General features: G+C 42.2%; 3 protein-coding genes across 3 annotated transcripts in view; all 3 read right to left on the bottom strand.

The window, feature by feature from the left end:
- The window catches only part of cryba2b (crystallin, beta A2b), a 3,249-nt gene extending 1,576 nt beyond the window's left edge, over window positions 1-1,673 (bottom strand). Inside the window, exons 1-2 of the mRNA XM_071902177.2 lie at window positions 1,516-1,673; window positions 1-54 (exon numbers count right to left, since the gene is read on the bottom strand). The exon at window positions 1-54 is cut by the window's left edge and continues 88 nt beyond it. Of these exons, the coding sequence (XP_071758278.1) occupies window positions 1-54; window positions 1,516-1,673 (212 nt within the window). The remainder of the gene's footprint in view (window positions 55-1,515) is intronic.
- A 12,811-nt stretch (window positions 1,674-14,484) lies between these two features.
- Window positions 14,485-24,273, bottom strand: umps (uridine monophosphate synthetase). The gene is made up of 10 exons (XM_071902178.2): window positions 24,122-24,273; window positions 22,617-22,770; window positions 21,296-21,420; window positions 20,934-21,121; window positions 20,580-20,677; window positions 19,829-19,989; window positions 19,627-19,744; window positions 17,735-17,910; window positions 17,465-17,579; window positions 14,485-16,497 (listed from the first exon to the last, which is right to left on the bottom strand). The coding sequence occupies exons 1-10, from the start codon at window positions 24,269-24,271 to the stop codon at window positions 16,319-16,321; spliced, it is 1,464 nt and encodes a 487-aa protein (XP_071758279.2). The 5' UTR covers window positions 24,272-24,273; the 3' UTR covers window positions 14,485-16,318.
- A 1,140-nt stretch (window positions 24,274-25,413) lies between these two features.
- On the bottom strand, window positions 25,414-68,965 carry LOC139912159 (fibronectin-like). The gene is made up of 49 exons (XM_078285940.1): window positions 68,675-68,965; window positions 67,421-67,546; window positions 67,099-67,236; window positions 66,478-66,609; window positions 66,093-66,230; window positions 64,827-64,985; window positions 63,587-63,784; window positions 62,803-62,985; window positions 62,303-62,479; window positions 57,042-57,197; window positions 56,465-56,593; window positions 55,785-55,928; window positions 52,264-52,385; window positions 51,945-52,113; window positions 51,407-51,598; window positions 50,997-51,125; window positions 50,637-50,726; window positions 50,345-50,539; window positions 46,913-47,191; window positions 46,238-46,501; window positions 45,448-45,542; window positions 44,679-44,847; window positions 44,391-44,477; window positions 43,938-44,129; window positions 42,825-43,097; window positions 42,007-42,121; window positions 41,727-41,803; window positions 41,534-41,623; window positions 40,585-40,851; window positions 40,249-40,365; window positions 39,651-39,815; window positions 39,325-39,480; window positions 38,827-38,940; window positions 38,358-38,627; window positions 37,738-37,949; window positions 36,132-36,219; window positions 35,671-35,853; window positions 35,379-35,468; window positions 34,623-34,814; window positions 34,090-34,179; window positions 32,483-32,582; window positions 32,028-32,247; window positions 31,419-31,589; window positions 31,191-31,329; window positions 30,560-30,727; window positions 28,945-29,070; window positions 28,536-28,642; window positions 28,126-28,245; window positions 25,414-27,237 (listed from the first exon to the last, which is right to left on the bottom strand). The coding sequence occupies exons 1-49, from the start codon at window positions 68,802-68,804 to the stop codon at window positions 27,169-27,171; spliced, it is 7,512 nt and encodes a 2,503-aa protein (XP_078142066.1). The 5' UTR covers window positions 68,805-68,965; the 3' UTR covers window positions 25,414-27,168.
- Between the last annotated feature and the right edge of the window lie 3,124 nt (window positions 68,966-72,089).

The following is a 72,089-nucleotide window of genomic DNA, read 5'->3' as shown; positions in this document are numbered from 1 at the left end:
TTCTCCAGGATAAACTGCTGTCCCTGGAACTCGGGGTACTCATAACCCACCCAACTAGACAAGGAGAGAGGGAGAGAGGGAGAGGAGCGGTGCAGAGGAAGGAAGGTGGGAGGGAGAGCAGAGCCGAGGAGGGAAAGGAGAGAGGGAAGGGCAGGGAGAGGGAAAGAGGGAAGGAGAAAGTGGAGTAAAGTTGAGGTCAAGTAAGGAGAGGGAGAGAGATGATGGAAGGACACAATTAAAAGGGGGAGAAGGAATAAAAATGTAAGTTAGAGGAAGAAATAAATAAGGAAACAAAGTGTAGAAACAAAGAACACCCCCTCCCACACACACAGCAACAAAGAACCACCAAATAGAAAGTGCCCGAGTGCAACAACATTGAAATGTCATGTTAGTTAAACAATAGAGCCCAACGCCCGCTGAATTGCCTCGAGTGAAAACAGCACGCTCCTCCTTTGTTATTGGGAGCACAAAGCCCAAAGCAAACATTAAATACTGCTGCTGCTGCTGCCACTGCTGCTGCTGCGGCTGCACCCGGGCCTTTTTATCTGATCGCCAGTCAGTCAGTCAGCCGTTCTGGCTCACAGCCGGCAGCTGCACACGGCCTGTACATATTACCACTGGGTCACACTCGGATGCATGCACACAAACACACCCAAACACACACACATACCATACATGCCAACTAGCAATGCAATAACGCTGTTTAGACTGATTTATGGCATATAGGTTATTCTGCCTTTTCTACTTGTTGACCTACTTTCAATATGAGCTATTTTGCTCCTGTCAGTTCAATCAGACAGTTCTATATGCAATATTTAATGTTTATCATAGTCAGCTGCAGCATCAAAGCCACATTTGAGTCTTGCATATTTTAATCAGATCTGTCCAAGCAGATTAAAATGAAATTGGAATGAAGCTAAATTACATTATTTTTTTTAATTATTATTATAGGGCAATGAAGTAACAAGACTCATTTATCCACTGTTTTTCCTGCAGTTGCAATACAACTGAAAATTCAGTGTGTATTCACTTACAGGCAGGAATAACAACTGCTAACATGATACCAAATGTTTCACTTTTACCCTGCATAACATACAGTGGCCTATGAACCTGACTGATACAACATCAGAATAATTTGTTGACAAAACATCTGCTCAGGATGTGAACTCATGACTTGTAGCATTCACATGGTTTGTAAGTTAATACACCTGCTCCCATGTATAGGTTTGTTGTTTGGGGCTGTTTCACTTTCAGTTTACGTAAAATGCCAACATCTTAATCGGCTTTACTTTTCGGTCGACCATTTTAGCCATCATTGACTCTAATCTGGCCTAATCACTGAAACATCAGGGCTTAAACATGCAAGTTAACAGTAAAATATACCATATATGTAAAGAGAAATAGAAAATGGTAAAACCCTGGCATGATCCAACTCAAGACAGACAGAAGAGGACATAACAGTTGATGAAAAAGAAGTAAGAGATCTTAAAGCACCACCAAACAATGTGAACTTACGGTCCGTTCTCGACCTTGATGGAGCGGATCTTGCAGAAGCCCCTCTCCATGATGTTCTGGCACTCCAGCATGAACTCACAGCGCTTGCCCTGGAAGTTCTCCTCCTCCCAGACTGTGATCTTGAACTGGCCCATCTGCTCCATCTGTTGAGTGTTCATGGTTGCAGCTTCTTCCTTGGGGGATACTCTCTGACCAAGGTAGAGGGTTTTAAAGGTTTTGAAAGAAAGAGTTAAAATGGGTGGAAAATATCAAGTAAACATTGTGAGAAGAGTGGTGTCTGGGTGGTGGGGGTTAAAAAGTCAATGAAGCATCAAGGAATGTCAAAGTGAATTGTGAACCTTAGCCTGGATTAAGACAGGTGCAGGAAATCAGATTTTTAACCCCACGTTAACAAGTCTGCACTCGTTTTTCCAAATCAATGTAAGACTATGATCTTTGTCCTTCAGCTTGAAGAAAAATTACTGGTTGAAAAGGCTTCACCAGTGGCAAAAGGTATAGTAGGTATAGTACCTTTTTTTCTCTGAAGAGTACAATTTAGAAATATCTGTTAGATCCACAGTCCAAAGCTGCCATAAGGAGTGAAAAATTTCACCCATTCATCAAAACTGAGTTCTCCCACATAAGCAATTTGTCTCTGTTTCTGCTATGGAGATTCTAAAAAGAGATTTAGCTACAGTCTCTTCCTCATAAAATGAATTTACCAGCTATTGGTTCTAGATTAAGCCCAATGCACAAGAGAGACAACTACATTATAGGGAGCTGTCTCTGAAGCTGCTGAATTTTTATCTCAAACCAAAGTCATGAGGACTGTCCTTCCCAATTTAAAGTTGAAATCTAGCTCATTCCTGCTCACAAAAATGTTTGCATGACCTTTCCACACAGAACACCAAGCCACCAATAAGGCATCATCTAGCTAGCTTTACCCTCCTGTATAAAAAGGGCTTCTGAGGTATAAACCAATCAACCCCTACAGCAGAAGGCTCAAATTGCAGCATGTTCGCTAGGTTAGTCAGAAGTGGTGCCCATGTTTCCCAGCTCCTTGGCAAATCAAGCCTACACCTGAATGCCTCATTTAAGTGCATCCATAGCTGCCTATCCATCTAATACACGGCTTTGGCAGCACACATCTTGCGGGCTGTAGGGCTCCACCCCAAAGCACAGAGCTGTCCCTCATTTGCGGTTCCTTAGCTGAGTCTGAGGCAGTGTGTTGGTATACTTACAGACAGTACTGAGGTGGGACAGATCCAGTATAATCAATGTCGGGGAAGAGACCCTCGCCTGTGTTTTTATAGGGCCAGGCCCCCTGGACCTGCGCCGCACCGCTCGCCCACCAGCCTTGCACACTCAGCAGCTGAGCGGACCGGCTGAAAGGGGAGCATTAGCCTAGCGCTTTGTGGAGGCTCCAGAGCACCATTGTCCACAGAGCCCCAAACTGACTTAGTCATCAATATGGCAGCCATGGCCAGTAGCAGCCTGACACAGGACTATACAATGCCAACGCACTGACACAACAGTTTGATTGGTGTGGGAGGATAATAGACACATTCTGTGAGCTGATCCACCCCTTCTCTCCCCCTCTCTCTCTCTCTCTCTCTCTCTCTCTCTCTCTCTCTCTCTCTCTCTCTCTCTCTGTAGGTAAATTGGAGGAGAGGTGGGGGAAAGGGCATATGGCATCCCACACAGTCAGTACTGGGACATGTTCCAATATCATAGAAGGCATCCTTATCCCCTTCCCTCCCAAACGGGGAAAAAGCGATCTTGAATGAATCGATTGGTTGAAGTGCTATAATGAAATCCTAGCTTTGATTAATCCACCCACAGTGTTTTATGATTAGGACTGAAGGAAAATTAGGATGCCTGGTCCATATTCCTATCTATACCCATTTGTATGGCAGCCTTTGAAACACATCAAATACAATGGCTCCAAATGTTGATGAAATTTTATCTGAGGAGGTGAGGAATCACTAAGGACATGGGGATACCATGACTCCACCATAAACATACACTATACAATGTCAGGTTAGTAGACTGATAGGTGGGTGTATTTTATTTTCCCCAGAGAAACAGGTGGGTATACTCCGTAGCCCCTGTATGACCCCAAAATGCAATATAAAATGCCTTTTATTGTTGAAATGTGTTCTTTTTGAAATGGGCTTTCATCTGGAATGGGAATCAAATATGTGGAATTCGTGAGTGACAGATAAAATGTATTCTCAATATTGGAAAGTATATTTTTAGAGAGTAGATTTTCAATATGGGGGATTATCACATAACACAACGTGTCTGAATTGTTTCGTTTTCATAAACACATTTAAGCTTTTTCAGCAATATTTGTTTATTTTTACATATCAGCAACATATTTGCATCACAAACTGGAAACCAGCTCACAGTCATGTACAATATGGACTGTTCTTTTGTGTGCTCACTCAACCTGTCAGTGACCTGTATTGTGTCTGTGTTTTGTGACATGTACGTCACAAAACATGGGTTCCCTATTGTTGGCACAAATTATTTTTTGTATCACTGTAGTTTAGTATATATGTGTGAATTACATCTCAAGTATGTATGGAGATACATTTCCTTTTTGGAGTACAACAAATCACTGTGCTACAGAACTCGCATGACTAACACACAAATTGTCATTATTATACACATGGCTGAATTAAAAAAAAAAAAAAAAGTCAGGTTTTTAACACTACATGTGATGATTTCACCATGTTTAGTGAGCAAAAACAAAATCTCCATTGCTGACTGAACATTGGTAAATCATCGGTTTTGGGTCACATGTAAGGTTAGAAATCAGATTTGGGTGAAAACACAGCTTCTATATTTTCTCACTCTATCGTTTCATATTACGTTTTGCAATGTTTGAATATGCCAGTTTTAATTGTGATGTAAATACAGAAACAGTGGATTTTTGTGATGCAATCCCTGTATCATTGGTGACACCTAGTGGCGAACATATTCATCACATTCAGGGTGGCAAAGACCTGTAAAATACTGTAAGTATTCCATTTAAAATAACGATTGACATTATTATGGCACTGATATTGGCATATCATATTGCTGATCTTTGATATTCAGTCATCGGCCAATTGCTTGGACCTGCACAACAGCAATGCTAAATAAATAATAAGAATGGATTGAGATAGCGTTCCCATTCAGATCAATAGTCTTGAAATAGCATTTGGCTGGAACACTCAAGATGGCTGCCATAGACTTATTCAGGTCACTGAAATAAGCATTGGTACAGAGTAAGGATCAGAAAACTGATGTGTCGCCAAGGTAAAGATCCTATTAATGAAGTTGAATGCAGTTGAGACTATCCAGATATGAAATAATGCTAGAAATATGAATGCAATAACAACATTCTGTGATGGCAGCCATCTAGCGTACAGAACAACATTACTTATCTTACTATATATACAGTATATGACCTGGCTAGCTTGGTTATGACTGTGTGTGTGTGGGTGTGGGTTGGTCTGTGTGTGTGTGGGTGTGTGGGTGTGGGTTGGTCTGTGTGTGTGTGGGTGCGTGTGTTTGTGGCCTATTTGCTTGTATGAACAGCTTTCTCATTGTCTTCTATTACTGTAACCCATTCATTGTCCCTCTCTTTACCTGTGTGTGAGTGTGTGTGTGTGTGTGTGTGTGTGTGTGTGTGTGTGTCCCTGCTTGCTCCCAGGACAGGTGACGGACAGGTGAAAGGACAGAGGCTTATATAGACACAGATGGTGTGTGTGTGTGTGTGTGTGTGCGTGCGCGCGCACACACATGTACATGCACATGCGTGTGCATATGCACTTGTGTCTGAACTGTGTGTGAGTGTCAACATACATGCATGTGTGTGTGTTTGCGTGTGTGTGTGTGTGTGTGTGTGCGCTCTTATGCATGTGGCCTTTCATCCCACTTCATCAGGTCTGATTAGATGAGTCAGCTGTAGGTCCATCCCTTCGCGTACACACACACAGACACACACACACACACACATACACACACCTCATTTCCCAGTTAAATTCAGCTGGGGGTATTTGCATGTGTCAGGAACAGTGTAGTCCAGTACTGAGTCATTACAGTTCTACTTTGAATCCTTATCTCAGACTCTGTACAACAAAGCCATTCATTTCGCCTCACTGGTCACATGTCATATGATATCTACTGGTCACCTTTTTCATATCTGTGTGTTCTTCATCTTCATATATACTGTATGTAGCCACCATTGAATTCCTACATTTTACCTTCAAACACTGGATGGAACAGTGAGTTAATGTTGCACTATGTAGCTCTGCCTCTAAGTAGAAAAAATAAAATGTTGCTTCTCTTCAGTCATCAGAAGGTTCAACAAATGATCTAACAAAGCAGATGCATGATGGCAGATTTATATGAGCGTATGTGTGTGTGTGTGTGTGTGCGTGCATGTGTGTTACACTCGTGCAAAACCATTAGCATAGAAGTTGTTTGGTTAGAGAATTTTTGTGCTGTAGTTGTACAACGTACTTAACAGTGAGAGTGGTCCGGGGCAATTTTACCAGGTATCAACTGATACAGATGTGTGTGTGTGTGTGTGTGTGTGTGTGTGTGTGTGTGTGTGTGTGTGTGTGTGTGTGTGTGCGTGCATGTGTGTTCAATGCATTAACACATCAGGTAACGCAAGGGCAGACTGCTTCACTATGGTAACTGAATCCTGGCTCAGTCATACACACACACACACACACACACACTACGTATTAAGCAGTTAGGCGATGCTCTTACCCAGAACGTTTTACAATGAGTGAGCTGGTCGGGGATCAGGAAGTCGAGGAAATGTCAACGGTACACATGGCTGTTAGATTGATGGACACTCTTTTGCTGGGGATCAAACCTGTGACTTTTCATTATGGGAGATTCTCTAAATACTAAGCCAACCTGCATTTTGTTGGGTTTATGTCCTGAGTTTAAGTTTGGAGAAAGCTAAAGGATCCCTTCAACCCACGATATGTGTTGTCAAATGTTAAACATGGTGTTGGCTCTTATCTGATGCTTGCTCTGTGTGGTTGTGTAACTGCCAAGGAGTATGAGGTCATTTTACAGGACCAGGTGCACCCTATGGTGCAAATACCCTCCCCTTATGATGTTCCCATATTCCAAGATGATAACTCCCCAATACACACAAATTGTGTGTTTCCATGAAAACTAGGATAATGTCAAATGCTTTTCACGGCCTCCCCATCACCTGATCTAAAGATTATTGAACCTTATTGAGTGCTGAGTCCATTTCCACCTTTTTCATCTTTCAAAGAAATGGAGGCTTCCTTCTTGAAGAATGGCCCATATTAGATGCTTGATATTCATACATTGTTAGGTGTTTTTATTATTCTATCCACCCCCTGAATGCACATATATTTAAAATAGTTTGATGAGCTGTATGTTTAGGCTCACACACACCAGCGCACCCTGCTTGGTTGCCAAGTGAGCTGATTCTTTCCAGTTGAGCTGCAGCAGCTGCCCAACTGCTGTCTCTCCTCCAGGAATTTTGCGTGAAAAGGCTTTGACTATCTGTTTACTGGTCACAGCTTCTGCTTAACTCACAAAAATAAAGCCTAATCTTAAGAAAAATAACTTTGTGGTACTGCTTAATTCTTTCATTTAATTCTAATATAATTCATTGAGCCTATTTCTTCAAAAAAAAAGGGGTTATCCTAATCTTAAAAGCTTATGACTTTTGACTTCTGTTGATTTAAGACATAGAAAATACAGCTGAAAATGAGTGGGTCTAGTTAGGGACATCTGATGTTACTTTTCCATACAACAACTTTTTATGTCTTGCTTACAGTAACACAAACATGTCCGGAATTTGACACAATCTTTTTTAAGAGTGCACTATGTGTTTCTTTTTTACTGTAAAATGGTGATTTGAGTTAACTAAATACCTGGTTAATGCCAGGCAACCCCTTAATAACATATTAATATACTTTAATACAGAGGGAAAAAAAACATACATACCTATCTCTCTTGACACATTTGAGGCAGGTAAATGTCATATTCAGGAATTGAATACAGTTCTTTACCTATAGAGGCTACTGTGTATTTGTATTTGTATAGATTGCTTGCTTTAGTGTGTGAGCTGCTCCAGGCTGTTGAGAAAGGTCTTGTTTTCTGGGTCAGGATGAGTGGGTGCTGTGTGAATAGATGCACACACACACACGCATGTTTGTATGCACGCACACACACATACATGCATGTATGCATATCTGCATGCAAACACACACACACAGACACACACACACACACAAACTGACACACAGACAGCACACAGTCAATGCCCTGCTTCAGGTGGAAGGTTGCTATGGAGACTAATCCAGGTAAGGACGATGTGAACAGGACATCTGCTGTAACGCCTCTGCTCGTCCCCGCTGGTCTCTGACTGGACACCCAAGCTGCTGGATTTACCTGGAGGATGGAAATGAAGATAACAGAATAGAGCAGTTAACACAGAGTTGATTATGCTGGTTTTTCTTCTACACTAGTGTCAGTAAATTAACACTTTGAACTGAGTGGAACTGAACTGAAAAGAGGTAGACAGGCAGATAGAAAGACAAAAGGCTAAACATTGCATTGCGATGACAGGCACACACACAGCAGCTGACAGTCAGGGACAGTCAGTGAGACATGCAGACACAAGAGAAGAGACAGACAAACCTCCAGAGAGACAGACAAACTGACTTGCAAAAAGAGAAGGGGCTCATCCAACTGTTTACTTTCTCAGAACTTGGCTTGAAGGGATACCTTGAGTTTTTGAATTTTACTCTGCCATTCGTCTTTGCTAGTTTCTATAGTTTTCCTTCATCTACCTTAAAAACACCTTCTTACCACTGTTGGTATTGTTCATTGAAACTAACTGATACTGTAAGTTGTGAGCTTTTGCTTTTAATAAGGAATGTTAACAAATCTAGCAGGTCTTTTTTCAGTTCCAAAGATCATTTTCCTCACCTTGTACCAGGTGCTTAGTGATGAAAAATACCAGACCAAACATCAAAGCCTCAAGGTATCACTTTTAGTCAGGCTTTTCCGAAGAAAGCAACTCATAACTAACTGGGCTTAAAGTTTTAAGATCTTAAATGTTAAGGTATCACTTTAACCTGGTAGTCCTCACTCAGTCTAAGCAGAGCCACAGGAAGGAGCAGCCAACCAGGAGAGGGAACAGGTCTCAGGGATTTGCATGATTAATCATTATCAGTAACCTCTTTAACTGTCAGAGGAAACAGCACACAGCCTACAGGCAGCACACACACACACACACACACACACACACACACTCATATGCACACACAGACATACACATGTGCACATTCACACATATGCATATACACACACACACACACACACACACAGAGCCTCTGGGGAGCACTTGCTCTACCAGCCAGCAGTTTAGCAGGCACCACAAATGTAATCATGTTTCTGCTGTAGAGATACAAACAGTGGTCTTAATGGTACTGATACAGAGGGGGCAGAAATACGGCCCCAACAGAGTTCACAGGGTTACGATGAGGGCAGCGGCAGCCTTGAAACTGGAGAAAGCAACCTTGGGTTTGGGTGTATACTATGTACAAACGACTTCATAGGTTTGAAACCTGCTTGCGACCTTTTTGTTGTGCTGTTTCCTCTCTTTTCCTGCCTGTCTCTGCAGTTTATTGTCTTATAGTTTAGGTTGTGGACACACTGATTTGAGTGTGTGTGTGTGTGTGTGTGTGTGTGTGTGTGTGTGTGTGTATGTGTGTGTGTGCCTCCTCTGCCTCAACTTTTCCCAGGTAAACTAACAGAAAACTCTGACAAACTAACTTGGATATGGATAGTTATTGGTGTTGGATCTTCCTGGATTCTTAAATATCATTTGGGCCAAAATGGCTCACAAGGATCCTTCCTGTTTTGTGTCCCCACATAACAAGGGTAGCAACACATTTTCAAAAGCCTTGGTCCCATGATGAGAGGCTAAATTTGTAATTTGGGCATAGATTAAAAATCTTAAAAATATTTGCAGCTCCAGACCCAAATTACCACAAACAATGTAATGCAGCCCCCTTAGATTTTAAAGAAAGACATTGGGGAAACCAGCTGTTTCAGGCTTGTTGAGTTCTAAACAAATCACCCACCAGCTAAAATAAATGTCTGTTGGAGCTGGTAGGGAGGGTGTAGCCGCAGCAGGACCAGTTGGGACAGTCAGTCCAAGTTGAGGCAAGGTAACCAGGATACTGAGGAGCGTGAGCTTTCCCTTCCTCCGGCTTTAAACAAATATTGACTGGAGCTGCAAGCTGAGGCAAATAGGCTCTCAGCTAAAGAATGAAACATAAGACAGGCTTTCTCATGGAGTCTCTTGTCTCTATAAAGGTGATGATATATGAGACTTTTTTTTTTTGAGGCAATAGAGAGTAGATAGGGATTAGCCAGTGGGGCAAAATCAATGTGGATGGACATAAAGGAACAAAATAATAAAAAAATATAGAGGTCAAACTGCTGCTTTTGCATTAAGGCATTAGTGATCTCACTGCACCTAAGCCTGAAACCAGAAGAGCAGCAGCTGAGGAGGCGGTGTGAAACCAGCAGGTACTTGGTATTTAAGTTTCTAGTATACTTCCTGTTTATCTGCATATACTCTACATGTTTACCCCCAGGCCACAGAGGCAAGTGCATTCATAATTTAATTTGCCACTTTATGTTCAGCACCCAAAATTACTTTTAATCCTACAGTAGGATGAGGAGTTGATTTTCAGCCAAAGTGGCTTGTAAAATTAACAATTTTCAGCCATAAGAAAGATCTACCAGCACAGGAATATTTTCTTCTCACATATCCCTCTCGGCTCATATATGCATAAATACATATATGCAACAAGGCAACATTTCCGTTTTAGAAGACACAAATTTAAACCTAGTCTTAGGTGGAGACTTTTCTTATATAAATTGATTAAAAATGATGTTTAGTCTATAATTAGCTACTGGTTAAGTTGGTCAGGAATTAGATCCTATTTGCAAAATGATTTAGAAATGAAACTAAATGGTGGCTATACAGTTATCTGTCATCTGGCATGTGACTGTGGATGTAAATACCATTTTTCCTTTGAAATTAAAACTGGCAAGACTTCCACAGTCAATAGAAGGGAAACAGTTTAGAACTGGAAAGGGCAGTTTACTGTTTAATCAAATGAATCGGTACTGGCAATGTTGCCTTCTGCTTGTTGCACTTACATCAATTTATTTTCTTTAAGTGAAGTACAAAAGGCTTTTGCACTTAACGATTCATACACCTTGGTTTATTGCAGAGTTGGAAACAAAACAGCAAAGCAACCAGAATACTCGGAATGCATAGTTTGTCTTATGTGCTTGAGTGAACATTTAAATTGCAAAATAAAAGAATGAAAACAGATATTTTCATGCTTTCTAACATTTAATAAATAGGAACAATAAAAAAGAATGAATGGTAAACGTGTGACGGCTGCAGGCTGCATCACAGCATCTAAATGGCAGATGGTCCATATCAGATGTCTGGCGTGTGTGTTTGTTTGTGTGTGTGTGTGTGTGTGTGTGTGTGTAGGTGTGTGTGTGTGTGTGTGTGTGTGGTTAATGGTTAGTTAATGATTAACATAACCTCCCATTAAGCCCATCTCTCCTCTCCCCGGTGCTTGCCTGCAGCCTCTGTTCGTGACGCAGGAGACACACGGTAATGAATAGGCCCCCAGTGGAAAATACAAGCTATCATCATGAATGTGCCAATGGGAAAATGATTATCATGACTGCACCAAAGGGGGAAATGGAGACGACCATCCCTACTGTCATAAATGTCAACCTTTATAGTACTGTCAGAAAAAGAACATGTGTGATATGCTCTCATCTGACGACTATTCAAATGGGAGGTAAAAATGAGCACAACTACTGACTAAAAAAGTGATTATCCTCATCGCTTGGCCACTTTCTTAAAGGGGAAGTTATGAGTATCATCTCAAAAGGGGCAATAAGACACACCACCATCACTGACTACAAAGAAAAATGAATACTGTCATTAGTGGACTGTCTTCAAAATAAAAGAAATATGATTACTAAGCTGCTGTCTCAATGGAAATTACCTTAAAAGAAAAGAGCCAAAAGTTTTTAGATGAACATATGGATGGATGTGAGACTAGAATGACAAAGGTAATGTTGCTATACTCTAATCTTATTGGTTGTAGCTTGCTTCATTATGTCCCTTACATCATCCTCTCCTGAATAAAAGTAAATAAATAGAAAACACGTCGTAAGTTCAGACTTTTTATCTATTGATTCAGTCAGCCTGTTCCAAAACTCAACCATTGTCTCTTGTTCTTCTACATTTCTCTTTAATCTCTGCTTGACAAAAAACAGATGACAAATGTCTTTTGCATTTAAGTAAAATTCCAACATATCTTTACTTGTCTGCTCAAACAAGACCAAAACTACTTCTCTCTTTTTAGCAATGCATGTTTTTCCTCATTGGAAAAACGTCTGTCAGTCTACTGGGGAGGCAACATTTTGGTCCAAGGCAGTGATGGCTTTCTTCAGAGCATGGCCTGCTGCCAGCTGTATGCAAATAAGGGAATCTACCTAGTCAAGAGGGAAATAGTCTATACACCTGGTGCTTTTACTGACAACTGAAAAAATATTATTATTATGTGGTCAAACTGATAATCAGATGTAGGTCATCAATCTATCTTGCAAGTTTAGAGGGAATATTGGTCCTGAATTCTCCCCTGATGTGTTTTTTTTAGATATGGCTTCCTAATACATTTCTGTCGATTTTTGCTTGATCTTTGTTCTTCATTATAATGATATGAACTACAAGACTTATAAGCTAAGATATGACAATAGTGCTCATACCTGGCCCTGCCCAATTCACACCTATGATTAACATATATTTCAGTGGGGGATCTTAGAACAAACCTCCTTTAAAGCAATATGTCCTTATTTGTCTGAATTAAGGCTTGACAGAGTGTTAACAATGATGCTCTTCCGTGGTGAGGAAAAAAAAAAAGCAGCTTGTTTTTGTCTTTTCCAGTTGCCAACCTGTACCTGCATAACGCGAGCCGAACGAACAAAACTTCATCTTCAGGTATTGTACGTGAGGCTCAACGTGAAGCAAATACAGACAAGGAAAAGTAACAAAAACGACGAGAAAAAGGATCCGAGTGTGATGATGGTCCAGACCCGGAGGATAACAAGCGCTGGACAGCTGGTTTCTCTGTTACCTTTGGGGGAGAGGTGGAAAAGTTAGTGCATCAAACATAAACATTATCACTCTGCAGAAACACCTGTTAGAATGGATATTAAAATGAAACAAAAACGGCTTTAAAGCCTTAGCCTACCTTTTACTGTAGGGAAGCAAAAAGGGAAAAAAAAAAAAAAAAAAAAAAAAAAAAAAACGCGCAACCTTGGTAAGTCACACTGAATGTGTGCAGCTTGTGACAGGTATACACCTTTTATACCTCAACATGCCCTCTCTCTCTCTCTCTCTCTCTCTCTCTCTCTCTCTCTCTCTCTCTCTCTCTCTTCCTCCCTCCCTCTCCACCCCTTTTCCAGATAAAACGAGAGAGGGAGAGAGTGGATCCTCAGGGCGCGCACAGACACCTGTCGCACGGTGCGTTGCTCTGATCCAATATTGACATAAAGGGGGGGAGGTGTGTGTGTGTGTGTGTGTGTGTGTGTGTGTGTGTGTGTGTGTGTGTGTGTGTGTGCGGGGCGGGGGATGAAAGGGCCACACACACACACACACGCAAACTGTAGATTAGCTCCTCTCCATTATCCCTCCCCGCCCTCTCCTCTCTCCACGCCGCCCTCCCTCCTCTCCATCAGGCAGCGTGTCTGACCTTTGTGCCTGCGCTGATCCCGAGGAGAAAAGGGCTATTGAAAGGTAACTTCATTCATTCGGGTTGTTAGCTATAGAGAAGCCTCACCTGCCGACTTCGTCAATTTGTCTTATTCAGCGCCTATTCACACATCATTTCCATATCATATGCCTTGCAAATGAGTTCCTACTATGCTGGCTGACTCACCTTTCCCAGAAACTTTGTAAAAAGCTTGTTATGGAATCCTCACTGGATGAACTGGGTGCTGTGGAAGGGAAAAATGTTTCGTGTTAAACTCCAATCAGCCATTACTGTTCTGTCAGGGGGATTTCTCCAGAAAGATGTGAAGTTCACAACAAGCTACAGAAGCGTCTGGGCAGCAGATCCTATGCGTGTTAAAGGTCTATATGATTCACATTGCTTGCGTTTGTATTCTCATTTGATAGTTTAAAGGTGATCCAGTTGGAATTCAGTTCTGGTGAAATCCCTTTCAAATCGAGTGGATTCAGGAAAGGAATTGTTTGATTAATAATTCAAAAATCAATAGCCTATAAGTCCGATAAAGAAGCTTATTTTTACATCCCACCTGTAATGTAAAATTCAGTTCTATCATAAGTAAACAAACTGTGACCATTGAATACACTGAAGGAAAGACCCCAACCCTGACATGGAAAAAGACAATATAGGCAAAACAACCAACTCAAAATTAGGCCTACAGCTTCAAACCAATATGGGAGAGAGGTCACCAGAGACGTCACCAATATTATTAACACCAAGGTAGGTGAGTTTATGTCATGGTCCCTCCACAGGTAGGTACATTATCCACAGCCTCATCAGTAGGTCAAGTTTCATTCAATCCTGTTGTCAGATGATAGGGCTCATAATCCTCACACGCTCATATTCAGAAATAAAGAGGTCTGGGCAGAGTACAGCAGCATAGAGAAGAGCAGGGAAAAGTGAACAAAAAAAAATAGTAATGGAGAAGAACCCAAAAGAAAAGATCACAAGGAAAATTACAAGGGAAACATAAGTATATAACAGCAACAGTAGAATTAAGTGCCTGAGTGTTTTCCATTATATACAGATGAGGAATATTCAGCAATAAACTTGAAAACAGAAACATTTTTTTGCAACATAAGAGATTTATTGAATTAATACAGTCTCATTTTGCAAAAAAAAAAAAAGGAATTGCATTTTAAATGGTCATAAAAGGAAACTATAAGTGGAGGGAAAATACTGAGGCAGGTCCCTGTAAAAGAAAACAACACAGCGTGTGTTCATTCAATTTAAAGAATCTATAAGAATAAGAGCATGCCACCGATCGACAGCTGTAACCACTGTAGAAGCCCCACTTCTCTTACTGCATGTAATACTGAACTCCTGCTGCACAACTGCCACGCCCCCAGGACACACTGTTTGCAAAATTCAAATTGTCTCCCTTTGAGCCCTCACAAAGTGCAAGCAACGCTCTCTGTTGATACAGAGACGAGTTTTGTTTTAGAATAAGCCTCATCAGTTCTAGCTAACATCTGAAAACGCTAAGGCCGCAGCAGTAGTAATGTCGGATAGATACACGATAAATTCATGAAGGGGAACGACTTCTACACTGGCTCTGCAGGATCAGAGGTCATTTCACATCATAATTGACTAATTAACTATTAATTAAGAAAAAGCCTGGTCTCCCATCAGTACTCCTATTTTAAGTGATTAATATGGACGACCAGACATTGGCCTCTATCAAGCCAGTCTGAGTACTGATCTAGAAACATAATTCGGAATGCCCTCACTATCTCATTCAAAATAATGTGAAAGGCTAAACTGATCATAGATCTGCACACTGACTACAAAGGTACAGTGGCCAAAGGTGGAAAATTCTCTTCAGGAAACCCCAATATAAGACAAAATGAGTTTTTGTGCCTGAATAGTTCAGAAAACACTGAAGTGTTTCCCCATTGCTAGATGCTTCATAAATTCAGGCTCAGGGTCAAAAGCATCATTTGAAAACCATTTTCGACTGCTGACCTGCGAGTGGCCAAGCAAGCTTTTCTGTTTGCAATGAAATTAAATTAATAGTCTTGATCATATCCATCAATTGCTTCAAACAGGCAAAAAAGAAAATCATTTAATACAGATACTTTAGTTCAATCGAAAGCTGGAATGCACCACCATCAATCTCACCTCTGGCTGTTTTAATTAAGAGTTACAGATATTGTCTTGCTGCCATATGAATGTCTTTCATTGTGATCCATCTTTCAACAGTCAAGCTTTAAGTTCCTGACTGGGCCTCTACAAGGAATTTCAAATAATGTTTGACTGAGCACTGGAAAACGCCCTGAATTTCAACTCCAATTCTATGTAACAAGTGAAATATATCAGTCACACACTATTCTTTGTTCTACTAATTCATGAGCTAGCTTTTAGATCAGCTCTATCAGCAATGTGACTATCTATAATGCTGGAAGGCAGACTAAGGAAAGCCTCAATTCAAGAGGAAGCGCTAGTCTTTCCTACAGGAATGGCACTTTATACACATGTTCCTAAAAATCATAAATCCTCGGGGGACTTGGACAGAGCAGGGCAAAATTAAATGGTTCACATTTTGGGGAAAAAAAAAAAAAACTAAACTAAGACTGATGCTTGATTTATCTCTACTTGCAAGTCTACCTGCAATCAAGTTGAGCAGCTCATTAATAGGAGGGAATCAAAAACACATCTGTGTTCAATAGTAAAGTGTCCCTTTTCCCATACCTGCTAGATACCCTTTGAAAATGTTAATAGATTGTGTGATTGTGCGTTTGTGCAGGTGTGCATTTTGATGTGCCAATGTGGTGTACAGATGCACACCTATACGTATGTTTGTACGTATACATTTGTGTGCACACTGGTGTTACTGGCAAAAGTAAAAACAACCCGCATGACAGGTGCTTAGGAGAGTTTCAGTTGGAATTTGAATGACTGATGCAGACACCATCTCTGATCTCCTATTGGCCAGTCTGGCCCAGTCTCTTAGTGTAGGCCTCCCAGCCTGACTTCCTGTATGACTCAGCGGCCTCCAGCCTATCAGAGGCTCCCAGGATACCCCGTCCCACGATGATGACATCAGAGCCTTTGTTGCAGATAACTTCGTCGGGACTGGTGTACTGCTGACCCAACCCATCACCTGGAGGGGAGGGAGGCAGAGAGAGAGAGAGAGAGATGGGTGAGAAAGTGAGAGGAAGGGGAAGGTGGTTGGGACTGATCAGTCACTGCCCAGCCTGGTGGGAGACAGCAGGCCCAGGAAGGATTATTTGTACCACAGCACCACCTTGTGCTGAACAGTAAGCACAACACCAGCTAAAGCACAAGAGACCAGGGTAAAAGTTGCCTCTAAGCTTTGGTCATCAAGTAACAGTATTTCAGTGATTAAAGTTGTAATGAACGAGAATTATATTACTTGAAAAAATCCACCCTAAAACACTTTAAAAACAGGTATTGGCAATGTACGTTGCATTTTTGGGCCCAATTTGTTGTTTGGTGGTGTATTTTTCTTATTCCCATGGATAACTAGCCAAATGTTGACAACGTGACATCATGATGAGACATTTCCACAGCTTCAATGGAGTTTAATGGCAGAAAAATGTTCAGCTATGTAAAAGATCAACGGTAAATGTCAGGGTTTAGTCCCTCAGAATCAAGGAGCAAGTGCTTCTTTCTAGACTCATCATTTTGCAGCGACATTCAACAATCATACAGGGAGAAATCCATCGTAGAAGAGGCAGAGAGACCAATTTTTCCACCAACAGCAGCCTCAATAGACCAGAATGCAATGCAGCCAGAAGGCTGCCGGAAATGTAGGAAATCACTAACCGAAGTAGCAGTAGACGAGGCAAGTTGAGGTAGTGGGTACACCAAAAAAGTTAATTACACTTCATTACAAAATAACTCCTGAAACGCACTGAACATCACAGATTGATTGACAACAGTGTAAGAGTATCGGAGGGTGGAATTAAAAAAAAAAAAAAATCACATTAATTACTTACTTTAAATTACTTAAAATACAAATGACCACATTTGCACCTGGGAAAAGCGTGAAACCAAATGCAAGGAAACGAAAAATGGAAGTCTAATCCACAAAGCATTCAATTCACCTCCAGCCTGCATCTGCACTCCGGGGGTCATGTGAATGAACTCCGGCCTCTTGCTGATCTTAGAGCCACAGATAAACCCAATCACAAAGTCTGACTGCTCCTCTGCCATCTTCAGCTATGAGACACACAAAAACAGAGACACACCATGAGAAACACAACAGAATTCAACAGCAATCTCCAGATTTGTAAGCAAATTGTAAGCAAATGATGGAGTGTACACTTGAGTTTAGGGGTTAACTTGGGAAAAGGCCTGAGCAGAGACATGCTTACCACCGCCTGTGTGTATTCCCCGGTAGCCAGCGACCCCTGGGAGCTCATCTGTGCTATGAGCAGACAGCCTCGGCCCAGCGGCTTGCCCACAGCGCTCAGACCCTTCAGCACCCCGGGCCCCGGCACCGCATGAGCGTTCACTATGTGGGACCAGGATGAGATCTGGTACACGCCACCTGGGATACAGATAGATGTGATAGACTGTTAAGATACTTAAAATCAACACCACCTATGCATTTTTTGAAAGTAATTTTGATTACATATTTTATTTTATGTATAAAGTGTATCTCAGTCTTCTTCAGCCATGTACAAAGTTTGGAGAGAATAGGTTAAAAAATGAAAATGCGTTAGGGGAAAACAGTTTTTCTAGAAATTCAAAATGACAGAAAATCTAGGGTAGTAAATATAGGGTAGACTGATGGTCCAAGAGGCAATTTTCTAGAGCAAGGATTGCTGAATATGCTTGTGGGAGATATGGCTAGTTAACATTTTTTTATTTTATTATAATATAATTTTGTAAATGCAGGAATGCAGTGGGTAGATGAATCATCTCCCAACACCAAGTTCTATCAAAACCAGACCTGTGGTGTTTGAGATAGCACATGCAACGTTTTGGTCGTCAGTAGGGATGTTAATGATTAATCGACGATCGATTAATCACCGTTAATAATTTGATCGATCAACATATATTAATCGATAATGTACGTTACGTGCTATTTCTCATTTTTTTCGGAAATGATTTACCGCCACAAGGGCGCAATTTAACTTTCACCGCCTATACAGAGGAAGAAGAAAGCCAAGCAAGCGGGCGGAAGCTTTACACCCGAAAAGACAACAGTGTTCATTGTAAACATTGTAATACAAAGTTGAAATACAGCACCACTACAAGCACAATGAAAGAGAATGCATTCCCCCGGCTGGCGAAGTTGGCGCGACACTATTTGTGCCTCCCGACCTGGGACAGCTGTTCCCCCGGAGCGTGTGTTTCAGCGGATGGACTGACTGTCACCAGGCTGCAATGGACTCATCCCTGACCGCGTAGATACGCTCTTATTCTTAAATAAACCAGTAGATTGTCGTGCCATTGTTTCCAATACATAAACTGTGGCAGCGCCACAATATCGGCACGGCCGGCACAACATAAAAGGTTAATCAATGTATAGAAATTGATCTAAATCGCTCTGTAATGCATCTAATGTGCGCATCACGTCATGTCTGTCATTTGGCGACGCAGTAGCTCTGTACTCAACCTGACAGTCCGTCTCCCGTTCTGAAAACGTTCGTAAAAAAATATAAAATTCCACAATTTCTCCGAACTCGCATGTGTTGTAACGGTAAAGAGTAACTTGATACTTTTCAATCGGACAATTCTAACGCTGCTCAACACTCAGAAAGTTAACATGAGTGCAGTGCAGAGACTTCACTGCATATTCCACCAGTTGGGTTCCGTTGGACACAATGTAAAGACAATTTAAAGTAATGAACCCTAAAGAAAGTACATTTTCAGCCAGACGTCCGTTGTCGGGGGTCCCAACTCTTTTGAATTATGCTTGGTTGAGTAACTTGTTGAGTAGGCCTAAAGACAGGTGTAAAAACACGCATTTTCTATTTTCTATGTCAAAAGCTGTTTTTTACATAACGATTAATCGATTAATTGGTCATTAACGTGACCGACGATTGATTAAGGAAATTTCTGAAAATTTGCATCCCTAGTCGTCAGACCTATGTGCTATGGGCGTTGGTCCACTGACCCACCAAGATACCCATGCCAAATATTCATTAGTATCCATAAGACTTTCCATCTATAAAATCATTTATATTTTAACACACAGAGATGGAAAAACTCAACAGGCACACAATTCCTCCTTAAAGTCGCCTTTTCATCTCCTAACCTTCATACTGGTGCTTCACTGTGTTCCCAATGTCGGCAAACTTGCGGTCCTCGAAGATAAGGAAGTTGTGTTTCTCGGCCAAGGCCTCCAGATCCTGGCTGAAGGCCGGGGTGAAGTCCTGGTGGCAGACAAAACAATACCATCATTACTTCGGTACATGATACTAGGCTCCCTGCAAAATATGGACTGGTTTCATTCCTACCTTTAGGATGTCCATGTGGGTCTTCAACAGGCAGATCTTTGGACCCAGAGAGTCGGCCAGCTGGAGCAGCTCCTCGCTGCTCGTCACGTCAGCAGACACACACAGGTTGGACTTCTTCTCCTCCATGATCCTCAGCAGCTTCGACGCCAGAGGGTGAGCGTCTGTTGGCGAGAGGAGCAAGAGGTGCATTCCAAAATGCGTTAGTCCACCATCTGAAATGACTCCTACTCTTACAAAATTACCAGCATGAAAGTAAAGCACAAAATGGGTTACAAGTAATGGCAAATGTCAAATCAAAACCTGGTATGAAATGGATGCCAAGAGAGCAACCTAATGTAGTCTATTTCATTACCTACTGTTTTTTATGTACATCTATCCAATTAATCAAACACAGTTGTAGGCACAACAAATAACATATTAATTACTGTGTGTGAAGTAGTCTCCAGACTAAATTATTGGTGCCAACAATTTATCTGCTGGTGCTACCAATGAAAAATACTTACATTTTTCCAAAATAGAGCATTTTGGAATGAAACCTTAGAGTGAAATGCTGACAGGCACACTTAGATTGCTATACTTTGAAAGACATTTAACTAAGTTACATTCAGTGAATTACATTAATATACAAACTCTTTAATACATGCCTAATGATCCTTACCCTAGCCTATAGCTAACTCCAATTCTAGCCGTAACCCTCAAAGTTAGTGAGTACCCACACACAGATACTGTACATACACACAAGGCTACATACTTGGTAGTTTGGCTCTGGCTCCGTAGCTCAGCTCCTGGCTCTGTTCCTTACACGGCTTCTTGGTGATAGGAGATCCGTTACCATTCTCCTCCTTAGGGCTGGAAGAGGAAAGACAATTCACGGGTAAATTATCATGTGTGAAGCTTCCACACACACACAGCCAAAACACATTGCCAATGGTCTCTCTAATGGCTAGCTTTAAGGAAAAAATAAATAAATAAAAACACTGAAAGCAGGTAGACATGTAGAGGTATCAGGGAAACTGGAAACTTTACTAGAAATCAGTATGAAGAGTTGTGTCCTTATGAATAATGACATTCAGATTCCACCTGCCAGTGTGTCCAGTTGTTGTACCTGAAGGTGTTATTGTCCAGGATGAACTTGCGGACGCTCTGGGCGGTTTGGGCGTCGATGCGCTCGGCCGCCAGCAGCACGTTCAGCAGCTTGAACATGGAGATGACTGGATGGAGTTTGATTCCCTGAGAAGCCAACATTGGCACGCCACCCTGCTCTCTGTCCATCAGTACAATGGCATCTGTCACCTTTAACAAAAAAATTATACATATTTCAAAAGACTACTGGGACCAGTTTTCAGATAGAGCCCTTTGTTGTTATCATTGTTCTGAAAGGAGTCTTGTTTGCACTTTGTATTTTGCTGCCCTTGGTAACTTGTCCTTGTCCTTCATAGGCTTTTATAACCTAAACAGATACTGCACCTTCAGTCCCTCTTTGTAGAGCACCTCGGCGGTCTCCAGGATGCTGGTGCCGCTGGTCACTGTGTCCTCAATGATCAGACAGGTTTCACCCTCACGAAAAACCCCCTCCACCATACGCTTGGTTCCTAGGGGAGGGGTGACACAACATAAACAGCAAATCAGTCCCTATCCCATCTGTGTCAATTTCACTTTTTTGACACAAAGCTCTGGCAACGGCAACTTCTTATTAACCAAATGAGGCAACAGTTCATGGAATTGCTGATTCGGCTGTATGCTTCCACCACATGCTGCCAAATTGCCTCATGGGAGACAGAAACTCCACCTTCTAGACTGACCCAGTAACTTTCTTGAATGGCTTCATCAGCCTAGCACAGGCCTACGGAGGAATGTGAACAGTAGTCAAATAGCTCTGCATTAGAAAAGACACTAGGTCAATGTCCAATATTTTTGAGAAGGACATTGCACTAACCTAGAATCAATTTTGTCATTCCAATGCTAATGAATGAGATGCACAAAGACCTGGCATAATAATAATAATAATAATAATAATAGATTACATTTATATAGCGCTTTTCTAAGTACTCAAAGCGCTTCAAATATCGGGGGTGGGTGATGCACGGCAGCCAGTTTGCGCCAGAACGCTCACCACACATCAGCTATCTCAGTGGAGAGTAGAGGACTGAAAGAGCCAATTAGGTAACGAGGGATGATTAGGTGGCCATGATGGAAGGAAGACCTGGGCACCGGGGTTACACCCCTACTCTTGCGATGAGTGCCGATGGGATCTTTATTGACCAGAGTCAGGACCTCGGTTTAACGTCTTATCCGAAGGACGGTGCTCACTCACAGGACAGAGTCCCTGTCTCTGCCCTGGGGCATTGGGGATATTATTCATGAGACCAGAGGGAAGAGCACCTCCTACTAGTCCTCCAACACCACTTCCAGCACCAGGTGGTCTCCCATCCAAGGACTAGCCACAGCCAGACCTGCTTAGCTTCCCAGACAATCTAGCGATGTGATGCAGGAGCTATGGTGCTGGCATCTCAAACCACTGGTCAGGACCCAGAATGGGTTGCAGGTCTATTTCAGGTGGGTCTCCAAGTGATACAAGAGTAAATCTTTTCTTATGAACCTGGATTATGACAGATGATCAGTATCTAGATATCAAAGATTCAGTCATTTCAAAGCCAGGAGAATACTTTACTACTACTAGCTTTGTCTAACAAATGTGATTCTCATGGGGGTTTAGTAACAGATCCAAGAGCAGAACATGTAGCCTACTCTTGGAGACTTGATAAATATGACCCGCCCTGCCACCCACCATAATCCTTGGCCTCCTTTCGTCTGATGAGCATGGGCAGTTCATTTCTGGAGCAGATAATTGTGGCCAGGGGCAGAGCAGTGTATGGAACCCCACACACAGAGTCAAATTTTAGCTCCTCTTCTTGTGCACGCTGGTAAATGAGACTTGACACCTTCAAACAACACAAGCAAATAACTTAGCAGTAGCACGGTGGAGTCAACAGTGAAGTCAGTGATTGATGCAGAACAAAAACAAGACAGGGAGGAGACAGCAACATCCGACATACCTGCAAATGTCAAAAGGCAAGAGTTATGCATGAAACTTGGTATGCATGTTCCAAACAGATGTCTTAATATACAGGACAGGCCACACACACCAATCTAAACCAAACTAGCTTTAGACAAAGTTGTTATTGGCATGTGTGGATTTTAGACAACCTAAAACTGTCCAGAAGAAATGAGCTATGGGTAATCTTGTGGGAAGTGATTGTAAGTGAATTGAATAATAGCAGTCATATTATTTACTGGATTAGGACAGTTTATAGACAGTTTATTAATCCCCTTGGGGAAATTGGGCTTTCATTAAAGTGCTATCTTATCCTATCTTATCAATAATGCTCGGTTAGATCAACAACTGAAAAAGCCCTAGAGAAACCATTTTATTTGTAAAAATGCATAATGAATCCTCCCTGAATGTTCTGATTAACTGATTAGTAGAAAAATGTCAGTATGTGTAGTTTCATAAGGCATGAAAAGGCACTGAAAGGCCCTTGGTAAGAGATGGCTGTGAAGACAACTCACTGGACACATAAGAAAACAAATGCACACTCACTTTTGGCATTTGAAATTAGCACTGTACATATCTCTAAAAATCAGAAAGGGTTAAAACCTGAAGGTGCACTTGGGGCATACAAATTTGAAATTTGACATTTTTCCCATTCCTTCTCAGGACAGTGTAGAGACATTGTTGTGGGAGAAGGGGCTCAAGCAAAAAAAAGGGAAAGCCTACACCCAAAATTGCTTTTAAGGAGGGGCAGGGTGCAACGTTTAAAGTAAAATCACTGCACATAATACATGAAAAAAAGTCATTTATGGTCGTTAACGGTGACAGAGCCTCTTTGGACCCCTCTAGCGCCTGTTTTTAGACTTTTAAAGTTGGCTTTGAGACTTTTACTTACTTCCTCGCTTTTTTTCTTGTTGTTCTGACAGGGGTTGGGAAACATCCACGTGTGCTCTAATTTGTCATCACTTTCTACACTAGGAAACTGCCACGTTAACTTGAATAGCTACCACTAATGAATGCAATAATCACTTTAAATTTGTATTTTACGATCATGTCGCTTTTCACTTGGTATCCAGGTGTTATTAAACTAATTGCCCTCGATCTTTTTAGTTTAATCGACACCCATGACAGTCAGCATTCCCATGGTTTTTCACTTAACTGGTTAGTTGCAAGCACATGAGTTCAGCTCATCTAATTTGGTGTCAGTCAGTCCCTGCAGCGGGAGGACAACACGTGTTTACCTGGTTCATCAGAGATGGGTAGGACACTAGAACTCTCAAGTCGATATAAATCGGTGTGATCATGCCGCTCTTCAGCTTGTATTCCCCAAATTTAACCGCGTTGACATCGTGAAGTTTCAGGATTAAACTGTCAACGCAAATGTTCTCCATCTTTGTTTGATACACGATGATTTAACCGAGCTGCTTTAACCGAGAAAACCTCAGCTCGATCTGACCAGGGAGGGATCATCGAGGCACGTTTTCCTCTTCGCCACCGAAACGGTCACTTCCGTGTGCGCGCAAAGGATCATGGGCATTGTATTCATACTACAAAGTTGCTTCTAATGCTGCCTTCAAATTGGGTCGTGTTTACCGAGTTCACGAGAAGAGTCCATATGAACGCCCCTCTCCTGTGGTATTCACGACTTCGGAAGTGGAAATTTTCTGAAAGCTCCGAGTTCACGAGCTCACGAGTTCCATTTGAAGGCAGCATTAAATTCTAGTACGCTGTAAAACCACGTTTTACACACGCATACACACACATACAAGCACGCACACGCACACATTCGTAAATTCCAGCAGTGCTGTCTCAGAGGGTTGTAGCTGTTTTGTAACTGTAGCAGCAGGGGGTTATCTCAGTGAGTTAACTTTTTGCAGTGTCATGCAGAGATTGCTGCTGGGGTTTGTTGTAAAAGAATCTGCCTTGGCAAAAAAAAAACATAAAGCCTGCAGACATATGCAGGCACATTGTAATATGACCTTGGGACAAAACAAAACAAACTTGCAGAAAACAAGCTGACAAGACTAGAAGGCACTTGGAGAGAGCAAAACTCCAACACTGAACAATTCTCCAACATGTTACACCCAAATAATTAATTCCTATCACTTACATTTTAAGTTACATTAATTTCTTGACCCTGCAAACACACCCTTAGGATTTGGAATCAGGTCTCTATCTCTGTTAGTTTTATAGGTGCGACTAAAAACAATAATTGTCCAATGGCAGAAATCACAGATCTAGATCACCAAAATCTAACCAATTTTTCTTTGGCCCAAGGCCCATCTGTCCACCAAATTTCATGGGGTGAAAACATAACCTCCTTGGCAGAGGTGCTTAAGCAAAATGGACAGTATTTTTTTTACTGTGCAGTGAATCTCAGGTTCATGGAGTCAAGGTATATAATTCCTTTCAGTATAAAAGTGCATTGTGTCATCCTCATCTGACCCATGTAACCAGGTAAATTTCAGAGCCTGATCAGATCCCCCAGCATCTGATGGTGTTCAACAACAATCACACTGACAACATGTGGCTTTTTGTCCATTTATTAAAAAGATTCAGTCCACAGTAGTTCAGACTTTGGCACCAACAATATAAAAACAAGTTAATCAAACATAAAGTGTACACCCCAAAATAGCATTCAAACAAAATGCTTGGATAAAAGGGATAAATAAAAAAAATGAATTAAAAAAAATTTTAAAACATTACAAACACACATTTTTGAAACTAGAATGCATCTCATCTGGAAACAATAGCAGTTTTTTCCAATACGTCTTTGAAAAAGAGGTAACAGGTAAAAAGTGGAACTTTTGGTCAGTCAACTTTGGCTTTAGATTTGTTAGGTGCTGCACCCAACTTGTTTAACTACCAATCTTTCAATTGTTAACTGGCATTCATTACAGTTGGCAGAATAAGATCTACATGGTGACTACTAGAACTTATAATAATAGCAAGGCGGCGTGTTTCAATACCAACTCAAAAGTAACAGTGCTTGTCTTTTTAAGGGAAAGTAACTTGAAGGGAAATGCTGGTAACCAATTGCACCGGTCATCAAAAAAAGCAGGACACCGACCACAGAATTAGACAGAAAGGACACTTCCAGGTGTATGATGTTAATCTCCTTTGTTACCACGAATGTCGATTCAAGTAAAACTGTCCGATCCGTTTTATTTGAATCTGACTACTATGAGTTTGACTGTCATGTCTTTTGGGGGTCGGTCAAGCTGAGATTGGAACTGTAAATGTTTGAATGTGTCTCTTGGAAAGCGTATTTCACATCACAGTGGAGGACACACAGGAAAACACTGTATGGCTTTGGGATTTTTTTTTTTTTGCATTACAACTCTGTACCTTGTAACACTCTGTAACACTTTCCTGATTGGAATGTCCAATGACCAAGAAAATACATTCACAAATTAAAGGAAACCACAGAAATGTCATTTGCATATATTGAATTGACGATGAGACTCAGAAATTAACGTTGAACGCAACAAATTTAAAAGAGTTATTTACCAGGATCCAATCACCTGAGCCACTTGTAATCGCTCATAAACCATGGCCACATCACAAAAAAACTGATGCAGTCCAGAGTATTGAAAAATGAAGCGAAACAAACCTTAAATCACAAAGAATATCAGGGAATAGAATTATATGAACTGTGTAGTTTCTGGTACATTAACAGACATTTTGAGTGGTGTGTATTGTCCTGGTCAGAAAAAAGAGAATACAGTGGGAAATGTCATAGAATGTGTCAAGTTTGAAGAGGAAAGAAAAAAAAAATAAAATCACGATGCGACATTAAAAATACACAACCCCAGTACTCACAGCATCTGGTATGTGTGTGTGTGTGTGTGTGTGTGTGTGTGCTTGGCTGGCAGTGGGTGGGGAAAGAAGGTTTGAGGTGATAAAGCAGCAGAAATGGTGCTCTGATAGACTGGACGCATTACATAATTAGTTTCAAAATACAACAACAGATGAAGGAATCCTGATTTGTACGGTAGAGGAGATGATCACAACCCTATTTAACGATTAAAACACTGCTTAAGGGCGGAGCGTGGCAAGTCGGATGGATCTTTGAAAAAGGCACAGAGGTTGGTGTAGAAAAGTCTTGTTAAGGCACTAAACTGGTGTGGAGAAGACTTTGTTAAAACAAAGGTTTGGCGTGGGGAAAAGTCTTTTAAAAAAGGCACACAACGGGTGGAGATATTTTCTTTTGTTGAAGCAGGAGGAGGCTTCCTTGTTGAGTTGGTGGGAGATCTCAGCTCTTCATCCTCCTTTACTCCTCTGCTCTCTACTCCGAGGGGCTGAGAGCGTCAGCGAGCAGCTCTGGTCTCAAACACTCGATCGGACACTGGATGTTCTGGAGGGCAGGGGAGGGCGGCAGGGAAGAGAGGGAGAAAGAGGAGAGAGAGAGGCTGTATTAAAAAAATGACCTTTTTGTGCAAGGCAGAATTTTATTTCCAGCTCAATCTTACCCACATGTTATACTTCTTTCAAGTCTTGCAAGTCACAAGTTATACATCGTTCTAAGCACCAAAATAAAAAGGAATAGAAGGGGACATTCCCATTTGAATCAATGTTATTTTAAATGATGATTTGGCTGGTACACTTAAAGGAAATGCGACAATTGAAAAATGAAAATTCACTACAGTCACAAGTCTTACGAGTGCTGTGACCAGAACATTGTCAGTGAGGAAAATAGAAGAGATAATAAGGTGAATATTGGACTTTTGGACCCACGGTGCAATCGTTTGGCGACAAAACCCTTGGCTTATGCTGCATGAGTTGTTTGGAGAAATGTGATGGACATTTTATTTGGAGCTGTAAACAAATGGCTCTGTTAACTTCAATAGTCTGGGATAAGGCTGAGATTAAACCTCTCGTGTGCGTTTCGTTTTCCTACAAACTTAAATGGAGTCTCGACTGACATGGGGTTGAGTAGATAATGACTGATATGAATGATCATTTTCATTTTGGGGTTAACTATTCCTTTAAGACAAGATAGATAGATAGATAGATAGATAGATAGATAGATAGATAGATAGATAGATAGATAGATAGATAGATAGATAGATAGATAGATAGATAGATAGATAGATAGATAGATAGATAGATAGATAGATAGATAGATAGATAGATCAAATGTTTAGGACTTTTTTCTTTTTGCAGGGGATTACAAACATGATCAAACAGAAATAGCAGAATAGACTAATAGTAATAAAACAGGTAGTCATAGTGAGTCACTGACCAGTTTGCGTAGAGCGTTTTCTCTGTAGCGGTCGTAGGCGTCGGAGTGAACAGGCTGCAGGAGGTCAACATCCACATCAGTCTGTCCGCCTGGCCTTCTGCAGTTCTCACAACGCCAGCCCTAGAGAGGGACAGAGACAGGTTAATATACACACACAACACACACACACACACACACACACACACACACACACACACACACACACACACACACAGAGTCTGACCATAAGGTCTCAGTCATTCAGTTTGAAAACAGCAGTTTTAAGGAGGGAGGGTAGTACACACAAGAACACACACACACACACAGTCTGACAACTTAGTATCCTGTACTTCTAACATTATAGTTAGTGTACACACACACACACACACACACACACACACAGAGTATATATCCACACAGCGTTATCCCACCTGTTGTCCTCCATAGCAGGTACAGGTGCAGATGGCTCCCAGGTATTCCTTCTGCCACTGGTTTCCCACCTGGTACATTTTCCCATCGTCGTAACATGTTGACTCATCTGGAGGAAATACATCAAAGACAGAATATTGTATATTAAAGATGAATAATGCTGGAGTGTACTAACTAAATAAAGACAATTCAGGAACCACAATGAAGACCAAATACACTTTATTTTCACAATCACTTAAGGGAGTGAGTGCAAATGAGAGAGAAATGTAATGCGTGAGTGTATACATGTGAAACAGATGCAGAATGTGTATGAACCAGCAAGCGTGTATGTATCCATTTGTGTGTGTGTGTGTGTGTGTGTCTTGAGTAAACATGATGTGTGTGTGTGTGTGTGTACCAGTCTTTACTTACGCGGCTCGCATTTGAATTCTCCCTTGCCGTTACCCAGGCAGGTGCAGCTCATCATGTGACCGTTCTCAGCGTGGCGATCCCATTTCTCGCCGATACGGTAGTTGTTGCCATTGTCATGGCACCACTCTGAAGGAGGGAGGAGGAAGAGAAGTAGAGAGAGAGAGAGAGAGAGAGAGAGAGAGAGAGAGAGAGAGAGAGAGAGAGAGAGAAATATGTGAGGAGGATGAGTGGAAGGAGGAAGGAGAGTGAAATGGATATAGATGTAAGGGGAGAAGATATTATTTAGAGAGTGTCCAAACATAAATTCTGTTTCAAACTTTTCCCATCCCCACTGAGGAGAAAGATTCACAACATCACAGATCTGCATTTTCACATACAGTATGTGACATTTGGCGGTCTAGGTACTGTGCAGAACAGGCATTCATTCCCATTCTGCAAAACACATTTCTATCTCAACAACATATTTCTGTTTCGACATAATTTAACATCACATTCTCTAGAATGGACCTAAATTCGCACAATCCCTCCTGCTGTGAAGAGAGTACATTTCGTTGGTTCCCAGTGGAATAGACCCATCGCCCTGGTGGGCGCACACACACACACACACACACACACACACACATACACACAAACACAGTCCATGCAATTGCTTTGAATCTATGACCCATGCTTTCATATTCAATTGGTGGTCTCAGTTTTTGGTATCGTCAAGTTATCGACATGGACAATACAAAAAACAGACCGAGGCTGGCCAGTTAGCTTTGCTTAGCTTAGCTAGCTGCTGTCTCCTCTTACTGCAATGTTTTCACTGCAATGTTTTCACTGCTTCCAAACATGGCAGAGAGGCTAACATGGGCAGACCACAGGCAGAATATACTTAGTTTTATTAAATATGAAGTGATAGAATTGGATGTATCATGTAATACATACATGATATACAGCGTACGGAAATCACTGTACTGATATTATGAATAATATATATAAAATAATGTATAAAATAGCATCTGAAGAACTATAATATTGCACATTATAGTATATCAGATACAAAAATAGAGAGCAATTTAATGTAAATGAACTATTTCATCATTGCCAAGGCTGCCCATGCTTGGATTATATTACTGTGTGTTGCTGCACATAGAATATTACAGTTCATGTTCTATGGCTTTGCACTATAGCGAAGGAATTTATAAAATGCAATATGTGTTCAGTAGAAACAATGATTCTCTACGAAAGTAATGGACTCCGTGTTAAAGATGGCAGCTTTCTGATTTGATGCCACTTTGGTTCTCCTGGTCCACCTAAGACCTATCAAGACCAGGATGTAGATGTTTGGATGCTTTGTACACATAATATTGTCAGATCAGGGGTCCACCATCCTAATGCATGCGCTCTATTCCTCACTTTGAGCTCAATCAATTAAATTATACAAAATCTCACAGCTTTTCGGGCTCCACAAAACTCCACCAAGTACATTCTGTGAGTCTGTGTTCATTTCATTTTCCCCCTCTTATAAATTCCTTGAGTAAATCACATAGAATTATTGGACTTCTAATTCTATGGTGTGTTGTTGTGTGTTTGCAAAGCATGCTGGGATGGGGTTATTAAAGCCACTCACTGGATGAATCACACCTAAAATGGCCGCTGCCCAGGCCCAGGCAGCGGCACCACAGCTTGAAGCCCGTCTCGGACATGCGCTCCCACTCGGAGCCCACCTCATGGTAGGTGTGTGTGAACGTGTCGTAACACACATCGCGGTTGCCGGAAATGGGGATGTCACCTGGGACTAAGGGGTGGAAGAAAAAAACACAATTTAGAATTTGTCCATTTGATGCGGTTTACCTTGTCCTGACTTGTTTTTCCTGGCACTGAGGGAGAGAGAACATAGTCGGGAATTAGTTTATTTTCCCCAAATAATAACAAGAAATTCAATACAACTATCAATGCAATGGCAATAACTGTAACACCACGTAATCAGCATTCATAGTAACATTAGACAAGCAACTAACCTTGCTGTGGGCACTTGCATTTGCTATACATAAATGCATATCAAACTCAGGTTTTACTAATTGGCCTGTATAACCAACAAAATGGAGGACATTACAGCCACAGATTGTACTAATCTAATCAAGACTAGAATTAAGCACTGTTCAAAATAAGCATAGTTGCACACTTTGCTTCCATGTCTAAGATGGTGAAAGAAAAATCATTTCAGCACGCTTCGTCTTTGTCAGTGTGGACTACTTTACCAGCATTGCCAGCAGTTATAACTTCCTCCAGAACCTTCTCTTTAGCCCCGCCCCTCATGGCCTCTACTATGACATTATAGGACGCTCCGGATGTCAGTCCAATCAACGTGGCACTGGTGGAGGTGCCAGGAAGACGCATCTACATGGGGGGGAGAGAAAGCGATTAGAATGTGTGTGTCCATGTGCGATTACATATGTATGTGTGTGTGCGTGTGTGCGTGTGTGTACCTGGAAGTCCCTCTCCTCTAGGTGTGTGATTGGGTTACAGGACACCACATACTCGGAACTGTGAGGGATTGGTTGCCAGGAGATGGTTGTGATTGTCTGCGCTTCTTGTGGCAGCTCTGTCTCGTTGTCGGGGAAACCAAACGGCAGACCCGGCAGAGGACCATCGCTCACCTGCAGGACCAAACATACAGTATAAGGACAGGACAACTATAACATTATAAAATGGATAGCTCTGGTCCTCAGTTCTGATTGGCTGAGACACATTGAAGATGTTGTAAAATACCCGATAAACGCACATCTTTGACCGCATAACCGTTAATGTAAATACTCAGCTGCAATCTTAAAGTCATATAACTAGCACAGCTTTCAGGGGCAGCGTAGATTGGCAAAATAATATTCTAATACATCTGTATACCTGCTATACTTCAAACGAATCATCAGAATAAACAGTAAATGACAGTGTGAATGACACTGATCTACAGATACAGATGAAGTGATTTTGACCATTAAAACATATTAAGAAGCAAGCTAAATTGTAGTTTAAGGAATATAATTATTTAATACAGTATTAAACAATACCATACGGTACATGACAGAAGTCTCACTCACCCTGACCAAAGGTACTCTATTTCCATCAGGGCCTGGTACAGGGATGTAGACCAGGGGTTTCCTCACAGTGGGTCTCTGGCCCTCTTTGGGTCCGATATTGGGACCATTGATTCCGTTATTAGGGCCCAGGCTCTGGTACTCTGTGTAGATGTGCTGGCCCTGCTGGTCCGGTTGGTTCTGGCCACCAGTACCAGCCAAATGGACATGGTTGGAGTTGAAACTGGAAATAGAAAGACAAGGAAGGAAGGGTGGGAGAGAGAGGAGGAGAGGGAGAGGTAGAGGGGAAGGAGGAATGGAGAAAGGGAGAGAGAACATAGAAAAATCATTGAAAAACTCAGGAAGCAGAATAAGTTAAGTACTCTTCAAATGCTTAGCAATGAATAGCTGCTTCTGGTCTTGCATTGTTCTGCCTAATTAATAATAGCAGCAGTCAAAATGATTGTGCCTGGTCTTACCTCTTGTCATCGAAGGACTCTGGTACATCCAGGATGTCAGTGCTGGGTCGGTGAGGGACTGGAAGCTCAGGGACCAACAGATGGTGATCTGGAACTGACTCTGATTGGACGAGAGACAGAAGTGTGCTGGCTGTTAGAAGCAGGCAGGGCAAAGCAAAAGCTACAGATCCACTAGCTGCATTTTTAGATTGTAGAGTGCCCCAATGTAATCACAGGAAACTCATGAAAACTGTCCATCTCTGACGCTGCAGTATACAGGGAAATAATGCACAGCTTGATGAGTTTTAATGCTGTGCTGTAAAACAATAATGTTCTGTGGTATAAGGGAAAATAAACGGTAAAAAAATACATTTGGTGGATCCATACTCTAAGTTGTAGCTGCCCTTAGTGATCCACGGTAAGATTTGCATTTTCCCCATTAGAAGTTATGGTTAGGATCTGCAGTGGGAAAGCCGATTCATTGTCTACTCAGCATTCTCAGGTGGGCATCTTGAAAGTTTTCAGTGTGAAACCCAGATAAGAAGTCTTATCTGCACACTAGCAGTTTGTCTGCAGCTCATTTTGGGTCCTGAACCCTTGCTTTAGAAGCCAAGCTCTATTGTAAAGTTGCCCACGAGTGCTGACTTGAGATCAGCTTTCCTTACAACAAATCCTAACGTCAACCTTTGGTAAGGAAAAAATACAAGTGACCATCAATCACTGATTTTTCTTTAGGCACAGCAGTTACAGAAGGAAGCCAGCAGGGTGCAGCATAGCTCTAAAACTGCAGGAGATTTTTAATGACATTTTTTTTTTTCTTTTTTTTTCTTTTTTTACACACAGACAACTGAATTATCTACCATTCCAACTGAAAGGTAGTCATATTGTTATAGTGTCGCATTGGACGCCCAAGGTAAAATTAAATTAGTGATATTAATGAATTAGTCTGCATGTAAATGTAGTGATTGCTGCTCTCAAAAAGGGCTTTGCTAACAGAAATATTTATTGCTGTAAGGCCTTTCATTTTTATGAGAACCATTTAAACAGGAAAAGCAAAAAAGCTAAGCTCACAGACACAGACACTGGCTGCAGGAGGAATGAATCATTACAGTCAGATAATTCAATAACATACACTGACAATCCAACACATTCAGACACAAAAAGACAAGATTCCTTCAACTAATTAAGCTCCAAATTGCAATTCCTGTCAAGGTCTCTGCAACTGGGTGCTAGAAAACAACCTCTGAGATGGATTTGATGTTGATTTGATCCTCTAAATTTTTATGGGATGCCTTAGCAGCTAGGTTTTATCAAAATGCCACTGCACCATCAGTATGTAATAATTAAAGTTAAAAGGATGAAAGGGATATAATTAAAAAATGTCCCATTGCAAGATAAATGTGTAATGAAAATGTGCTTATCATTAGTGTCCTGCAAAACCCCTGTCTCTCCAAAATGACATATTTTTAGAAAGTGGAAAAGAACAAGAAGAACTTACACATTTTGATATTTAACAATGTCTTAAATCGATCGGCATGGTCTCAGAGTCACGGAAGATTTTTAACATATAGTGGCAATGTAAGCTTTCAGTAAAAATAAAGTAAAAAAAAAAAGGTGGGTGGACTTACGGGTTCTGGCCTTGCCCACTAGAGGTGTGCTTCTCAACGCGTTCTGCAGGGCAACAATCTTAATGACATATTCTGTTCCTGGTTTCAGACCTATGAACAAACACAATAAACACAAAATAAAAAAGTTAAATAAAACAAACTCAACTGTTTGAACTGAGGGACAGAAAGACGTCTTTTCAGTATAAACTCATTTATTCCTAATATTGACAGTGTGGGATTTAAAGAAGAGAGAAAAAAAAACTGTATGTGTGTTTATATTCTCTCTTTATATATCTTTATATTCTCTTTATATATTTTTCCTTGCAACTTTGGCATTATTACCCCACTCCCATGGCAACTGATTGGAAAATCCTGCAGTATTGATGTTTTACTGCAGAACAGATGTAGTGCAAGGGGATTTTTATATTGGCTAATGTATGTGCCCTCCTCCCTTACCATAGTTTGCAGTGTATCTGTATTAGTATGTAAATGTTGAATGTTTATTTACATGTATGTATATGTGAGCTTGTGTAAATCTCATGCTCCACACTCACCGTTGATAAAAGCGTAGCTCTGTCCGGCGTGGGGTCGGGGGGTGAGTTCTCGAGGTAAACCCCCCGCCTCCTCATAGGTGACGTAATACCCGGTGACCCCTGGACTGTGAGACGGCTCCCAGGTGAAGGAGATGCTGCTGGGGGTCAGGGAGGTGAAACGGATATTGGTGGGAGGGATGACCAACGGTTTGGCTGGAAGAAACAGACAGGCAGACAGTTATTTTCCATAAAAAAACATACATAGCAGGGAGATGATGTTGAATAATTTGTGCAAACAGGTGATATGTATCCCCTATCAAAACAACTATACACACACTCCATCAAATTGGGCAAAAACTATAAAGTAAATAAAGTAATTACTGAGGAAAACACTGTTAGACATCATTAAATACATATGCTAAACCAATATTTGGGTAAATGGCAGCTATTAGACTCTACATTCATGCTAATTCTTCCTAATACTAAATAGTACCTATACAAGTTAGAACAACATTTGAGTGCTGCCATTTACCCAATCATTGGTTTTGTATGCAATAAGTTACATACTGTACGCATTTAATGATGAGTTTCCCTAAGGAATTACTGGAATTTATCTCCTTTCTAATTTTGACCCAAATTGATAGAGTGCATATTTCAAAAGCCTGATTTACAAGCTGAATGCATTTCTTACTGTCTGCAAAGGTGATGTATAAGATGCTGTGTTGTTTGCATCTGTTTTTGAGCTTAACATGCCACAGTATAATGGTTAATGGATACCTGTGGTGGCGGTGAGTGTGAACGGGGCGCTGCGTCCGTTCCCATTCAGAGTGTAGATGTTGATCTTGTAAGTGGTTCCTGGCTGCAGACCTGAAGAGTGGACACACAGATAGGTTAAAGGGGTCAGTGTGTGTGTGTGTGTGTGTGTGTATGTGTGTCAGTGTGAGCATCCACTTTCATATCCCTAGTAATGCAAGACCACGAATCTGGGTTGACAAGTGAGTAATGCTACGGAAGTATTCTTACATGTGCACATGTTTATATATTTATCTATCTTCTTATATCTGCGCACCTGTAATAGTGTATGAGCGCAAGTCGGGGGTGATGGTCCTGTGGATGGGGGTGTGGCCTGTGGAAGAAGTGGGTGTGGCCTCAACCAGGAAGCCAGAGATGGTTTCCGTCTTGGAGCGCCAGGTCAGAGTGATGGAGGAGTCCTTAACGTCGGAGATGCGCACACGACGAGGGGGACTGATATCTGGAGACAGATGAGGGAGAGAGAGAAGGGTTGGGTGGTGAACGAGAGTAAATGAGTGAGTGAGTGAGTGAGTGAGTGAGTGAGTGAGTGAGTGAGTGAGTGAGTGAGTGAGTGAGACATAGAAAGAGTATTAACACAAGAGGCTTTTTGAACATCAAAAATCTCTTCACAGCAACTGTACACAAGAAAAAATAATGTAAAAAATGTCATCTCACTCTTTTCATATATCAAAACATGCCTTTTATTTGTCATTTGAAATGCTTAAATTAGAGACTCACTGTCCAGTGTGGTGACCTCTCCTTGGACTGGCCTGCTGGTCAGAGAGTTCTTCAAGGCATAAACATGCACCTCATAGATAGTTGCAACCTAGGAAGAGGGGAAGAGGGACAGAGAGAAAGAGAAATAAAGAAAGACTATAGTAAATAAGCTCTTCTCTCTAGACGGTCACAGTGTTTAGCAGTCTCCATAGTGCTGAGCGTATGTGTGTGTGTGCGTCTTTGATGGGTAAACCACATGGAGATGACAGGGCAGGATGGCAGGACTGTGGCTTCCCTGGGCAGAGAGACTGCTGCTTTGAAACCACACACACACACACACACACACACGGTACTCTACAAAACACTGGCTGCAGCTACAATCATAACCCTCATTAGAACTATTTGTGTGTGTGTGTGTGTGTGTGTGTGCTGTACATGTGTATGTATATGTACCTTGCGCATGCATAGGCATGTGTCTGTGTGTGTATTATCTTCTGTGTGTGTGTGTGTGTGTGTGTGTGTGTGTGTGTGTGTGTGTGTGTGTGTGTGTGTGTGTGTGTGTGTGTGCACTAGAGCCGAGTTGGGCCATAAACTACAGTCTGGAACCCTCCAGCAGGGTAACAGCATCTGTCTGAGGACTATTCCAGATCCAAATAGTTTTCCTTTGACTAAATAGGAAAAAAAAAATGGAGTCTGGGCATGTCACATGTCCCCTCCTTACCCTCTCCAGAACTCTGTGTGTGTGTGTGTGTGTGTGTGTGTGTGTGTGTGTGTGTGTAGGTCTGTACTTTCACACACTTGTAACTGGACTGGCATAAGTCTTGTACAGAGCATTTCACATGTGCCATCCGTCACTTTTCCAGATCTGTTCTCTTAGGGCGGACGCACACTGCAGGATTTATGACCAGGTTCATCACTAATTACAGATGTCGTCACAGTAGGAATCCCCCTTTCAGTTTTTAGTACTATTACTGTGAAAGTGATGTGATACTTTATGGATCGCTGTAGAGAAATTCTATTTTTGCTGGTCACCGCTACATAGAGGTCAGAGGTCACGGTCAGCTACAGGACAGCGCCCCCCTGGAGCTGGTAGTGGTAACGCACTTTAGTTCCCATGAAAGGAGGTTTGGAAAATTCAGAACTTTCTCTCCTCTCATAATTTATTTTTCAGCTATCAGGAGGCACAAAGAGTGATCGGGAAACATTTTATTTTACATGAGTACATTTTATTCTACATTATATTTGATTATTAGTTATATTAGTTATACTTTTACATTAGACATTATTTACACAAACATCAATTATTTCTATTGTATCAAGGTAATGTAAAACCTTGCTTGATTTTTTAAATGTAATTTTTTATCAGTTTCTTTTTTATTGAGCTTATTTACTTATTTTGTATCTTATTTATTTAATCTATATTATTTCCTTATTTTTTTTTACTGAAACTTCTTTTCTCCGGCTTCTATTTTTATGAAGTTTAACTAGTGCATTGCACTGTATTTTAATGTGCAAAATGTGCTATATAAATAAAGTTTGATTTATTGATATACCACAAGAAATACAGTCATATATACACACACACACACACACACACACATACACACACACACATACACACACTCACCATGAGTCCAGGTATATGTGCCTGCGTTGTGTCTGGGGCCAGGTTGATCTCTTTGGTGGGACCGCTCTTGTTCTTGGGGTTCACCACCACCCGGTAGCCCGTCAGGCCCGATAGCCCTGTTAGCCGGTTAGCCTGGCCCGGCACACCCCAGCTAATACTGAAGGAGGTGGGGCCAACCTGGGAAAACTGCAGATCGGTGGGGGATGGGATCGCTGGGCGGGAGAGAGAAAAGAAAGAGGGGGTTAGAGAGCGACAGAAGTAGGGAAATGTTGGTCTGTTTCTGGGAGGATGAGGGAAGTTTATGTGTGCGGAAAACAAAGAAAGAGAGAGAGTGAGTGAGTGTGAATCTGCATTTGCCTCTGTCTTACACGGGCTAGGTGTGTTACTGTAATTATGCTATTGTATGCAGTAATATTGTGGTAAATAGGGTTGGGAGTAACAAATACTTGTAATGGCATTACGTATGCTAAATACCAAAAATTTTTTTTACTGTATTCTGCTATGTTACCTAAAAAAAATTATATATTCTAATTACAGATAGAGATGTGAAAAATGAAAGGATCACTTCTGTAAATGCGTTTAAAGTGGAAGCCATGTCTATGGAAGTGCCTCTTCCATACCTGTAGCCTGTGTCCCGACCAACGGCGTGCTGGCCGTGTGGTCGTGCAGGGCGATGACCTTCACAGTGTATTCACTTCCGGGTCGCAGACCATAGATAATGGCCGACTCAGCATCCCCTCGGGGCGCGGGCAGCAGCTCTCTCTCGCCCTCTTCGGGACTCGAATACATGACACGGTAAGACGTAACGACTCCCTCGGGACTGTCCCAGGTGATCCGCAGCGAGGTGGAGTCGATGTCCGAGAAGGTCAAGTCCTTGGGACGGTCTACATCTGAAAGGGGGGCAGAAGGGAGAAGGGGGGTGAGGTAGAGGGGGTAGGAAGAGCAGGGGGAGAGGTTGAGAGAGACCATTTTTAACAATTCTGTCCACTGGTAGAAGAGGAAATATGTCATTTCTGGGCAGGGCTTGTGTTTCTTTTGCAAAACAACATTTCACACACACACTCCTCTCTACTATATGTAAACACTTACTTGTTACAGCAGTCTCCACCAGTGGGTTGCTCTCTCCATCTTGTCCCAGAGCATACACACTCAAAACGTACTCTACTGTAGGCATCAGGCCTGAGAAAGTCAACTCTGTCTGGTCTGGGAACGAGAAAGAGGGGACACAGAAACAGAGATGAAGCTTAGAGATTTTGAAAATAGCATATTTATTATATAATTGATCAAACTGGCCATCTATGAGTCCTTAACATGAATATATTTCTGTGCAACATTTTGATCATATTCCTCACATGTATGCAGAAATATGTTTTACTACTATTATTATCCTATGTTACAATTGAGTTGGTTGGTTTCAGAGGTTTTCTCACTCTGTCAAGAATAAAACTCCTGACGAAACACTGAATTGGCACAAAATATCGGTCAAGGTAGTTTCAGTCCAGAAAAATATCGGCATTGCATTGGCCTTCAAAACCCAAATCAGTCAAACCTTAATGGCTGCCTGTCTGTGAATCCATGGATAAATACCTGGAGCGACCACCTCAGAGAAGGAGGGCCCCTGTCCATTCCTGGGGGCCCCGGTCACCCTGTACCCCTGGATGGGGCCCTGGGCTGGGCTCCACCTCACTGTGATACTGCTGTCTTTCACATCTGTCACCTCCATCTCAGAGGGAGACTCAATGTCTGGGAGAGACGGATGGAGAGAGGAAGAGGGGAGGGAGAAGAGCAAAGGGTGAGGGGAAACAGAGGGACAGAGAGGGGGAGGTTCATGACCAGGAAGGGCTAACTTGTCTCTGCTTCTGAGTGTGTGTGTGTGTGTGTGTGTGTGTGTGTGTGTGTGTGTGTGTATTTACCGGTCTTGTGTGTGACGTAGATAGGGGTGCTGGATGCGGGGCTGTCTCCTCTACCAGTCACAGCGTAGACAGTAACAGTGTAGTCAGTACCGGGCTTCAGGTTAGTGATGGTGGTAGTGGACTGAGAGCCAGGCACCGTGAACTCCTTAGGATTACTGTGACCTCCTACAGATTGATTGGATTAAGATACACGAAGTTGATAGATCAAAAGATAGATAGATAGATCGATAGACTGATGAACAGATATACCGACAGGCTGATAGACTGATCGGAAATAATGAACGAAGGCAAGAAAACAGGAATCGTCATTGGAAATGAAAGGGAGTTGTCTAGTCATAAAACCTATAATCCTCAGAGAATAACACTGAAAAATATTTAGATCCTTGATACCATTTAATCTTAAGAGGAATCAATTTAAAGCTATAACTGTATATGAATCTGAAATTTACACAAGAAAAGCTATCACTACCTCACCAAGATGCATTTACTAGGAAAAGCTAGAAAGGAAGAGCAAATTCAGGAAAAACAACACTTTTCTGCAAAATGGGCTATCCCATCTTCCCGTTTTATTCTAGTGTTCTCAGTGTTGCCGGCTTACCGGTCTCGCCATGTGTGATCCTGTAGTAGCGCACAGTGACAGAGGGGGCGTCCCAGCGGATGGTGATGCTGGTGGGGGAGGAGTCTACCACCTCCAGGTCTGTGGGAGCATCAGAGACTGGAGGGAGATAAAAGCAAGAGAGAAAAACACACATAAACAACAGATAATAATAATAAGAGGGGTAGTGATGATGATAATAACCAACATACCATTGGTGTTTCGCATAAACCTTCCAACTCAATGACCAGGTACTCATATCAATATTAACATCCATTTAAAATATTCTATTCCATCTATTCTATCAAGATAACAAATCAAGAAAAAAGGGATGCATACTGGTCTTCTGTTTCCCACTGAGCGGCAGGCTCTCTTGCATGCGGCTCACTGCGTAGATGTTCACCAGGTACTCGGTCTCCGGCGTGAGTCCCGTCAGGGTGAAGTGGCTCCTGGAGGGGGGCAGCCTCTCGTCCTTGGCCCTCCCACCGCTGGCCATCTGGTAGCGGATCCGGTAACCTGTGATCTGGCTCTGGGGAGCCACCCAGTGGACGGTGAAGGAGTTGGTGAGGACCTCAGAGAAACGCAGGCCCGCTGGTGAGTCCAGGGCTGGAGAAGGTTGGGAGAAGGTAGGGGGAGGGATGGGGAACAAGTAGGGGAAAGCAGGCAGTGAGTATTTGTCATTCATAATGTTTCAGATAAATGTTCACTTATGGTGTATCTCTAGAAAAGACAGACACAATGTTGGTTGTATCAAAGCCTTTTGGCCGATTGTGATCTAAACTTTCAATGCCAGTCTTTTAGGCAGGTTGAATATTCATAGGGGTCTTGCTCAGAGGTACTTTGGTGGTTTTCATAACAGTAAGTTTGAGGAATTGAGCCAGCAACCTCTCAGCTACAGGATAGACTTGCAACCTAACCTGCTGCCAATAGCGTAGAAAGGATATCATACAAGTATATCAAGAAAGTATATCATACAAAGAAAACCCTTCTGATTTTCTTCCTCTTTCTACATTAAAACATTTAATATCACCTGTAGTGAGGTGCTGGCATTTTAACCATACAGTAAAGCAGTTTTGGAAAGGACTACTGAAGTGCTCCTCTCCGGGGAACTAAAGCTCCCAGCAACTGTGCCCTAAATGACGAAGGAGCTTACTCTGACACATGTAGGCCAATGAATATGATTTAAGGGATCAAGTTGCCGTCCTGAACCTTTTTCCCCTCCATTGCTATTAAATTTAATATTGCCCGTTTATACTCCTAGTGTCATACCAGATTCAGCGGTACTCACTTGTTTTGTGGGTGCCGACGAGAGGTGAGCTCTCTCTCTGTTCATAAACGCACACCACGCTCACCAGATACTCTGTGTTAGGCAGCAAGTCTGTGGACAGGGGAGAAAACACACACACAAGTGCATGAGTGTGTGTGTGTGAGTGAGTTTGTGTGTTGTTATTGTTTGTTGTCTGCGTTTGTCCATTACTTACTCCTTAGCACCACATCATTACTCCTGCCTCCTACGCTGGTTTCTGTAATGTCATCATCATCGTCAATGGGGTGGTACCTAATCAATTAAGAGGCCAAAACAGAGGTAAAGTTGTAATTTTATTGTGTCGTACATGAGTGTATTTGTTTGTATTCTAGAACAAAAGCAATGTGCGCATTCAAAAATAACTTTGAAGGAATTAGAAATAAACACTGTCGGGCTTTAAAAGCATTTCTTCTGCAATTTGTCGAGTTAATCACGTCGCATGTTTGTATTCGTACCTGATGAGGAAGCTGTTGATGTCGGCAGGGTTGGGGACGTGAGGAGAGACCCAAGTGACTTCCATACTGTCGGGCCCCACCTGGCCGAAGCCCAGATCTGTAGGAGCTGGAACAGCTGTGGAAAAACAGAGAGCAGCTTAGATTCACAATTGATTGACAGGGTGTTCCCATCACCTCCCGGGGAGTCATGGTAGACCTCAGGCTGCCAGAGAATTTTAACAATGCTATAAAAGAGATAAGAGGCAAGAAGAAAGCAAAGACGGAGGGAAAATAGATATGGCGAAGGGATGAAAAAAGAACAGAATAAAATGCATGAAAGAAAGTGATAACACCACCATCTTTTAAACAGAAAAGTCTGTGTCTGCCTTTGTATGTGTGTGTAAATCCGATGTCTGCAGTTTTATGACATCTTAAAAGTGAGAGAACAAACAATGTTTGCATTAGGGGGCAAAATGAGCCTCAGCATGATAAAATCACTCAACTAAAACCACATGGTCTGCACACACACACACACACACACACAACACTGACAACACAGCAGGCAGTGCAATTACATCAGCAACTTACAAGATGTGCTTTGAAGAACGCTGTGCTAGTGTTAAGAAAAATGTGATTTGCCTTTCATTTGTGTTCCACTCAAATCACAGAATCTAAAAGATACACAGCTTTGGTTGTGGTCTTATTTATAACTGAATGGTTCTTCTCTAGATTATCTTCTTCACTATTTGGAAATGGTGAGAGACGTTTCTTTGAAAAATATGTTAACAATATCAGCAGTTGGGGAAATCTTTTTGGATGTGTGTAAGCATGTATCTTACCAGTCTGCTGAGTGAGTGTGGTGGGTTCGCTCTCCCCGCTCTCCGTCACAGTGATCACACTAATGTCATAGTCGATACCGGGCTCCAGGCCGTAGACCGTATAATAACCAGCCGTCGCTTCCACCAGGTCTTCGAAGATGGGCACGCTCTCGCCGGCTGCCACCACCGTGATGCGGTACCCAGTGATGGTCGTGGTGTTGAGCGGGGACCAGCGCAGGCCGATGGTGGTGTCGGTCACGTCGACGAAGCTGAGGTCGGTCAGCTGTGGGACTTCTGGGTAAGGGGGGAGCAGGGAGAACGAGGGAGAAGGAGAAAGAGAAGACAGCGGAAATACCCAACAAACGAGAGGGAAAGGAGGAAGGACAAACAGACAGACAGACAGACAGACAGACACACAAACACAGAGGCACATGGAAGCAGTGGTCAAGGTGAGCATTGAAAGCTGTACACTTCCAGTAGAGTGTGATATATTCATTATATCACGCAAATGGAAGAGCTAATGCCAAGGCCGATATCCCTGATATATATTAGATATTGTCTAGTGAAGTTTGTATTTTTCATTCAATGGAGGATCTCCATTGAAGAATCTTAATATATACCCAGGAAACAAAGCATTAGGGTTGCAAAACAGTTGCTAGTTTTGCATAGTCCTTACAGATGTATGAGAGATGTTGGTGCTGAATTAGCGCAGTGATACTAACAGGACAGAGCTAGTATCTCTGACTGATTGATGTCTTTTTAACAATGTTGCTATTGTAAAAGACAGCTTGCTCTTACCTGCCTACACAAAAGTTTCCCAAACAAAATTAAACATCTGTTATCATGAAATTCAGACAAAGGTCATACACTCTAAATACCTACCTGCAAATGGATCCCTAGCTCAGCATTTTGCTGCTGTTGCATGAAAACCTCTGAACCCATGGTTGCTATGGTCCTCTGTTGTTGAATATATTCAACCCACAGGCCCATGAAACCCATTCAAAACCATTGTATACTCTGAAAAATGTATATCCCAGAAGGAATAACCTTTTGGTGATGCAATGCCTGTATCCAACAGCAACACCTTCCTACATGTTGTAACCCCAAGAGTGTGAGATTCCCACTGTAACTCACCTGGCGTAATGGTAGTTGATACAGGAACGCTCTCCATGTCGTCTTTAACAGTGACGACGCTGACGTTGTACTCCACTCCAGGACGGAGGTTCTCCAGGGTGCAGGAGTTCTGCCCCGCCTCCACAAACTCCTCCACGCTGTTTCCCTGCTGCCCATTGGTGGGAGTGCATGTCACTCTGTAGCCAGTGATGTCTAGGATGGAGGGAGTTGGATAGAGGAGGAGGGGGAGAGAAGGAAGGAAGGAGGGAAGGATGTCGTGGGGGAGAGAGTGAGGGAGAGAAAGAGAAAAAAAGGAGAGGATATATGAATGAGGAAGGATAAGATGCCAGAAAAAAGGCAGCAGTAAACAATGTTGTCACCTTGTTTTGACCTATATTTGTATTAAAGTGATTATTCATAACAATGTATTTTCCATGCACGTTTAAGTGTGTGTGTGTGTGTGTGTGTGTGTACCTGGTGTCTTGGCTCCATTCCACTGGACAGTCAGCTCTCCAGTGTCTGGGTGAGACTCCAGGTTGAGGTCAGTAGGAGGAGACAGAGCTGAAGATAAAGAAGATGAGGAAGAGGAGGAGGCAAAAAAGAATGAGGAAAGGGGATAAAGAGGAGGAGGAAATGGCGGGAGACAGAAGAGGAGGGTGAATTCATGACTTCCATATGAAACTATTCCTACTTGAATTATCTGAACTTATACCGTGACATGGTTAATAAATATCGATTTATACTAGTATTCCCCAAACTTACGAGTGACAACGCGGCGTGTGACTGCGTTGCCCTGCTCTTGGCCGTTGATGACCGGCTGGACGCTGTAGGTGTATTCCACTCCTGGGGTCAGGCCGGAAACATAAATACTTCCCGAGTCAGAGGTCACGTCTCTGGGGGCTTCTCCGCCCTGACTGGGACGCACTGTCAACTGGGGGAAAAGACGAACGCACATATAGTCAGTACACTTGAAGAGAACAACGGCACCAGTAATAGAGAGGAACGCGCACACACATCACACACACTCAACAGGAACACACTGAGGAGAGAGACAGAGATGCATACACACACACACACACACACACACACACTGGGGTACAGGAGGTAAGGGTCGGAGGTCAATGTTTTCCCAGGAACGTGGGAGCCAGTAGAACATTCTCATCTGTGGTGTGACATATTCTGACCAATCAGATTTATCCCTGTGGTCTCTCTAGTTCCTGTGCCAATTCTAAAGGGACCGACACTGAAACCAAAAACAACTGGAATCGCACTAATGCGGTTGCAAGAGCATACAAAAGAAAATAATCTGCTGCATGTGAAGACAATTACACAATCCAGTTGTTGACTTTTATACAGACAAGGGAGAAGAAAGTCAAATTCATGACTTCATGGGTAGCAGGATAAAAAAAAACTAGTGATGAATGACAACTTCATGCAACCCGCTTTTCCAGGAACAGTAAAAAAAAAAGGATACTAAGACTCATCTGAACATTTTACACTTGTGTAGTTGAATAATTCACAGTGAGTATACCTTGTATCCAACGTGGGGCATTGGAGTCCAGGAGATGATGATGGAGGTGTCGGTCACATCGGTGCTGAAATGAGGAGCGTTACCCATTGGAGGGTCTAGAGAAGCACACAGACAGACAGGATTACAAGTGTGTTTTGCATGCATGTACATAATGTGTGTATGCATGTTTTTGCTGTGTGTAGTTGTGTGTGTACATTCACCTATAGATACCCAAGGCGGGAGCTAAGACACGGCAGTGAGGTACACACTCATCCATTTTAGATTTCCATACAAACCATGTGCTTCGAAGGTTGTAACCACATCACTTACCATAATAATTACCATAATAAATAAATAAATAATATAGATAGGCTGTGTGCTCTACGCATCTGGACTAGGGTTTGACCAATATGGGTTTTTGAAGCCTGTTACCAATACCGATATTTAGGGATTAAAGCTGCCGAAATGAAATGTTCATGTTTAAATTTGACCATTTTCATGCCAAAAAGTTCTTACACTTTCCAAAAACTTATAAGGATTCAGTGTTTTCCTCCAGAATTGTATTCTTTGCAGGATGGAAAACCATCATGGGAGACTCCATTGAAACCCAGAATACTAAAATCCTTAGGTTGGTTAGCAGTGAAATCATATTGTCACTTCCATTATATCGGTAGGCAACACTGACTGGCCAATACCCGATTTGTATTAAAAGTTCAATATCATATTCTAGGTTCCAAAACACACACACACACCCTATGAGACTGGTAGTGAACTGTTTTTCTGCTTATTTGTGTATGCATCAGACACTCACTCGTAGTGAACATCGCAGTCTCTCCTTTGCTCAGTGTGTTGTCTTGCTCTGTGTGCAGTTTAGCGGTGTACACCGTGTCGGGCCTCAGGTTGAGCAGGGTGTACTGGGTGAGGCGGGCGGGCAGCCGCAGCTGCTTGGGGTTGGAGCCCTCGATGGTCAGGAACAGACGGTAGCCGGTGACTTTGGCGCGGGGGGCAAACCACAGCATCACGACGCTGTCCTCGGTCACGTTGGTGAAGTGGATGTCTGTGGGATCATCGGGCTCTGGAAGTGAGAAATATAGACAGTTAGGTATTTGTTTTGCTTGTTCATTTCTTCACGCAGTTACACATCCTCAGTTACACTGATGACAGGAACTTTGAAGGGAGTGTCTGGCTCTGGGGAGAGACGAACACAAGATGGTTGATGAGCTAAGAAAGATAATATCATTATCAGATTGACCTTCATATGCTTGGTACAGCATTTTGTTGACAGTGGGAAATGTCCTTAAGTGGGTTATGGACTTTTTGTAGTAGATACCAAACATAATAATTTGATTTAGAAGTAGGGGCCCAGAATATTAAGCTCTTAAGTCCATGTTCCAGGGCAAAACTAAATCTCATTTGGGTGTCTTTGTGTATGCGTGTGTGTGTATATTGATTTTACTGCATGCTTGCAGGCCTCTGTCATACTCACTAGTAGCTTGCTCCCCCACGAGTGGCAGACTCTCCTCTCCATTGTGGATTGAATAGACACTGAAGCGGTACAGAGTTCCTGGCAGTAGGTGTGTCATTTCAACATAGGAGTTCTGACTGACAGGCAGAGTCATCTCCCTCTGGGGCGTACCGGTCTCGTCCACAGGGGCGACGGTGACCCGGTAGCCTGAAACGTCATCGGCTGGGGCGGACCAGGTCAGAGCGATCTTAACATCCGACACCTCGAAGAACTGCATGTTTGTAGGAGAAGCCACCTCCTCTGTGGACAGGAGGAAGGAACGTGGAATTAAAACTTTAATTATTTAAACTCTGTCTATACCTGCACAGGTATTGCAAAGCAAAGAGCACAGCCAGGCTTTGCTCACATTTATTATGATGAATTAAAAATAAAGGATTCCTAAGATGATACACATGATGATGAGTTTCCAATGATATCAAATGTTACCATAGATAAAAGAACATGGACAGAGGGACTATGTACAGTGTAGGATATAAGGACATTTCAGCGGTGATGTAGTGGCACTGCCTCAACAAAATGGTATAAGTTTGCATTTATCACCCAATGTTAGTCTCTTACAATGCATGAGAAGATTTGCTGTCTCTCTATTTAAGAGACAACTTAATATAGACAATGAAATGAAGTACTAAAATCACTGGATAATGTTTAAGATTAAAATATTCTCAGCTACAATAGGTGACCTTATGGGGAGATTAAATTCAAATGGAGCCCAAATGTTTAAAATAATTCAATGACCTCATGGCTGATTAAAAAATACACTGATACGTCATTCAATATGTATGCAACATAAAAACAAATAAGTAGTACTTGTTGTTGCAAAACATTTACTCCCACAGCAACCACACTCACACCACACTCACACATCTCTTCAACCAAAATGCAACCAAAGTCCCAAACTGTTACGATGCATGATCTGAAATATTTTGGACTGACTAGATGGCAGAAGGATGATAAACAGGACACACACCTCTTCACTCAGCAAAGTAACAGGAGTAAACCTGCATGGAAAGTGCATGGAAAAGAGAAGGGTGAAACAGCCATTTGGCTTGAGGAGAGAAGAGAAGAGAAGAGAAGAGAAGAGAAGAGAAGAGAAGAGAAGAGAAGAGAGAAAAGAAAAGATGAGAACCACCTGAATAAAGCTGAGCTGTCTGAACCGCGGCATGAATCTTGGGACCAGCCATTCCAAACTTTAACATGATTCAGACACAAAGCTCAAAATAACATGACGTCACACCACTCAACTACACAGAAAGATAAGGGGGTAAAAAAAAATTGGGAGAGAGAAGTGGAATGGAAAATGTGAAGAGAGCGAGAGGTTTAGATAGAGATGAATCAGACCAAACAAAACAAGGTCAATATCGCAAAATAGCATCGTGCCGCTCATAACACCCATAAAGATAAGGAGAGAGAATGGGTGAGAGAGGTGGGGGGACGGAAATAACAACAGAGTAGTAGACAGGTAGACAGATATATGGATAGAGGGTGAGTCACACGAGGCCTGGAAACAGACAGCGTGGGGTCAAAACAACATGACGTAATGCAAGTGAACAGCCCATAAAGATAGGGAGGGAGGATTAGTGAAATACGGAGATATATTGAGGTGAGTCAGGCAGATACAGACAGAGGCAAAGTCAGAACAAAATAATGTCATGCCTCTGAAATACACATAAAAGTAGGGAGAGTTGAGACAACTGGGACAAAGAGATGGGTGGATTAAGCCAGTATGGTCTAAGTGTATAAAGGCAAAACTATACACACAGAAAAACAAACTACTGTAGCATGATGGAAGAGAGGAGAAAGGGGAAACAGGTGAGAGAGGGATGAAAGGGATGAGGAGGGAAGAGAGATAAAATGCTTAAGTACTGTAACGAAAGATACAAAGAAAAAAAAAATAGAGGGGTGGCTGACTACCAAGCCTTTTTTTTTGGCCTAACTTTTCTCTCTCAGTCTATTTGTCAAAGTGTAAATCAGCCACAGAGCAGCGGGAGACTCGCTGGTCTGTCCAAAGATGGCAGCACACACGCTCACCTAGGCCGTATATCTTTATTCCACTCAGGCTCCGCTGTACAAACAAACACACACACACACACACTTTTACAGCATCTGCTCCATTGGCCCAGCAGTATGTTAGCCCTGGCAGAATGAACAGTTTTACATAACTCCAGTCAAGCAGAATAGGAGCACTACAGCTGTGAACTCAATGACTTCACTTTCCATTGGAAAGCGCTTTACTTCTAGTATAGAGAATTGGAAAGTTCTACATAAATCACTAAATGCGCTACAAAATGGGTTGCAGGCCTAATTCTGATGGGCAACCATGTGATGAGAGTGATAATATCATGTCAGGTTAGTACAATATGTTTCAATGAACAGTAGCAGAATAGTGCGTGTCTGATACAGGATCCAATACTGATATTTAAGGATAAAAAATCATGAAATTGCCAGACTTTTTGTGATTTGTGATTGTGCAACTCACTGAAATGTAACTTTTAAGTGAAAGAAATTACAAGATGCTCTGACAACTTATTACCATAAGAAACATAACAAGTCTCTTTATCTCTACAACCATAATATCAAATACTTGTAATGAATTTATCATGATTTGAAGGCACTAACAACATTAGATAATTAGCATAACCAATAAAACTGATCTTAGACCATAATTTGTTTGTACCAACGATTTTTACAGATACTAGACCAATACAAATTTTGGGGGCAAATTTCAGCCAATAATATAGCGGTCCCTACATATCTGTCAGGCCCTTGAAGGTATACAGTTAGTTCCCTAGAGGCTGCATGAGGGTGCAGCCAGAGGTTTGAGCAGGGTGCTGAAGATGAAAACAGAACCAGATGGGACTAAGACCTGAGTACACTTTAGCTGTGTATACGTGAGTAAGCTGGCTGGCATCTAAAGGAAATGAGTTTATTTCCAGTACACACTGCAACATGTGTAAGCAGTGGTTTGGTTCGGTGTCATTGTTAACAGAAAGGACGTCAGTGCATATTTTAGACATTTGTCTTCAACCACTGTTAAAACACATTCAAATGTTCAAATACGCTCAGTCTGGGTATTCTCATCTCTGCACACAATATCCATCACTGTTGACAGAAATGTAAACATCTAAGTCTAAGGGGTGAAAGGCTGTATGAGGGCAAATGTGAGCTTAAAAAAGTTAAAAAAAATTAAATAAAATCAGAAAAATAAAAGGAGCAATTCTCCAGGAATCTCTGGTCCAAGGACTAGTGTAAAGGTTTCCTCTACATATACACACACACACACACACACACACACACAACCAGCACATTGCCCTATAAAACTACAGTCTTGCAGATTCCAACTTGTCCCCTTAGATCCCCTTTCTCTCACACACACACATCCTCTCAGTCTTTTACCTGGCAGTGGATCTCCAGCGGTGTTGACCTGCACAAAGATAGGTTCACTCTCCAGACTGTCCTCTACAGCGTAGATGCTGATGTTGTACAGCTTCCCGGGTCGAAGGTCACTCAGCGTCACCGACGTCGCTGTATCAGGGAGGGTGAGCTCCGTGCTTTCCCCTTCTACTGACGGGGTGTAGACGACACGATAGCCTGGAGGGGGGAAGAGAGCGTGCATTATGTGTAGTTCATTGGCACAGATGCAAGATTGAAATTAGTAATACTGTCAGTTCTATTAGCTGCAACATACCAGTGATGGGAGCCAGTGGTTTTTCCCAGCTGACCACAATGGAAGTCTCTAACACCTCCTCCACCTCATGGTCGACGGGGGCATCAGGTGCTGTGACATATGACATATGGAGAGTTAGAAAGAGAAAGGAAAGAGAATCTCTATCCTTCTTTTACAGTATTGATTAGCACTGATTTGTAGTCCCTGGCACTTATTCATTAGTAAGCTACTTGCAAGTCTGGGAATCACAAAAAGTGTTTCACTCTACTGTACAGTAATTTGGTCTGGATAAGAGCTGGATAAGAGTGTAACAGAGAGCGAGAGGATGAGAGAAAGTGTGTGTGTGTGTGTGTGTGTGTGTGTGTGTGTGTGTACACTCACCAGTGGTCTGTGATGTAGTGAGAATGAGGTTGTCCTCTCCAGCGTCTGTAACCTCGTAGACGTTAACGGTGTACTTCCTCCCAGGCAGAAGCTCATTGATGTTCACTGAGGTAGCTGTACGAGGCAGGTCTGATAGAAACAATACAACGCATTTACTACATCAGTCAACTGCTCAGTTAAAACAGTGTTTAAAACCCAAGCAACTTGAAAAGACATGTGAGGCACTTTAAACTTGCCTGTCCATTATTTAGGACCTCAACTATTTGAAACCAAATTAAAATATACAGAGGATTTCCCGTGTCCTGTCCTGTTCTCTAAGCTCTTCCTCCACTGTGAAACCAGACTCAGTGTCTGTGTGTGTGTGTGTATTCATTGTATACGTGTGTAAACATCCTTGTGTCTATACGCACCTAGCACTATGGGCTGTCCTGTGCCCTGCCCCTGCTCACTGAGCTCGTACTCCACTCTGAAACCAGACACGGTATCGGAGGCAGACACCCAGGAGATGACGAAGCTGCTGGAGGTGATCTCAGTCACCGACTCCGAGATGTCGACCATAGGAGGAGGCTGGGTGGTCTCTCCTGACACACCTGATGTAGCCACTGCAGGGGGAGAGAGAGAGAGATGGAGAGAAGAAAAGACGAGGTTACTTGATACCTCTGAGATCAGAAACAAAGAGAGAGAAAGAAGGACATAGAAAGACGATCATTCTTTCACAAGGTTGTTGTGTAGCTACCCCCAGATCTCCTCCTTCAGTGTTTTTCGTATTTAGTATTCATTTTTTTCCCCACATCAGGGACAATTGGAGATGGCAAGACAAAGATTAACCTATGAAACAATCAAAGCAAGACCAAGAAAGACCAAAAAATGCCCAAAACAGGCTGGATAACCTCACTGAGTTAATTGGACAGCGGTTAGACCAGTGATGAGACAATTCTGTTAACTCACATGATCCGTAAGTGGTGGTGAAGTCAAAGCGCGTGATCTCTCGGCGTCCGAAGCGCAGCACGCTGATCAGCTGACCCTCGTAGGTGATGCCCGGCTTCAGACCAGAGATGGTGTAGGAGTTGAGATGGCCAGGGATCGCCACCTCCCGCCACGGGTTACGGCTGTCTTTCTGTGAAATCGGATGAGAGAACGGGTTGTGACGGGGTATGAAGTTAGGTAGAGTATTTAGAAACAAGACCTGGGATGGTGCAGGAGTTGAATGAGTAAGTTTTTGTAAACTCTGATGCTGAGATGCTGAGTCAGGACATCATGGACTCACCAGTCTCCATTTGAGGATGTACTGGGTGATGTGGGCGGAGGGCGGGGCGTTCCACTGGATAGGGTGGGAGTTGGGCTGGTTTCCAGACTCGGTGATGATCACCTGGACAGGACGGTTACCACCTGGGACAGACACAACACAACACAGACAGAAGAGTAAGTAGATATACAGAACAAAACAGAGCAGAAAAAGAACAGAGCGGGAATTTCTCTGTCTGTGGTAAAGGCTTTACATTCTCATAGTGTGATATAGGGCAAGGGTTTGAGAGACGGGAACATGTATTGTCACTCTGCCTGTCAAGAAAACACAACGGCAGTATTTCCTTGAGCCCGAACAGCAGTGGGAGTGGGGTAGTGCGTCCAGTGTGAGATGAGATGAAGGTAAAACATGTTGTAGTAGAGAGAGAGGAAAAATAAGAACATTAGAGCCCTTTCTTCAAATAAATATTGAACAGTAGTGGATACAAAATCTCTTTATTCCACAAAATACAAACACAAAACCTGATTTCTTGGCCATACCCTGGTTCTTCAAAAATCTGAGAAAATTAAAAGTCTTTAAAGTCCAAAATTCTTCTATAATTTCTACCACGCCAACAACTTTGCTATCTTTAACAGCGAGGAACATCAGTGTACATAGCGAGTGTCCAGTAGCATTTTCCTGAGCAGAACAGAGAACAGAACAGAGATAGTGGAACAGAGAAAGAGAGAGGAAAAACTAGCACATCCCTGTCAGATTCCAGGCCAGGTTTCAACAGTTCAGGAAAAAGCCTCACAGTCTCTGCTACTCTGCTTTCTTTACTCCCCCACCTTCTTCTCTTTTTCACCCTCCTCTCTAACCTCTTCTCTAAACCCTACTGATCTTTTGGAGGACAAAAACCAAAGCTCTTGCTCATTCCGTTGCGTTAATAGTTCATTAGTAAAAGCATTTTGTATCACTTTTATCCAGCACAAATAACAAGAACAAATTGCAAAATAAATGAACAATGGTAATCTAATGATCAAGTCATCTTCATCACAAGCCACCTGACAATAAAGACATATTTAGGAGATTCTACTGCAAACAGCAACAGCAAAGCGCACCATAATCACAGCTACTGAGATGGAACTTCAATGTTCCTCTAACAGAATAATCCTTAGTCTTTTTCATAATATAAACACAAGTCATATGGCAAGCAGACTCCCGACATAAGCCCTGCTGATAGAAACTGGTAGCTTCTATAAAGAACTGAGGTTTTCTAACCGCTTTTCCAAATAGCAGACCTGTAATCAAAGTTTCTGAGCAAGTGGCTTGGTTAACCAGAAGTTGCGAGCAGATACACAGACCTCAAAAACAATCTGGGACCAATTACTGCCTATTACAGACCCACAGGCCACTGACGAGGGTAAGGGTTACATGGAATCAGATGTGTTACGCGCATACAAGTGGACACGCACTTGCATGGTTGTACATACACACACACACACACACACACACACACACACACAAGCACCCAGCGCCACATACTCAAACACACACGTATGGAAGCACACACAATGCATGCACAAAAACATCCACCTTCCCTTTGCACACACAGAAACTACAGGCATGCTTGATACAGACAGATGCACAGCAAGGATGTGATAAGGGCAACAGGTTGGGAAATAATGATGAGAGTCATTAAAACAATAAGAAATACTGAAAAAAAGATGAAATTACATCCCTGGCAGAGAGAGATAAACACAGATGGGAGAAGAGTAAACAACATCTTTCCTTCTCAGAAGATCTTATCTATTCTGCACTAAATCTGAGACTTGTAAAAACCTAAAAAAAAAAATCCAACACTTGTGTTGCCTTTATCGCCTTTTATAGCCTTTTACCCAGTTAGCCTACTGACTTGGGGGTTGGATCTGCCTCATGCTGCCCTTAAATCTTAGTGTGCTGTATGCATGGACACACACACACACACACACACACACACACACACACACACACAGCAAGTTCACAGCTGGATGCAATTACAGCCAGCTACGGTAGAAGGTTGCCCTACATTTTAACTAAATGCTGTAACTCCTGTCAACCTGCTTTCAGCTTCACACACAAAGCAAACAAGTAACAGCTCAAATATTCCTTTACGTAACACAAACCTAAATTTCTGTTTCCAATAACACAGCCTCACTGCCTCACCCAGAGCTACACTTTGTCATAATAACATCTGCTGGGGAGAGATTTAAGCTGAAAGTGTTTTACTCATCAATCAATCAACAAAATGGCAACACCATACCAAAGAAACCATATTCCAACTAGCAATTGCTTTGGAAATATTCCCATCATACAGGGGGAAGCAACATGAAACAATTTGACAGAAGAAGAGGGGAAAGGCTTGTGTATCCTAATAGGTCATAAGGAGAAGGCTACAGAGAAATGGGAATCCTTTATAACACAACAGAGGCTGTATCTAACCCTAACCAAAAAAAATAAATTATGAATGAAAAAAAAAAAAACATAAATGACCCTGCAAATTTGAACAAATTGTGCACTGAGTTGCACAAAGTGGTAGGTTGTAATGACACAGAAACACAAGTAAACAACAAAGGCTCTGGAGCGAGATAGATCTGAAACACACACACACACACACACACACACACAGTCTCTCTGCTTCACATCAAAGTCAAGACAAAACCGTGATAGAGATATTGTTGCAAATGTTTGCATACAGTGATGTTATCTATCCATTCCAAGTTTCAAGTCAACGATAATGAAGTAACTTGACCATCATGGCTGCAACTAGCATCGCTCTATTCTGATGGTTTAAAAAAAAAGGGGGGAAAAGGATTGGGAAAGATCCATGATTGTACAAAAGTGATGACACTGAACTGAGTTTGAAGTGATGATGGAAAGAAATGTACAAAATGCAAAATGGAAAATTGCTGCGCAACTTAACATTGCTTTGAAGGTGTGTTTATGCTATGTCGCTAGCACAAAGTGGTGTGTGTGTGTGTGTGTGTGTGTGTTTGGCGCAGTGTTTTGTACAGCTGTGGCAATAACACAGGGGTAGCACCACATGCCAGCAGGAACAAAGGCTCAGAGCGGGGGGTATATTTGTAAAAGAGGAAATCACACCCCCTCCCATCTTTCTCTGTTTCACATCAAAGTCAAGGGCCTCATTTTCAAGGTGGCTTGAACAAACCTTTCTCACTGCAACAGTTGGAGAACAATTTGTAATGTTAGCCTGTTTTAACAGCAGTAGCACAGCAGTGAACACCTCCTTACTGAGGCATAAAGATCCACTTCACTGCTGTTTTTGAATGTTTTGTCCAATTATTGTGTGTGTGTATATATATATATCAATCAACATCAGAATTCACATAGTGATCTACTGACTTAACAAATGAAAGACATAAAGTTGAAATCATTGTGCTAACACTAAAATCAGATCAACACAGGTTCAATGGGACAGTGATGATGGGGTTGAGAAGTGAGCTGTGTGTGTGTGTGTGTGTGTGTGTGTGTGTATTCCTGCATATGCGTATGTAACTCCTTACCAGGGTAGGACTGCTGAGGCTCACAGCTCAGTTCTCCGATGCCGTTGCCATAGCAATAGCACTTGTACATGATTCCATGGATGATCTTATCCCACGACTCTCCGATCTGGTAGAAGGCTCTCGTCTCCGGCTCCTGGCACTGGTCTGGAGATGAAGACAGTCACATGAAACCATGTAATACAGCAGGGCACACCGACTGGAATTTTGTACCCGGCACATAGTTCCCTACAAATATCTCACATTCTTTACAGACATGTCAGGGACTGCAGCTGTCATGAGTTATCACAACTCTCTCACACTCTATTTATCAACAAGGACTGATACTCCAGTCCTTCATTTTTTCATCCACCCTCACACTTGTGCAGAAAATCAACAGGAGTTTTGGCTGTAAGAATCACTTTAAATCTGTAAAAATGTGAAATTGTGGAAGTAACTGTGCAAACACAGAAATTTAAAGCATTGTACTACCAGTAACATTAGTAGCAATCCTGTATACCGAAAAGAGACATTTTTTTTCTTCCCCATAGCCACAAAAAAATTAAAAGGATACATAACTGGATTGGACTGGAGTTTAGGTGACTGCAATGCAGCCATTACATCAGGAATACCTTAAAATGTTAATCAAGGGGGAGGAACAAAAACAAAATGGTGTCTATAAAATGATTGACATGTGAACCCACCGATGGCATCACACTTCCAGCGGCCACGCCCCTGTCCAAAGCAGGTGCAGTTCATCGTGTAGCCCTCCTCATGTTGTTTGGTGAAGGTCTGGTTCACCTCGTAGGTCAGACCATCCACAATGCATTGGTCTGCAGAAGACACACACACACACACACACACACACACACACACACACACACACACAGATGCATATAAAGACATGGACCATACAAACAGATGAACATGAGCACACAACGCATTTTCATAGATTTTCCAAGTGTTTAACATGTATTATGTCACTATTTTGCCCATGTCTGCTCTTCTGAACAGTATTGGTGTGGTGCAGGTGTAACTGAAGCCCCATAAAAGCCAGGTGTGCAAGCTCACATTTGACCTTTGACAGGTGAGTTATTATGTCAGGTGTGAACTTTCACCTCTTAGCTGAGAGGAGGCTAATATTACCCTTTGTGATTACTAGGCCACACACATACAAAATCCAATTCTGCCCGCACAGCATCCAACCCGCCCCCCAATCATTTTTCTTTTCTCGCTCCACCTGTCCACCCCACCCTCTCTCACACACACATAAACACACACCTTTAAGCTGGGAGTAGGCAACGCAGCTCCATTCTCCTCGCCCGTTGCCGACACAGGTGCATCGCATCATGTGACCCAGGACGTCATGGCGTTTGTCCCACTGGTCTCCCACACGGTACATCACCCCCTCGCTGGTCGTACACACCTCTTCATGGGCTAAAACACAAAGACAAAGTCAGTCACATAAGGACATACAAGTCACATACAAGTCTGTGACCCTGCATAAAAGAATTTCACTTGTATTGGTATCACAGGAGAGTTTTAGTGTTAAATAAATGCATCAAAGGAGTTTCCACCCTGGCAACAACACACACACACACACACACACACACATAGATGCACAAAATACACAGATGCACAGGCACGCACCCAAACACATGGTCAGTCATATATGAACGTACACACACAGTCAGTAACACACAGCACATTCAGACATCTAGACAAACACACAAGCATTAGCTGCATAAACACTCATGCACCCAAACATAAAGTCAGTTTAACACACATGCATATACATACACATGCACGCATTTTGTTATTTACTGAAGATTTTGCAGACTAAAAGTAAGACAGTTTCCCCCTTGGAGATCATTAATTCTACCCTACTATTATTGCACAAGGCTTTAGAAGATACCACAACCACCACAGAACACCTGTGTCCATTGGAGAGAAAATTTCCCCCGGAATGATAGCCAGAAACAGATGTCTGTGTCTGTGTGTGTGTGTGTGTGTGTATGCCATATGTTCTCCACTAATTAAAAGAAGATGAGTAGTTTATATCGGAATAGATAGAAAGTTTGCGTAGGAGGGTGGGACAAGCAGAGACAAGCCTGTGTGTGTGTGTGTGTGTGTGTGTGTGAGAGAGAGTGTTTCTGTGGTCTCTCCGTACAGAACCATTCTTGTGTGCACCCATTTAAAATCAATTGCATTCATACTCTACAAGCATGCAGAGAATGAATGCAATTGATTTTAAATGGGTGCATGTGTGTGCATCTATGTCCGTGCGAATGGAGGCAACACTGCACAGGAGGTGGAGGAGAAGACAAAGCTGATATGTATGCATGCCTGTGTGCATGTCTATCTGTTTGTGAACCAAGAGTTTAACTATCCACAGAGGAGGAGGAGGAGATGATAGAGGGCAGATCTGCTGCCCTGCAGCCCAGCCTGGGCCTCTCTCTACCAGGCAGAATCTGGACCAGAGCCAGCCCATCTGGTTCCTGGGAGTAGAGATCCTTTGGACTTGGGCTGCGGCTGGCACCAAGGCCGTGGCTCCGGGAGGAGTAGAGGGGCTAGGGATCCTTATAGGACAGGGTCAGTGGCTGAGCCTGGGGCTAAGGCCAAGATAGACCTTGAACTGATTCATCAGAGCTGCACCTGGGGCTGCTGGGAGTACTGCTACAATTACAATTAAGTCATTTAACAGATACTTATCTGCAGGAACTTACACTGTTTAAGATGCGCAAAAGTAAAAAGGTCTAGTTCCACTAGAAGAAAAGAGGATCCTTTACTCAAACTGTACAGGCAAAGTATATGCAGGGTAGTTGAAGGGTAGTTGAACTCTTTAAAAAAAATCTATACATAAAAAAACAACCTTGAAAGGGAATCCACATTCTTTTTCTTCTTCACTTCTTCCTATATGATCTTAGATAGTCTTGTAATCATGGACAAGTCTTTCCTAAAAGCACCTTTAGATATGGTGCACATTTGGTTTATAACAGCTAACACAAGCATGAAATGAAGCTAAATTGAATGTAAAGATTCAAATAAATATTTTTTGTCAATCCAGGTTCTTAGGAAAATCCAGGCTTTTTATCAAATACTGTGAGCTAACATTATAGTCCAACATTATTAGCAAAACATATGTGATTTCTGTTTCATGGTGGACTTTCCCTTTAATTACAGTGCTTTGCTTGTCCTTGTATGGCTTGCCTTCATTGGTCTTGACCACTGGTGGTGAAAATCTATATTCTATGTGCTTTCACCCCACCCTGTCCAGTTGTGTATGGCTGCCGGGTGGGACTGGTGCTCTTCAAGAGTTGAAATCAGTCCATTCTCTACAGTTGGAAAGTCTTTAGACCTGGTTTAGCCTGGTTCAGTTATCTAGGGGTATCTAGGGTCTGGTTGTATTTGGGCTCAACTCAGTCCTGCTGTGAGAACCCACAATCAATCTACATTTATGTCTTTATAGCCAGCCAGTTCTTTACTTTCACAGGGTAATTTAGCCATTGGCTTGATGACTGGCTAAGTGGCCACTTATAACTTTGTCACTGGCTGGTCGGGCAGCGTAACCAACAGCTGTGGGAACTACAACGTCTGCCTCCGGGCTAAACAGATTTATTGCTAACTAATGGAAAGTAGCGATAGGAGACTGGAACTGAGATGCAGAGGAGGTCAACCAAAAAATCTCATACTGAGATATAGGGCTGCATTTGAGTCAATGGTGAGAGAGCTTTCTTGGAGCGGGACGGCCAACATAGAAGCAGCCTGGCTCCTGAATGTGATGAGCCATTCTGATATACAAGTGCAACCCCCTGGGAAAGGAGGGTAGCAGGATTAAGGTCCTGAGATAGTGTTTTTCAGAGTCATGGCTGAGAACCGTTACTCAACAGACCCAAAAACCTCTTAGCTTGAAGTCAAACCTGTCCAGAGCATTTTCTCTTATTTTTTTCCTCCTATCATCACAATAAACTATAGAGTTGGTTTATAGGCATGACCTCACAACCTTACGTAAATCAAATCGATGATTTTGAAAAACATATGAAGGAACAAAATCATTTTCTGATTTTTTTGTACATGAAAAGCCAATAGAATAAAGGCTTTTGGATTCAACAGATGCCAACAGCCTTTCCAGAGGAATGCCACAGGTGGAGCAGGAGGGGCTCCAGACTCATAATTGCCGTTTCAAGCATCACCATTAACATTTCAAGGACCATGTTTGTTTTGACTGTCCTTGTGAAGTAATTAACGTTAATATCAAAGACCCCCTGGTGCCTCGACTGCTGGACTGGGTTTTCCACAAACAACCTGCCCTGACATTGGCTGAAATGCATCAACGTTGCTTGTTTTTGTCTTTGAATCTCAATAGCTGTCAATGCCAGGGTTTTTTAAAGACGGGTGTGGGCCCAAAGATGGGTTAGAAGATTGAAATAAGCCTATACATAATCCTGTAGCAAATGTTAACTAAAAAAAAAAAAAAAAACTATGCCACATCACAAAAGCCCTTGTCCTATCCACTGCTATGTAAGTCAGGCTAAGTAACAGCAACAGAAGCTATAAGGTTAGTCTAAGAAAGAAAAAATATTGTCTTCCTAATAATATTTAATAGCCTGTAAAATCAGCTTTGGGTTGCCAGAAAAGTTATTTTACAATGTTGAGTTCCTCAGAAAACAGAAAATCAATTTTCTACAGGCTGTCTACATGTGTACATATTCACTCAAAACATCTGTATGCACTAGAATCCCTTGATATCAGACCAAAAAATGATTTAAACTATCTGAACTTCCTGAGCGATGCTTGATCCATCTTGCCAGGCCGTAAAACAGCTAGTGGACACATCACTTGCAAGATAAAATAAATCAAGTGCTCCATGTGATTTGTTTCCAGAACTATTTTGCGCAGGTTGACATCAGGTGAGCTGTGTAAATTTTCACAGTGTACCATCCAGATTTTACAGCCTGTTGCCAAACAGACTCTTTTTTTCCATCTGGGAGGCTTTGATGTAGCCAACAACTCAGAGTCAGTGAGGAGTTTTTTTCCCCCAAATTGGAGCTCCCCTTCTTTTTTAATAGAGCAATCTGGCATCATGTTTGCGGCGGTTGTTCTGCAGCGTCACTCCATCTGATCAGGAGACCTTTCCACCATTTGCCACCATTTGCATTCACATGACTTACCCACTATTAGCCATTAAATTCAGGCATTGACTGGGATACAGTTGGGTGAAATGATAGATCGAATCCCTCCCGGCTACACTCCTATGTGAAGAGGCTCCAACTTACAAGCCTAATTACATTAACATCTAAAGACGTTTGCTAGTTTGGACTCCGCTTTGAAGACACTAATGTCAATGTCAAAGACCTCCTGCTGTTGCGATCACTCGACTGGCCTCGGCACCTATAACATTCGACACTGGCTAAGATGTATAGCTTCCATTTTCATGATGTTTCTAAATTAGAATATTCTGAATGTTTACCTGAAAAGTTACCTTAGACTTCTGCATACATGAACTATTTGATATCTCTCCATTTTCCAACCTGTTGGTATCATCATTACCATTTCACTGCTCCTGTCAAAGACCCCCTAGTGCTTCACTGGTCTTAGCCTCTTTTGTTACCCGTGGAGAGCTAATTGACACCTACACAACAGAACGACACGTCTGTTTTAGTGCAACGGTGACTTGAATGTGAATTTGGCTATACTGTAATACTGATGCAAGGACAGAAAACAACCCCACTCTGATAATAGCTTTCATGTAAATTCAATAGAGTGCATGTAATAACCCTTCAAACATTTTCAGAGTAATGGTCTTAATAAAAAGGCCATGTTAAATCCTTGATTCAGACTGGGCGGAGATAAACTTTTACTTAAGACTGGGAGGGACATTGCAATTAGCCATGCTAATCATGTTAGTTGCCCCCACGGCTAGCAGGGTGGTGTCAATAGTTAATCAATGACATGGTGTGGTGAGATAATTGGCTGGTTAATTTCTCCCCCTTCATGACATACAACCGCCCCAAACCACAAAACACTTCACATACCTCATCCAATACACAAACAAACACAGACCATGGGGCAGAATCTGAAGCATTGCTCCACATCAGGTGTAAACTTTACAATGTCACGCACCCTCAAATAGACGCACACATTCGGCCCACATACCACCATCTGAAAAGACTTTGTCCCGAGGAACCCCATATAGTAATATTTTTGCTATTGCTTTAATATTGAATCGTGTAACTGTCTACATGGAGATAATAGCAGTGAGAGTGAAACCTCCACTTAGAAAAGCCATTCTTATACATTCTCTCACTGGGATAAATTCTAGTGAATTAGATAATAGTGAAATTAAACTAGTCCTTATCTCGCTGGGGACCATCTGGAGCCCCTCAAGGAGCCCCTGGGGGTCCTCAGACCCCACTTTGAGAACCAGTGCTCTACAATAAAATTGCTTGCAGTACCACACAGCTTCAAACAACCCCCACGACTCCACCTTCCCAGCATTCACTGTCTCTCCCTCTCTCTCACACACACACACACACACTTACCAGCCATGGGACAGAATCCAAAGCGTTGTTCTCCATCGTAGTTTGTTGTGGTGCCGCACCATTTCATGCCGTCTCTACGGCCATCTGCAGTACAGTCGGTGTAGTTTTGGCCGTTGTAGAGGAAGGGGAACTGGCACAGAGCGCCGTTAGAATTACCGCCTCGCGTTGTCACCATCACTGTTAAAAAAAAAATGACAATTACAAAATAAATTGTTACCCTTATGAGTCTTCAATATCCTTCACAACATTTCTTATATTCCCAATCCCATTATAGTTTAATCTCATTATAGTCTTTATCATCTTTAGCATTATCACTGTCTCTAAAGAAACCTGACAACCACTCACTGTTTTTCTCACTACAAAATGAGTATTTCTTATCATCTTCAGAATTAGCATCTTCCTCATCATCACTTGTTTACCACCAACCTCGCTTCAAAATCCCTACACATTTCACTCGTTCAGTCATCATTATAATCATCACCACCATAATCTCTGCTCACCGTTCTTCTCTGTGCAGAAGGAATATTTCTGGTCTGTCTCGAAGTCAGAGGAGGTGGAGCACCACAGCTGTCCGTCACTGCGTCCTTCAGAGATACAGGAGTGGTAGGTCTTCCCCTTGTAGACGAAGGGGAACACGCAGGGCTGGCCTCCAGAGTTACCACCGTACACTGGAGCGGGTCCGTCTGGAGGGAGAGAGCAACACACACACAGATAAATACAAATAAGCCCTTTAACACCCTTAACACCGCACTTAACCCTCAACTGCAGTGGAAGACTGTGGCTGTACTGGGTATCAATGTGTGCATTTGTGTGTAGGGGTATCAGAATAGCATAAAGGAAAAATCTACTACCTAGCACTGTTATATATCATCAGGTTGTGATGTTCAATGCATTCCAGGAGTTATTATATGTGTTTTAATTTAATTTAATTTTTGGAGTATGCACTTTCTCCCAACCTGCTTCGTCTACTTCTACTTCTGTTAGTGGTCTCCTACATTTCCCAGAATGCCTTTCTGGGTCCTCCAACCAGAGGACCCAAGTTCAAGCCATTGAGTCAGCAAGCATCCACCCTGCTGAAGTGTCCTTGAGCAAGACACTTAATTCCTACTAGCTCTCGGAGTGCTGTTCTCTTGCTGATCCCAAGTATCACATTATTATCATAACAACTCTCCCTCTCTTCCCCCAGGCCTTTGTGGTAAATAAGAATTACTTTGCCTGGTTACATAATGGTGATACTATGGTAATAGTATCGACTGACTGCAAACAAAACAGCATCTCTCTCACCCCATTCCTCGCAGCTGACTCCATTGCCCAGACAGGTGCAGATCATCTGCTTGGTTCCCTGGCTCTTGATCCAGCGCTGGCCAAGGGAGAAGGACAGTCCTGTGTCCGTCCGACAGGCCCCCTCCTCGGGAAGCGCGGGCACAGGGACAGGCTGGTAGACCGCAGGCTGGATGTTAGTGATCACACGAGAGCCAGTACCTGAAATATAACCAGAGAGTCGAGCAACCTAAAAACATCAGTGACCACACAAGAAAAACAGATATTTCACTATACAGAGCAAATTGTTTTATTTTCTTTGTATCCCTTCTCATCTACCTTTCTCTCACTTTTCATGTACGTCTCTCCAATACCCAAACCCTACTTAACTCTTCATGTCTGGATTACAAAAAAACCTGTACCTGAAATGAGACATTGCAGTCCAAAAAGTCTAAACTAAAAATGAAGTAAACTAAATGTGTAGGAGGAGCAATGCAAAAATGCTACTACAAAATAGCCACAGGTGGAAAATATGGCATTAAGTGAAAAGATGGAAAACTTAAGAATCAGCTGCACCAGAAAATATTATGTTATGTAGTACACAAGAATAAAACATTATAGAATAAAAGCTTTATCAGTGTGTGCTGCTGTAGTGCAGCTCTATGTAAGGCTCCAACTGAAACAACATGTATAGTATCAGCTATAAACACAAAGAATAAGATGATTTAAGTCATTACATGCAACCTGAACCCAACCCAACCTATAGGCGTTGGCAAGAGTCAACTAAAATCACAAATCAATGCTGTTTAACACATAAGATAAAACAATACCTGGGTTTGATTTAGGCTATAAGCAGCCTGCACCTAATTAGCGATGATTACGTACCATTTACAAAAATTAAAGTTGTTTTTTTTATTGTCCCTGTGACATCAGGAAAAAAATATTCAACTGTCTCACACCCCATAATCATTTCAGCAGTTTCAAGCATGTTTCTCAAACTCCCCACTTACTTTCCCACGTTTCATATCTCCCCCTTCTTTCTCCCACTCACTCATGCCATCGCTTTCTCTTTCCCTTTCATGAGAGGGTGATAGTGAGCTGGAAGGTATGTCTTTCTCACTTCAACACTTCACGACTCCCCTCAGCACTTCTTATCTGTCCCTCTCACCCCATTTCTGTCCGTCTCTGTCTCTGGAATATGTTTTTCTCTCCACACAGAGGGGGGGGGGGGGGGGAGACAAGAGATAATGAAATTAGCTCTCACCCAGGCCGGTAGTGTGCAGCGAAGCATGTCTCTCGCACTTCCACTCTCCTCGGCCGTTCCCTGTGCACAGACACTGCAGCAGGTTGCCTCGGGCGTCCGTCTTGGTCCAGGTATCTCCAATACGGTAGGAGGACAAAGTATCCTGGTCATTACAGCGGTCTAGGAGAGGAGGGAACGAGAAGAATTCATTAGAGAGAGAATGACACCATGATACGACAAAATGTTGCAAGTAATCTGGGGGGGAGAGAGAGAGAAAATGTAATGATAACTGTAAAACTGTGTAAAAGTGTGTTTAATGATTCCTTGGGGAAGCTGGGCGAAGGGTGTATGCCTGTTTGTGTGCGTGCCTATGCGACTCTGTTCATAGCTTGTTGAATTCATGTGTGATGACAATTTATTGATGGTCTCCCTGCTCTAAAATTCAAGTGTTGTGATTCACAGAGGCGAGGGCCACCCTGAAGCGTTGTATGCGACAACAAGCCAGCAGGGAATAACATTCGTTTTCATTTGTCACATGAGGCAGCATCATTAAGGAAGGAAGTAATGGTTGTAATTGGAAACACAACTGGTAGACTTTCTCACCACAGCCTGTTAAAATCCTTCGACAAAACACACGCTACAGTTTCCCTCTAGTCCTGCCAGTAAGGAGACAGTGTGTACAGTATGTGTGTGGTACAAGACTAGTGCCAGTCGCCGTGTTTAGAGGGGGAAGAGAATGGGATTCAGCTGGTGTGTGTGTAGACACACGTGACTCAATCAAAAACAACAGACCTCAGAAGCAAATCTATTTCAAATCTTCTGCTTGTGTGGCTCTCAAAACCCCACTCCTTCTTGTCTACTTCTGACAAGTGCAGTCATTTGTGTGTATACAAAATACACAAAAAGAAGTGAAAAGGATCGCACAGGGATTTGACAACATGAGTGTGGTGAAAACTGACAACAGGGGTACAATAACACAATAAACATGAGGTAATGGGAGAACAAAAAAAGAAAAATCTGAAATAGAAATGATTGAAAGCAATGTGACAAAAATGATATTGTGAAAGAAACTGAAAAAGAATCATCCATGCTGGGAGTAAACAGAGACTCGCATGGATTTTTCAAAGCTGACCCTTCTTTCATCACAGCCAGAAACAAGAGCCAAATTGATGAGTGTGAATGAAGGTGAAACCTCATGGAGGTATAAAGTAAAGGACAACAAGTAGAGAAAGAAAAGGACCGGGGAATAATGGATCGATAAAAACAAAGAAAGAAAGGGTTTCTTACTTCTAGAGGTACATGTGATGCGTCCACTCCCCTCCCCCAGACAGGTGCAGTCCACCATCATCCATCCCTGGTGCGGCTTCTCCCATGTCTCCCCGACAATGTAAGATGTGCCCGCCGAGTTGTCGTAGCAACGCTCAGCTGCGGAGACCAGTCAATCAAACAACTACTTTAACAATTAACAATATATGTATATTGCTGTGAAAAAGAATGAGTTCAGGGTCAAATTGACTGTCAAAAAATAAGGATAAATAATATGCATTATTAAAACAGACTATGTTGTCATATAAGAGTTAATCTGGCCAACCAACCAACAAATCAGCCAGTAGTTCAACCAGGTAATAATTCAGTAATCTGGTAGTGATTGACTGAATGACCCTGCACTCACCGACAGGTTTGCAGGTCCACTCTCCCTTGCCGTTGCCCAGACAGACACACTCCAGCATGTAGCCTCCTGTTTCATGGGGTCTCCTCCAGGTGTCACCTATCTTATACGAAGCCCCTCCCTCATGACAGCGATCTGGGTGGAGAGAGGGGGAGGAAAGGGATGAATGAGAGTGGGGAGGCAGGAGAGTGTAAAAATGAAATATAAAAATCATAGAGAGGGAGGGTGCATTTGAGAGAGAGAGGGAAATGTGTGTGTGTTTGCATAGAGACAGGGCAAAGTAAGAGTCATACACACACACACACTCTTTCGTTTCTCCCATTACCTAACCACCCGGCTAACTGTTAACAGCTGCACAGCACCAGTTGTTAATCAGCTATGGAGAATCTGGAGATTAACCAGTCTGATCTAACTTACTCACTGGCAACTGTCTGGGAGACCAGGACACACACAGGAAGATAAAGACACACACAAACACACACATTCTCAATGAGTTATGGTCTATCTAGCTGATTTAGACCACTTGACCAGTTACTGGCAGTAGGGCAGCCCCTCCTGGGACAAACACACATACTGTAGGAACACACACACACACACACACACACACACACACAGTGGACTTACTGGCAATGGTGCAGCTGATCTTGCCCCTCCCAGAGCCGATACAGGTACAGTCCCAAATCATGCTGTCCTTGGGTCTCTCGTAGGTCTCTCCCACAGTGTAGGACCGCTGGTTGATTTTATCGTAACACGTCTCCTCCTCTACAGGGAGAAAACAGTTGGAAAAAAGAGGTGAGTGTTACATGAAAGGAAAATTAACTGTGAAGTGACAATTGATGTAAAGGAGGTGCTTTTAACATTCACAATGTGACCCAAGAGATCAACACACACACACACACACATATATTTACCTCCATACACACTGCATCTGAAGTTACACACTAACCTTCAGGTTTGCTTTTACACTTGATGCCGGCGACTCCATGGCAGGTACAGACCAGAGTGCTGCCCAGGTATGGCCGCTCCCACTGGTCATTAATATTATACATCTGACCGTTCTCTATACAACCATCTGACAAGGGAGAATTAGAGCACAGAGAAAAAATAGGGTTGATTAAACTTTCCTATAGGCTAGAATCTGGACATTGCATTGACATTTTAGACAGGGGGTCAAATAAAGAAAGCACCCCTCCCCCTGACCCCACCCCAAAACACACAAGGGAAACACACACGTGCACACACACACCTACACACACACACACACACACACACACAATGTACCTGCTGACCATGCCCTCTTTTAAAAGTGGAAAAACAAAAATCACCCACTGGAAAACAGTCTAACCCAAATTCTTACCACTAACCAGAATACAAGTAGGCTATGGGTCAGTTTCATGTATAAAAAAAGACTTAGTTGTTTTTTCTGACTAAGAACTTTAACTCAAGTGAAAGACAAATTGGAATAAGCCTTTTATTGTAGGACAAGACTTCACCCATGTCTGTGAAATTGACCCTGGATGTGCCAACCTGACTTCAAACGGTTCTACAAGACTAGAGTCATAAATCACTTGCACAGATTGGGAGCGTACCATCCACTTTTCTACTTTTTTCTCCCACTAGCATGTTCTTAGGTCATTTTTATTTAGACCACCTCAAATAACTATTCCCCCCCTAAGGAGTTTCAAAAAAGTCATTTTTTGTGAATGATTATGAAGTGCAGAGCCCTCACATACGGAAAGGGTTAACTTTGAAAATGAATTACTGATGAAAAAAATGCAGAAAAGTTGTGGCAATTGAGGCTAATCCACTGATGAAAAAAAAATTAAACTATATCATAATTAGAAGTTTGTGGCATTCTTCATTGAATCCACTACACAATGCAGGTAGTATCACCTACACCCAAACGTTTTCATAAAGACCCCCAAATAGATGCACATAAGACCAGGGAGGCTCCCAAGGAACCCATCTAAAAAAAAATGCTGTTAGATGACTATGTGCAGAATTATGTAACTATATTCAATATAACAATGGAAAGAGTCATCCTGGACACATTTCTAGTGAAATATTCCTCTTTTCTTTTGGGGACCCCCTCACGCCCTCTCAGGGACCTCTGGTGGTCCCTGGACCGCAGTTTGGGAACCACTGACCTATACAAGAAATTGTTCTTAAGTGATTCAAAAATAGCCGGGAGAAAACTTACCTTGGGAGACCGAGGGGACGTGATGCTGCTGCCCCTGTCGCCGAATCCTGTGCGTCTCTTTGGGCATGCAGTTCACCGCGCTCCCGATACAGAGCACCACCAGCACCCCGGCTATAGGGCTGCCGGACATTTTTTTTCCTTTAATGTTGGAACCACACAGTTACTGCAGAACGGGGTTTTAGAGGCTCCTTGTGCAAAGTTTCTTTCACCAGAGACGGAGAGTAGTCGGTTCCAGTGCAACTTTTAATTTACTGCCCCGCTCCAAACTTTGCGCCCATGCAGTCCGCTCCCCTCCAGTCTCCGGCCCCAGTGTGCAGGTTACCAGTCTGTGGGAGTGATTTATCTGGGCATGGCTTAGTTTCAGCCGGAGGAGGGAGGTCCGACAAAGGGGACAGACGAGAGAGACTACCCACGCAACACCGTATAGTCAGACAGACAAAGCAAGGATTTTCAGAAAGACACCAAACAGAGATAGGTTACGCAAATTTCAGAAGGGCATTCATAACCTAAACTCTATTCTAATTCTTAGTATTTATTATATAAATACGTATAAAATAAAGAAAGTAAAGTTAATTCGAAAAATGTCACTTTCTCACATAAACAACGTATATTCCATTCAGTGTGCAACACAGACTATATTATGCAACGACTGAGGCAAGGGAACTTTAAAACACCTTAAACCTTGATGTGAGCTCAAAAGTGGCCAACTCCTCCCACTTGAAATTTCATCCAGGGAGCCAAAAAACCACCTTCAGTAAACTGCAGAAACCTACTATCTCCTGCTTATATGTTTACTGTTGCCTCAGTCAGTGGTTCAGTAGCCTACCCACATTGGTGACTGAGAACCCCTAGGGGTCCTTGAAAGGGTTGCAGGGGGTTCCCAAAGAAAATATGGAAAGTTGATTGCACTATATTTCGTGATGGGAAACTACTGATTCCTGAGGGAAAAAAATCTGCTGGCTCGCCCCCACAGGAAAGGCAGAGTCCCTGGAGCTGGTCAGTGTCTTGCTCAAAGACACTTTAGCAAGGCAGATGCTTGCTTTCACAGGGGCTTGAAACCACACTTCCCAGTTGAAGGACAGTCACCCAACCCACTGTGACATCCTGCTGTCCAATAGATGTTAATTTGTTGGATGTTGGCCTAGTGACAGACTATGTAAGAATGATTACTTTGACCTTAGGTTTCATTCCCTCCACTTATAGTATAGACAGATATGCAATTTTGCCAAAATCATACCGTATGCCAGGTGTCTGTGGCCTGATGTGCATCTCTTTGGAGGTTGCTGACATGAGACAATTTGCAAAATTCTGACCTGAATGACAGCTGGCATTGCCATCAACCAGTTTTTCTTAATTACTGGTTCAATTCGATTTATGGAGTACAAGCCTGCTGCAGGACATCAATGCTTTGCAGGATATTGGCCTATAGGTTTACACAGTCGAGCAGAGATCTGCAGGAATTAGGTCGCATGGCGTCAGCGTCTGGAAAGTCTCCAGTAGCCTAATGTTTCAGTGTCTGGAAAGTGTTTATATGTCCAAGGGTTTTATTGCAGTGATTCTCTTGTGATTGGAGCCAACTTTGCATGGTGGATCCTTGAATTTCTTTTCAATAGCAGCAGCAATTCTGTTGTGAAAGATTCCAGCTTGCAATGGTAGGTCCTTCAGCTATTTCTTTAATCAGATGTCCTCCATATGGATGATGTAAATAATTACATGTTATACAGTTTAACAAAAATGGTGAATTCTAAGCCAAATCTTCACATTATACCTTAACAAGAAAAACATACAAACTGCAACAGTGCGGCAGTATTGCATCAAATATACTATGAAGTGGCACTTCTCCAAATGCATCTGCTCTCATTACATGGCAGAGGCGGGCCCACACTTGTCTTGAGGCCCTCCTGCGTTGTCTCCTGAGACATGAAAAGACATATTATATTACACTCTGTTTCCGATGTGCATGATGGTGTAAGAAAAAAGGGTGTGTAACCTATCCAGTAAATCGTTGAGTTTATGTAAAACTTGTTTAGTGCTTTAATCAAAACAATGCTGTGTTTTGCTTTTTTGACCCATTTCTATCATCATTACATGGATATCATATTATTCATGTAGGGTCATTTCACATTGCATGGCTTTGTTCTAATTTGCTACGAGGTCCCTTTAATGAAAGGTCATGTGGGACTGGGTCACATGAGTTCATACACACCTTGTAAAGTCCCAGAAGGTACTAGCTAAAGGTTAGGTGTTGACTTGATGCTACATGTGCAGAAAATCGCAGTTTACAGGTTTCAATTTCAACATAAACTATATTATTCTGGCTGAGCACTTTGACTCAAATGATAATTAACTGGGAAGTTGTTTCAAGTCACCACAGTTAGTGTCTGAAAAGAACAAGAAGACTCTAGAAAATCAGCGCCACCAACTTCCAATTATGGATTCTGGTTTTGTCAGTATTAAGCAGAATGGAATGCTATGACCAGCAGAAGGTAAGGTTTGAATTTACATTACATTACACATTATGCACTCTCCAGCAGCCTGTTCAAAGGAAAAGATGAACAAATAATTCAAAACACGGATGTCTTCCTTTAAGCAAAAAGTGCTGGAGATAAATGAATTGCCACTTACAGTTGATCAATGTGTAGTTCACATTCTCTATCAATTTGCTCACAGAGTGATGCAGGCCTGACAAAATGAAAAACAGCACAATGTGGGTGTCATTATTTCCTCTGTGTTGTCATGAGCTCAACTGTAACAGCAGTAAAACAGATTAATCGTCAGTCAGCTGGTAAATCAAGTCAATCAAGCTGTGGTGAACAGGCATTGCTGGCTCCAAGCTCTCTAACCAAGGCCATGTGTGTTATCTTATGTGTGACAGGAAGTCTAAGTACTTTAGCCACATTTCTTAGGTATTAGAGGAATTTTGAGTTGGCATCTTGGCTCTACTGTGGCAATTGTCTTAATGTTGGATTATATTGAACATTACCACTTTTTTTTACCATATGCTACATCAGTAAAAAACTTTTTTTGGCTCCACCCCTGTATAAATGGTCGGTTATGGGGCAGTTATTTTGATAAACCATGAGGACCCACATGTTAAGTTTTGTCCCAGGCCCTGGGAAACTAACTGGTGGTGTTGGCTGGCATACAGATTACAGTTTAACACAGACCATCTGGGTCTTTTGGGGAAATGGGGACACAGAAAAGTGTGATGAGACATGCTCAGTTTGTATTCAAATCAAGTTCAATTTTCCTGAAAAAACATTCATGTGGTTTTGAGCCACACTGTAAATAAGATTGTGTGAGGTCAGCTTTGGAGCTTTGGATCATGGAGTAACTGATATTCCTCTTTTGACAGACATTCATTATGATCATAGTAAATACTATGATCAATATAAGACAAATGTACACCAAAAGC

Source organism: Centroberyx gerrardi, chromosome 10, assembly GCF_048128805.1.
Source record: "Centroberyx gerrardi isolate f3 chromosome 10, fCenGer3.hap1.cur.20231027, whole genome shotgun sequence".
NCBI classification, from domain to species: domain Eukaryota; kingdom Metazoa; phylum Chordata; class Actinopteri; order Beryciformes; family Berycidae; genus Centroberyx; species Centroberyx gerrardi.
Note: the sequence above shows the minus strand (reverse complement) of the source record. Positions and strands in the feature narration are given on the sequence as shown.

Bases quoted from the DNA above. Each gene is read 5' to 3' on its own strand.
- umps (XM_071902178.2), bottom strand. From the start codon at position 24,271: ATGGAGAACATTTGCGTTGACAGTTTAATCCTGAAACTTCACGATGTC. The intron at 17,911-19,626 runs GTTAGGAGATGA...TCTGTATCCCAG, and splicing joins AGTGAAGCACCAGTATGAAG to GTGGCGTGTACCAGATCTCA. The intron at 17,580-17,734 runs GTAAGCATGTCT...TGTGTCTCATAG, and splicing joins GGGAATACACACAGGCGGTG to CTGAAGATGGCAGAGGAGCA.
- LOC139912159 (XM_078285940.1), bottom strand. From the start codon at position 68,804: ATGTCCGGCAGCCCTATAGCCGGGGTGCTGGTGGTGCTCTGTATCGGG. The intron at 51,126-51,406 runs GTGCGTATAGAC...TGTTTCTATCAG, and splicing joins AGGACAGCCCATAGTGCTAG to ACCTGCCTCGTACAGCTACC. The intron at 32,248-32,482 runs GTAAGACCAGGC...TTCTATTTCCAG, and splicing joins GAGTCCTTCGATGACAAGAG to TTTCAACTCCAACCATGTCC.